A 72,089-nucleotide genomic window follows, 5' to 3' on the forward strand; every position below is an offset into this window, starting at 1 on the left:
GGTCCTGCAGCCAAAATGCTTCGGTAAGTGAATGTAGTTCAGCTTGAAGAGGTCTTCTTAGGCATAGTACTAAACCCAATACTTTTTGAGGACTTAGTAATTGGACTGAGACTTGGACAGCAAGGTTGAGAGTATAGTGAGTAAGATGTAAATGATACTGAAAACTGCCCAAGGTTTGAGGTGTTTCAAGGCTGAAGTAAACTTCAGGATCATAGAAACTGAGGAGGCCATTCAACCCCTTGAGCCTGTTCTACCATTCAGTGAGATCATGGCTGACCTGTGGCCTAACTTTATATATCTGCATTTAGCCCATATCCCTTAATACCTTTATTTAGTGAAAAATTAATCATCTCTGATTTAAAACTGACAACTGATCCTGCATTCACTGCCACTTATGGAAGAGGGTTCCAAACATCTACCAGTCTTTGTATGTAGAAGGCCTTCTGAACACCTCTGCTAAATAGTCTGGCCTTAATTCTCAGACTATGCCCCTAATTCTAGAACTCCCAAGCAGAACAATTTGTTTATCTTTACCTACCTTGCTTTCCCTGTTAAAATCTTGAAGACTTCGATCAGATTACGCCTTTACCCTTCTAAATTCTGGATAGAACAGGCCTAATAAGATTAGATTAGATTACTTACAGTGTGGAAACAGGCCCTTCAGCCCAACACGTCCACACTAACCCGCCGAAGCGCAACCCACCCATACCCATACGTTTACCCCTTACCTAACACTACGGGCAATTTAGCATGGCCAATTCACCTGACCCGCACATCTTTGGACTGTGAGAGGAAACCGGAGCACCCGGAGGAAACCCACGCAGATGTGCAAACTCCACACAGTCAGTCGCCTGAGTCGGGAATTGAACCCGGGTCTCAGGCGCTGTGAGACAGCAGTGCTAACCACTGTGCCACCGTGTCGCCCACAAGTAAACTCTCGTTTCATAACTTAATCAGGGCAGTCAATGGTCTCGTGGTATTATTGCTCTCCTATTAATCCAGAGACCCAGGTAATATTCCAGGGACCTGGGTTTGAATCCCACCTTGATAGATTGTACAATTTGAATTCAATGAAAATCTGAAATTAAGAATCTACTGATGACCATTGTCAATTATAGAAAAAACTCATCTGGTTCTTTAGGGAAGGAAACAGCCAGCTTACCTGGTCTGGCCAACATGCGACTCCAGACCCACAGCAATGTGGTTGACTCTTAACTATCCTCTTGGCACTATGAGGGAGGGGTAATTAATGCTGACCTAACCAGCAACGCCCTCATCCTATGAATGAATTAAACAAAAACCCTTGAAACCCAGGTATCATTCTTGCAATTTACATTGCACTCCCTCCAAGGCCAATCTATCCTTCCTAAGGTGTGGTGCCCAGATCTGCTCTCAGTACTCCAATGCAAACCAGTATTTTGTATAACAACAGCAGCATCACTCTCACAACCTTGCACTGCTGTCCTCTCGATATAAAGGCCAGCATTCCATTAGCTTTCTTGACTATTCTCTGCACCTGCTCATTACATTTTACCGATTTTTCTAATCAACTTGTTCAGAAATGTTATTACACAAATCTCTAAATTCCAAAGTGGATCTAACAATTCCCTGCATTGACCTTCATCATCTAAAACTTAATTTGCTATTCAATGTACCTGTCTATTCTTTATTCCATTGCTTAGAAATGGAGGTTAACGAGCCATCCTGCAATGGAAGGGAGAATTTGAATATTTGAAAGAACGGCCTTGGTCCATAAATCAGATAGTAAGAATTTCTACAGGGATTTATCAAGAAAATGTAGCTGAAGTGAAATTAGTCCTCTGGGCAAGTGGGCCTGAGGAATTAATGATGTGAAATAAAGAAATGATAGAAGCACTGAACAGATATTCTTTCTTCACTGTCGAGGCCCCCAAATCCCAGAAATAATGGTAAATAAAGGGATAAAACAGGGAAGGAATTAAAGCAATTGAAATCACCAAAGAAAGGATGCTGAGAAAACTATTATAACTCAAAGATAACAAGAGCCCAGGTCCTAATGGATTTCCTCCCAAGGTTTTGGAAGAAGTAGGCCAGTTAGACTAACATCTGTCACAGGGAAAATGCCAGATTCTATTATTGAGGAGGCAGCTAGCACATGCTGTAGATGTGAGCTTGATGTCTCAATGTGCCATTCACCAAGATGTCCACTACCCTCCTGACCAGGTCCCTGTTGCCAAGCTGACCTAAGCCTGGCAGCACCCATAGCCTTTGCCTCTGGCTGAAGCAGCAATGCTCTAACAAACTAGGCATGCTAAGGAAGGGATGCAGTGAGTGCACAGGTAGGCACTGAGTGAGGACGTGCTAAAGGAGCAAGCGAGCAACTCTTGAGACATAGCCTGCTCCAATCTGTGAGCTGGCTGCTTGAGTCTGTGTGCAAAGTGACCTGTAGCAGCTTTTCCATGCTGATGTTCCTTGCAGTGTAAACCTGTGCTTCCACAGTATCCTGCCAGTATCACTGAAGTAGCATGATGATCTGCAGGGTTGGCAAATGCTGGATAACAATAGCATGTGGATGAGGGATACATGTGGCTGGTGCCCATGGCCTGAAGTGCAATCTGGTCATGAGGAACATAGAGGTCACTGGGAGTAGGTGGCAAGCTGAGATTGTTCTGGCTTCTATGTTAAGATTTCTCAATTTCAAGATTGTTTGGACCAATTGGGAAGCCAGGAAGCTGAACATTAACAAGAGTTGGGCCATCAACAAGGTGTTTAACAAGCAATAATCTGCCTTAATTGCCAACCTATTACTGCCTAGTCAGAATCCAAAGGAAATGGTGTGAGATGCTCCTGACGTCAAGGTAGGCTCCATTCGTCCTCCCGTCCAGTTCTGATTCCCAACTCGCCGTAACTAACATTACTTTTTTGTTGGAGATGGTCATTGCCTGACATTTCTGTGGTGCAAATGTAACTTGTAACATGCCACTCCAAGCCTGGATATTGACCAAGCTTTGCTGAAAATGGATAGAGATGACTTCAATATGTCTTCAGGAGTCATGAATAGTGCTAGGCCTTGTGCAATTATTGGTGAACATCCTCACTTTGGACCTTCAAATGGAGGAATGATCATTGATGAGCAGCTCAAGACAGTTGGACCTGGGTTACTACCCTGAGAAACTCCCGCAGCGACGTCCTGGAACTGAGATGACTGACCTCCAACAACCACGGCCATCTTCCTATTTGCCAGGTATAACTCTGACCAATGGCGGGTTCACCCCGATACCAGTTTTGCTGAACTGCAGCCTTCAGCCATGTGGCCCTGGCAGAACCCAAATAACAGGGTACCGATGAGCAAATGTTCTTTCATAGAACCGTTGATAAGTTTCCATCACTTTGATGAACATTAAAACAATACTGGTCAGTAATTGACTGCATCAAATTTTTTGTGCTTTCTGAGCTATCCGGATAATTTTCCATATCCCAGTGCAGTCACTCTGATTGTGCAGGAACCTCTCCTACAAATAACTTTTTTTTATTCTTCCATGAGATGTCAGCATCACTGGCTGGGCCAGCATTAATTCATCACTAGTTAGCCTCGGAAAGATGGTGGGGAGCTGCCTTCTTGAACCACTGCAGACATTGAGGTTTTGAGTAACACAAAAGTTGTTTGGAGCTCCAGCACTCTGACCCAGTGACAATAAAAGAACAGCAATATATTTCCAAGTCAGGATGGTGAGTGACATAGAGGAGAACTTGCAGGGAGTGGTGTTTCCATGTATCTGCTGCCCTTGTCTTCCTAGGTGGCAGAGGTCACTGGTTTGGAAGGTGTTGTCAAAACAGTCTTGATGAGTTTGCATCTTGTAGATGGTAAGATTTTATATTTTAAAAAAGTGACATCTCAGCTCAGACAATGCATTAAAGGTGTGAGGTTAGAGTCTGTCTGTATCCCAACCTTGAGTCAGGCTGGTTATATTTCCAAAGTAGAAATTTATAAAATGTTACATGGACTAACTGCCTACAGGTTGAACAAAATAAAATGTTCTGGATGTAGGTTTGCTCGCTGAGCTGGAAGGTTCATTTTTCGACACCCTACTAGGTAACATCTTCAGTGGGCCTCTGGGAGAAGCACTGTTAATAATTCCTGCTTTTTATTTATATGTTTGGGTTTCTTTGGGTTGGCGATGTCATTTCTTATGTGCACAAAGTTAAAAATCACACAACACCAATATGTTGTCTTGACATATTGTCTAGCTAACACCAATTGTTACAGTTAACTGGAGAATGCAACTTTAAAAAAAAAAGTTTTGTGATTTACACATGAAAGAAGTGAAACTATCATAGTATTCTAACAGATGAAAGCCACAACAAACAATTAAATATTATTCAATGTATAATTTCAGTTACATCACACTGTAAACTTTTGCTATAAATTCTGTGTCTGACAATTGAGCCCTCCACAATCACCTGATGAAGGAGCGACGCTCTGAAAGTTAGTGTGCTTCTAATTAAACCTGTTGGACTATAACAAAGTGCTGTGTGATTTTTAACTTTGTGCACCCTAGTCCAACACCGACATTTTTTGTGGTGACATCATTTCCTGTGGTGATGTCATTTCTTGTTCTTTTTCTTAGGGGGTGGCAGATGGGATCTAATTCAATGTGTTTGTTGATAGAGTTCCGGTTGGAATGCCATAGAATGCATCTGCAAATCCAAGTCTGAGCTGAGATCTCGTCTTTTTGTTTACAAAACATCTCAGGAATGTGGCTTGAAAGTTTACGTATTAATGAATCGAAATGTGCAACCCATTCTAAGTGATTAAAAACTTAACAGCAATTTAGGTTCGTTCAATACATCACAGCAGTTGTATGGCACTTTGATCATTTACCATAAATTCTGTGCCCTATGACCCTGCCCCATTGGCTGCCTGATGAAGGAGCAGTCCTCTGAAAGCTTGTACTTCCAAATAAAGCTGTTGGACTATTACCTGGTGTTAAGTGATTAATACTATCATGGCTAATCTGACTGGAATCTCATATCCATATACCCACCTACCTCTTTCACCCTCTCCTTAGCAACAATCTCTCAACCTCTCCATTAAAGACTCTGCTTTTCAGAAAGAGTTCTAAAGACTTACCACCCTCTAAGAAAACAGAAGCGGCTCAGCTCTGCCTTCAATTGTCAACCCCTTATTTTTAAACAATAATGCCTTGTTCTGGCCTCTCCCACAGGGGAAGCATCCTCTCCAGATCTGAAGATCTAGACCCCTCCAAAGAGGCCTCTTGGTTCGAGATCGGTCAAAAGAATCAACAGAATGTGGTCGGTCTAAAGCAGGTTACCAGTTTAATAAGTTAAGGCAGTCTGACACAGATTTATCCTGAATATGGAGGTTAAAAGTTTCTCTGTTCCATGGAGTAATGGCACAATTACATTTGAAAATTACATTATTTATGTGTTATTTTAAGACACAACACAGCCTTAATTGCAAGAAAAGACCAATCACATATAATAAAGTGACATGATTTACAGCAGGTTAATCCAATGGTATTTCCTGGGAAAAGGTTCTTAATTACAAGAAAAGTCCGATCAACTGTAATAGGTCACATGATTGGCAACAGGCTAATTCAGTGATATTCCCTGGGAAATAGTTCTTAATTTATGTAGATGACCATCTCATGCTTGCAGTTCAAGGCTAGTTCGAGTACCAAATCACTGTCTTATGATTCATGTAATGAAAACTCCATTGTTCACTCTTATCTCTAAATACAACCAGCTTAGCAAAGCATCAATTCAAGTTCACAGTGTCAAATCATTACTTGCAGCCATTTCGTTGTGTTATTTTAAATTGCAAAGCCACTTTGTGGTTAATAAAATCTACATGTACTTGTTGCTTCTGACAACAGCTTATATTCAAATTTTAGATCTCACATCCATCTGAGCAAGTCTTCACAGGGTTTTATGTTTCAATCAGTAGTGACATATCCAGGGATGGTGATGTAGCTGTCTGGGACATTACATTTAAAGTATGGTCAATAGGCATTTGGCCACTAGCCCGTCAAATCATAGACAGGTCAGGGCTGGCTGGGATAATGGCGGCAAGTACACATTCCTCTGCATGGAGCCCTCCCCTACATAGATACCCACAGGGGGGGTGTACAATCCAGCGCTGTATGTAAATGCAATCCACTCAGTCAGTGATTGTGATAGTTTTATTTTCCTACAGTCCAGGATCCGCAGTAATGTGTCAGAATGACTGACAGGAGTTCAAAGCAACTGATTCAACTAGGTTTCATCTGCAGTTTTTGAAGGGAGAGTCACAAAGAAATACAATAGAGCATTGAGAACTGCAGGAGCAGTAATATTATCAAGATTCTTCAGACCCTTACCCCTTATCTGAATACCTCAGAGGGGTGTGGAGTGGAGCTATACAACTGAGGAGCCTTAACCATCAATCAGCTCTACATTCAGTAAATGCACCAACTCATTAAGTGTTGATCAGTTATATCACCCGAACTGCAACATTCACCGTCTAGAAGGACAAGGCAGCAGATACATGGGAACATCACGTTACCCTCCAAGTCACTTATCATCCTGACTTGGAAATAAATCACCATTCCTTCAATGTTTCTGGGTCAGAATCCTGGAATTCCCTCCCTAGTTTTGGGTGTACACAGTATGAATTGCATTGGTTCAAGAAAGTGGTTTATCCAAGCAAATGGAGAATACATGACAACAATGCAAAGATTTAATTAATTGTCCAGGCTGTCTGCCTTTGCCAACAAACAGCCTTATGAAAAGCTGTGCATTTTATCTGCAGAAGGTAAAGTAAAGGGAGAACGTGATTTCCTGATCATGTTGTTGAGTATCCCAGGATCTCCACAAGGCATAGTGACTATTGGAAGCTCACGAATCACGCCTGTTGCCACTGCATGAATCACAGGCCCTTTAAAGATTGAGGTTTTATATCCTCAGCTTCACTTTCATTTATCCATTCATGGGATGGGGGTGTCACTGGTTAGGCAGCATTTTGTGTCCATCCCTAGTTGTCCAGAGAGCAGTTAAAAGTGAACACATTGGCTGTGGGTCTAAAGTTACATGGAGGCCAGACCAGGTAAGGATGGCAGTTTCCTTCACTAAAGGACATTCATGAACCAGATGGGTTTTTCCCCGACAACGGATTCATGTTCATCATTAAACTCTTATTGCCAGATTTGTTTTATTGAGTTTAAATTCCATCATCTAAAATGGTGGGATTTGAACCTGGGTTCCCAGAATATTATCCGGGTTTCTGGATTAACAGTGCAGCAATAATATTACTAGGCCATTGTCCACCCAACAGCTTTTTAATATCCCCTCTCTCTACGGTCAGTTACTTGCAGATAATAAAGGCAATTGTTGTCCATCTCCATTCCAACATGAGGAAGAAGGGCTATTGTGGTACAGTGATAGTGTCCATAAGGCCCAGGTTCAAATCCCAACCATGCTGGAAGTGATGGCTGAACAGGTTTATTAAAAATGACTAGAGCTAGTAAACTGCAGAACACTTGAAGAAAGGTAGTCTTCCTCCCTCTGAGCCAAGGGGCCAGTCCCCCTACCCCAGACATGTGTAATAATATTCTTGCACAGGTACATGTATTTAAAAATCAAATCTTCAACATGAGAATAACTGCTAGCGAATGTTAACTTTCTTATTGTCACAATTTTTTTCCTGATTGATCAGGCCTAACCTCAAATGAAAATACACTTAATAATGATGAGTTTAAGGAGACTCCTTTCCTTGTTCCATTCCTGCATTGCCCACAACAAAGTTTGAATTTTAAAAGGGAGATGATATTACCAAACATATAGTTCCAGACGACAATAGGGCTCATTACAGAGAGATGATGGTTTACTTTCTGCAGATAAAATACACAGCTTTTCATAATGTTGTGTGTTGGCAAAGGCAGACAGCCTGAACAATTAATTACATTTTTGCATTGTTGACATGTATTCTCCATTTGCCTAGATGATGGTGATGGTTTAACCTGAGGGTTACCACACCTCAGGCCAGGAGAGATGTTGAGGAGAGCCCTTTATGGTAACCTCAGCCATTATGGGAATTGAACCCATGTTATTAACATCAATCTGCATCACAAACCAGCCATCAATCTGCATCACAAACCAGCCATCAAACTAATTGACGCTGTCCCCCCCCACCACCCCCCGACCCCACCACTCCCCCAATACAATATATAGCAATGTATATATAGTGTGTTTATGATTCAGTATCAGAAATAAGTCAGCCACGTTCTTTGCCTAACAAGTAAAGAACATTTATTTCAAATAATTTACACAAACAAGAACCTCCCAGGCCTTGAAAATAAATTAGAGCTCTGCAGGGTGTTATCATAAAACAGGGGTGGCACAGTGACTCTGTGGTTAACACCACTGTCTCAAACTGCCAGGGACGTGGGTTTGGCTCCAGCCTCGGGTGACTATATGTGTGGAGATTGCTTACATTTAGATTAGATTACTTACAGTGTGGAAACAGGCCCTTCGGCCCAACATGTCCACACCGACCCGCCGAAGCGCAACCCACCCATACCCCTACATTTACCCCTTACCTAACACTACGGGCAATTTAGCATGGCCAATTCACCTGTCCCGCACATCTTTGGACTGTGGGAGGAAACCGGAGCACCCGGAGGAAACCCACGCAGACACGGGGAGAACATGCAAACTCCACACAGTCAGTCGCCTGAGTCGGGAATTGAACCCGGGTCTCAGGCGCTGTGAGACAGCAGTGCTAACCACTGTGCCGCCCACGTTCTCCCCGTGTCTACGTGGGTTTCCTCCCACAATCCAAAAATGTGCATTCAATAGTGGTAAAATGTAATATAATAGGGTTGGGGAATGAGTCTGGGTGCATTACTCTTCAGAGGGTCGGTATGAACATGTAGGGCCAAATGGCCTGATTCCACACTATAGAGATTCTATGATTTAAGAGCTTTTTGGTGGAGTAACAGTTAAATTTGGGACAAAGAACTATCCTTAGAGTATCTAAAATGTTGGTTAGCAGCTGAACCCATTTTCCACACAAGGTTTACGGCTGGCTGAATTTACGCTCTCTGGGGAACAGTGGTGGAAAGTTTTAAATCCACCTTCATGAACATCCCAGTTAAGGTAGTGAGATCTTCCTGCTTGTTTTCTATTAGAAGTCTGATGACGGCTATTTTCAAACAGAGAGAGGGCAACCACAAGTATCTCAAAATCTTTTGGCTAAGTGTGAGTTACCTTGAGTGTTATTTGCATAATCTTTTTTGTGAGCCCTAATGTGTTTTGTCATTGTATCTTAACAAACTCTCCTCATAACTTCTTATCCTTTCCCTTACAGAATCCCTCAAGACTGATTCTAGCCCAATATCACCACTGTCCAATGTCAGACCAATTTGCCACTTATTCCCACCAAAAGACCAACATTCCCAGTGCCTGCACTGTATCTAAAGGGCAGTTCTATGCCCTGGCATTCTAAGACTCCCTTGTTTGCTGACAGACGCATTGCAAAGATCTCACAAAAGGGGAAGATGGTACCATGACTACCTGACAGGAAGGTCCGAGCAGACAGAGTGTACACAGGAGGGTCAGCAAAGAAGTCTATTGCCACCTAGGTCTCCACAGTCTGGTGGGACAACTATCAATGCCTGAAGAGGGTCAATGACTTTCTCCCTAGTGCCAGGGTAAGTGCCACATTCCCTCACACTCACTCCATCTCACGATGCCATTTGCTCTATTGTCTGCAACATATCACACATCTCAGAGGGAGATCATTTAGCCCTTGATGCTTGTGCCAGGTCTATCACCTTGTGCCATCTCCTGCCTTTGCCCCTTACCCTTTTTTTTCATCACCATCCAAATTGAATGCTTCAATTGAACATGCCTACACCTCATTTTCAGGTAGTGCATTGCATTCATAGAATCCCTAAAGTGTACTAGGAGGCCATTTGGCCCATTGAGTGCACACCAAAGACTATCTCACCCAGACCCACCTTATCCCTGTAACTCTGCATTTCCCATGGCTATTCCACCTAGCCTGCACATTCCTGAACACTATGAGCAATTTAGCATTGTCAGTCCACCTAGCTTGCATATCTTTGGACTGTGGGAGGAAACCAGAGGACCCAGAGGAAATCCACGGAGTCATGGGGAGAACAGGCAAACTCCACATGGACAGTTGCCTGAGGGTGAATTGGACTGGGTCCCTAGCACTGTGAGGCAGCAGTGCTAACCACCGTGCTGCCGTCAGATTCAGCTTTCACCATCTGCCACAACAGGATTTGAACTTGGGTCCCAAAACATTACCAATGTCTTCAGATTAATAGTCTAGCAATAACACCACTGCCCCTTTCCCCCCTCAACTTCTTGCTGCTTTTTCTCACATTGACTTTACTTCTTTCCTTTGTTGGTCTCTCTCTGTCCCACACCCTCTCACAACGCTGACCCTGCACTGCCTTTACACTGCCTCCTCACTGCCTCACATCACCACACCTCCTGCATTGCTTCTAACAGTTGGATAACAAGTACACTTCTGCCACAAATCTCTCCAGATCCCTCGCTGTTCTGGCCCTAAGAAAGATTCTGCTCTCGGTATTGAAATCCCATATCATTTTGCATCTACGCACTCTGACTTCTCTCATCCCGGCCACTTGTGTTGCCAGCATCATTGTTGCTGCTGGAGCCCGTGTCCTCTGTTTTTCAAAATGTTTTTTCCATAAAGTTCGATATGTTCACCCTATAGTATTCCAAATTAATAATTTGGAGAACACATCTTCATAACAACAGGACATTGTCATGAGAGATTATTATGGTGTCAATGTTCCGGAACATTCTTTTGACTGGAACAAAGCCTATTTTTGTTTCAGTAGGGAGTGTGTGTGCAAGAAGGCTGAATTTGAATCCATTGAACTCATTAAACATGTGCGTTGAGCTCTCTAATCAGGTACAATCTCTGACGTATTGAATGGACTCTGAGTCTTTGGCACAGTGCCATACAGGGAAATCATGGTCAACATAGTCCACTGCCATTCACCAGGGACTGCTTTCATACTCAATGACCCGCAGGCCCTGGCACTAATTTGAAACGACCTGAATCTGTTCAATAACAACAACAACCTGCATCTTTCACGGAGAATTCTCTGACTGGGAATTCTAAACAGCTGGGAGGTGAATGGGTGTTTTTCCACTGTTGGAGATGAGGAGTTAGAACGTATGGTGAGACTGCAGGCTGGGTCAATCCAATGGAAGGGTAGATCACTAAGTAAAGAGGTGTCAGGAACATTGAGAGATTTGTGAATAAAACATCAAGCTCAGAACATCAGAACCAGGAGCCCCTGAAGCCTGCCCTGCCCATGGCTGGTTTAATCTCAGCCTTGACACCACTCTCCTGTCTGCTCTCCATAACCCTTCACCCCATTACTGATTCAAAATCCATCGCTTCTTTCAATGTATTCAATGTCCCAGCATCCATTGCACTCTGCAATAGTCAATTCCACTAAATCCCTTGAAGCACTGACTATAGGGAGGTCGTGTTGCGGCTGTACAGGACATTGGAAAGGCCACTTTCAGAATATTGTGTGCAATTTTTAGATTAGATTAGATTAGATTAGACTTACAGTGTGGAAACAGGCCCTTCGGCCCAACAAGTCCACACCGACCCGCCGAAGCGCAACCCACCCATACCCGTACATTTACCCCTTACCTAACACTACAGGCAATTTAGCTTAGCCAATTCACCTGGCCCGCACATCTTTGGACTGTGGGAGGAAACCGGAGCACCCGGAGGAAACCCACGCAGACACGGGGAGAACGTGCAAACTCCACACAGTCAGTCGCCTGAGTCGGGAATTGAACCCAGGTCTACAGGCGCTGTGAGGCAGCAGTGCTAACCACTGTGCCACCGTGCCGCCCCATCTGGTCTCCCTCCTATCGGAAGGATGTTATGAAACTTAAAAGGGTTCAAAAAAGAATGACAAGGATGTTGCCATGGTTGGAGGGTTTGAGCTACAAGGAGAGGCTGAATAGGCTGGGGCTGGTTTCCCTGGAGCATCAGAGGCTGAGGGGTGACCTTATAGAGGTTTATAAAATCATGAGGGACACGGATAGAATAAATGGATAAGATCTTTTCCCTGGGTTGGGGTGGCTAGAACTAGAGGGTATGGGTTTAGGGTGAGAGGGGAAAGATTTAAAAGGGACATAAGGGGCAATTTTTTCAGACAGAGGGTGGTGTGTGTATGGAATGACCTGTCACAGGAAGTGGTGGAGGCTGGTACAATTATAACATTTAAAAGGCATCTGGATGGGTATATGAATAGGAAGGGGTTAGAGTGATATAGGCCAAGTGCTGGCAAATGGGACTAGATTAATTTAAAATATCTAGTTGGCATGGACGAGTTGGACTGAAAGGTCTGTTTCATGCTGTACATCTTTATAACTCTTTGACTAAGTAATCCTTTCTCATCTTGAATTAAACTTGCCCCCGTCCTTAACCTATAACTTCTCATTCCAGATTACCCGACATAACAAAACATTGTCTCTATGACTACTTTGTCAGTCCCCTTTAGCATCTTATATACTTCAATTACATTTCTTCTTATTCTCCAAAACCCTAGAGAGTATAGGACTAAATCCCTCTTCATAAGACAAACCTTTTATCTCTGAAATTAATCGAGTGAACCTTCTCTGAACTATCTCTAATACTAATACTAATTTGAGGAAAGACATTCTGGCTATTGAGGGAGTGCAGCGTAGGTTCACGAGGTCAATTCCTGGAATGGAGGGATTACCTTACACTGAAAGACTGAAGCGACTGGGCTTGTATACCCTCGAGTTTAGAAGACTGAGAGGGGATCTGATTGAAACATATAAGATTATGAAAGGATTGGACACTCTAGCAGCAGGAAACATGTTTCCCCTGATGGGTGAGTGCCGAACCAGAGGATACAGCTTAAAAATACGGAGTAGACCATTTAGGACAGAGATGAGGAGAAACTTCTTCACCCAGGTGGCTGTGTGGAATGCTCTGCCCCAGAGGACAGTGGAGGCCCAGTCTCTGGATTCATTTAAGAAAGAGTTGGACAGAGCTTTCAAAGATAGTGGAATCAAGGGTTATGGAGATAAGGCAGGAAGCGGATACTGATTAGGAATGATCAGCCATGATCATATTGAATGGCGGTACAGGCTCGAAGGGCTGAATGGCCTACTCCTGCACCTATTGTCTATTGTCTATTGTCTAATACATTCTTCCTCAATTAAGAGACCAAAACTGTAGGCAGTACTCCACATGATGAACATTACAGATCTAATGGATGTACTAAGAAATGTCAAGCTGGAATTTGATAAAATCCTGTCATTTGGGTTAGCACACACCAAAATCATCTTTACCTTTGTATGGAATAATTCAGGGCATTTTATCACATAGAAAGTGAATGAAACAACATGAGTAACCCCTTCCTGAGCGAGCTTTCTCAGCTTCAGAATCCAGTTAGTTGTAGTTCCTCCATCCAGCTCCTGTCTTCTCATTTCGTCCATCCCTGATACATTGTCTCCATATGTTAACTTCCCGACGGGTTTGATTCCAGGTCAAAGTTAACCAGATTAAATGGGCCAATGTTTATTCTCCAAAAATTTATTTTCACATATTTTTAAAAACAATGAAAGATTTCCCAAATTTCAAAATGCATTTTAATTAATTAAACTAATTCCTTAACTGTTACTGTGCAATTGTTTCTTGTGTCAAGTTCAAGAGACATGAAGAGGGATCATAAATTGTTTTAAAAGTTATATTTTGTTTAAATTTTGAAATCAACCTTGCTGGACTAAAACAAGGCCATTATAAATCATATAATGCAAGCTCATTCCAATTTCTAGAAAGTTCTAGACAAGAGTTACTAAGCAACAATATCACCATCCCCTGTAGTCTCGCACCCTTGCATTGTATGGGTCTTCATTAAATAGAAAAAATGGTAGACACTGCATTGAATGTAAAAGGAAGGACAAAATGATGTTTTTTTAATGCATGGATTCTTGCAAAACAAATTGGACTCACTCCTCCCTCCCTCATGCTGCTGCTTCATGTCTGTTACATGAGTGTTAGCTCATAGAATCCTGACAGTGTGGAAACTCATTTCACCCATTGAGTCCACACCAACCCTATTCACACCCAATCACTGTATTTCCCATGGCTAACCCAATATTGAACACACATTTACTATAAAAATGTGTTTTAATGGGGGCGTCACAGTGATTCGAATAAAACATTGATGGTACAAAATCTTCAGGCAATGAAAACAATAAGGCACAAAAGCAAATCCCCACCTTATATTAAAACAGGGCAAATTTGAGAGAAGGAAAAGAAAACCTGTCATAATTGTTTGATATTGAGATGACTAAAGTATTACCTAACAGGAGCTTGCTGCACACTTCATTCGATGTTCTGGACCTGAAGCAGAGATTGACTCTAAACCAGTAAATATTAATGTTTAAACAATGTAACCCACATTCTATGAAGCAGTATAAAACTCATTGAGTGCATAGATTACAATAGGGTTTTAAATCAGGATTGGGGTCTGTTAATTCTATAAATATTGAGTCATAATTAGGAAATATTTCTCTTTGTTTTGGATTTTAGCTCCTAATCCCTCCCCATCCCCTGCTTCTCATTCTCCCCACCAACCCATAAGCCAACCTATTCTTTGCATGGGAACACTGAACTGCAAATTATTGAACAAACATGATCTGTGCTCAGCTAGAGCACACAACAGAGAGACATGCAGAGAGACAACAGTTACACAGAGGCACACAACAGATATACACAGAGATATAGCAGGTACACACTGACACACAGTATACAGTCACACAGCAGACTCACTGAAACAGGGACATACAAATTGCAAGTACAACAGACATCGTTATGTAGAATTTTCTACTTGAATTTTCCCTCCTTAATCCGTGATGCATTGAGGACTGTTGCCCTGATATCTTTCATGGTGAGGCAAATTAAGCCAACACAGATCAACAGCTAAGCAGGGGAAGTAGGCGCTCGTGGTCTGCACAGATTGGCTGCTTGCTCCCTTAACCAGGAGTGTCCCGATCTTTGGTATCTCACTCTCTCATTACAACCGATTTATTCTTTGTTCCAGCTGCAACAGCTGATTGGCCACGTCACAGGGAAGGTCAGTGTTGACCTGATCATCAAAGTATTTTCGGATCTCTTTGATTTCCTCTTCCCAGAATTCTTTGTCAATACTGAAGATTTCGTCCATGTTCACGTGGCCGAGACCATTGAGGTTGAGGGCACCGTCTGCAGGAATGTAGCCCAAAGGAGACATCTTGGCGCAGTCCTCTCCCTCGATTCTCCGGAACATCCACTCCAGAACTCGACAGTTCTCCCCAAAACCCGGCCACAGGAAGTTGTTCTGTTTATCTTTGCGGAACCAGTTGACGTGGAAGATCTTGGGAAGTTTTGAGCAGGTCCTGTGCTCCATGCTGAGCCAGTGCGACAGGTACCTCCCAAAGTTGTAGCCAAAGAAAGGCCGCATGGCGAAAGGGTCATGCATAATGGTCTTACCTGAGAAACAATGACAAGAGGAACAGTGATGATGACAACAAAAAACAAATTAACTGCACATTAATATGGGGACAAATATGAGTAAGTCTTCGATTCTTCACTCCACATCCACTTATCTCACTTTACAGTGGCTGGGGTTTGCCAGTGACTATTGGAATTTCCTGGAGAGGTGACACACTTTTCACAGTGATACACTCAGCCCAGCCCACTGAGCATTCACAGATTGGTACAGATCATGGGCACCCAGCCTCCTGCTCCCACCGACAGCCAGCTCCCACAGATTGACCTATTGAATTAACAGTTCTTTCTCATCCTGCTGGAATTCATTCTAGCCCATTTAGGAATATGCCTTATTAGGTGATCACAAATTGACCAGTTAAAGGTCTCAATTGAAGGGGGAATGAGAAGGTCCCAACAAGACTCTGGCTTTGGTGGAAATGGAAGGTAATGGGGTGCCACCAATGTGTCACTTCAATCGCAATCCCACCTCCAGGTACACTGTCTTCTGCAAAAGAACATTCCACTCACTATTACGGGTAAATTCTGAGTCCCAGAGTTATTGGTCAATTGTATTCTGAGTCCCAGTATTACTCTTTGTCTGTAGATTACTGGTCTCCTGTATCCCAGTGTTACTGGTATACTCTAAGTCCCAACATTACTAATCAATAGTGTCCCACTTTAACACTGATGTACCCTGTGCTCTGAGATTATTGACATACTGTTTCCCATTATTACTGGTAGACACAGTTTCACAAGATTACTGATCTATTGTGCTCAGTATTTCTGTATAGTCTTTCTCCACAGTATTACTGGTATACGCTGTGTCCCAGGATTCCTGATCTACTGTGTCCCAGTATTACTGGTATCCTCTGTGTCCCAAGTTTACTGGTCTGTTATGTCTCAATATTTCAGGTATTCTTGGTGTCCCAGCATCACTGATCTATGGAGTCCCAGTATTATTGGAATACTTCGTGTACCAAGATTATTTATCTGTTGTGTTCCAGTATGGCTGTCCTTCTCTGTGTCCCTGATTTACTGATCCACTGTATCCCAGTATTCCTCATCTATTGTGTCCCAATGTTACTGATATACGCCATTGCCAAGGGTTTCTAATCTATTGTGTTCCCAGTATTACGGGTGTACACTGTGTCTCAAGGTCCTGTTTCCTATTATTGTTGGTAGACACAGTTTCACAAGGATACTGATCGATTGCTTTCTCAGTCTTATTGGTTTACACAGTGTCCCAGCTTCATTGATCAATTGTGACCCAGTGTTATTGTATACACTTTGTCCACAGTATTGATGGTATAGTCTGTGCCTTCAGGTTCCTGAACTATTGTGTCCCCATTCTACTGGTATACTCACTACCCCTGGTTTACTAATCTGGTGTCTCCCAGAATTATTGGCATACTCTGCGTCCTATTATTCCTGATCTATTATGTCCACTAATACTGTTTCAATCTACATTGCAAGAGTTACTGATGTGTTGTGTGCCACTAATACTGGTAATTTCTGTGTCCCAGCGCAACTATCCCGTTCAAGCATTACTATACACCCTATTTCTGCACCTCACTCATCTATTGTGCCCGGTATTACTGAAACGCTCCGCATTCCTGGTTTACTGATCTATTGTGTCCCAGTATTACTCTGTGACCAAGTATAACTAATCTATTGTATCCCAGTATTACTGGTATATTTTGTGCTCCAGCCTTACTGTTCTGTTGCATTCCAGTATTATTGTTCTACTATGTGTCTCAGCCTTACTGATCTATTGCTTTCCAGAATTATTGACATTATCTCTATCGCTGGGATACAGAGCTACTGTGTATGAGAATTCCTGTAAAATCTGTATCCCAGTGTGACGGGTCTATTGTATCCCTGTATGACTGATCTCCTCTGTGTCCCAGCATTGCCTGATCCATTGTATCCAAGTACTACCGGTGTACTCTGTGTTCCACAGTTAATGATAATGTGTATCCCATAAAATATCCTAAATTTACTGATTTATTGTGTCCACTATAACAGGCATGTTCTCTGCTCCTGGATCACTAATCTATTCTATCTCAGTATTACTGGTTTACTCAGTTGTATTGTGTCCCAGTTTTACTGGTAAAATCTGCATCTGGTCTGTTTTGTCCGATTATTACTGTATGCTCTGTGTCCCAGGGTTACTGATGCATAGGGTCCTGGTAGTGCTGGTATACTCTGTGTCTGCCAGTTACTCATCTTTATGTCCCAATATTAATGGTGTGCTTTTTATCCCCATGTTACTGATCTACTCTGTCTCAGTATGACTGGTATACTTTGTGTCCCAGCAATACAGATTTATTGTGTACTAGTATTACTGGGATGCTTGCTTGCTGTGTTTGCTGCTCTTTTGTAGCCAGTATTAATGGTATATTTGGTGTCCCTGGTTTATTGATTTATTGTATCTCAGTATCACTGGTGTACTTATGGTCCTAGGTTTACTCATCTAATGTGTGCCAGTATTACTCTGTGTTCCAGCTTTACTGATCTACTGTGTCCCAGTCATAGAGTCATACATTCCGGCAGCATAGAGAGAGGCCCTGTGACCCAAACTGGTCCGTGCCAACCAAAATGTCCATCAACACTATCCCCATTTCATTGGCCCATATCCTTCTAAACATTTCCTATCCGTGCATTTGTCCTTTAAATGTTGTTAATGTACCCGCCTCAACCACTTCCACAGGCAGCTCATTCCATATGCGTATCACCCTCTGTGTAAAAACGTTGCCCCTCAGGTTCCCTTTTATTCTTTCCCCTCTAACCTCAAACTGATGCCCTCCTGTCCTCGATTCCCCAACCCTGGGAAAAAGACGGAGTGCATTTACCCCATCTATACTTCTCATGATCTTATACACTTCTGTTAGATCCCCCTCAGTCTCCTACGTTCTAAAGAAAGAAGTCCTAGTTGTTGAACCTCTCCCTATAACTCAGACTGTCGAGTCCTGGCAACATCCTTGTAAATTTCTTCTTCATTTTTTCCAGTTTAATACCATCCTTCCTATAACAAGATGATCAAAACTGAACACAATACTCCAAGTGCGTCCTCATCAACATTGTGTACAACTGCAACATAACTTCCCAACTTCTATACTCAATGCCCTGACTGATGAAGGCCAATGTGCCAAAAGCCATCTTCACTGCCCTGTCTACCTGTGACTCCACTTTCAGAGAACAGTGCACCTCAACTCCCAGATCCCTCTGTTCCATTACATTTCTTAAGGCCCTACTGTTCACCATGAAACTCCTGCCTTGATTTGACTTTCCAAAATGCAAGACCTCACAGTTATCTACATTACCCTCCATTTGCCACTTATCGGCCCACGTCCCCAGCTGATCAAGGTCCTGCTGTAATTTCTGATAAACTTCCTCAGCCTCCACGATACCTCCTATTTTAGTGACATCTGCAAACTTACTAATCAGGCCTTGTACATTCTCATCCAAATCATTGATATAGATAACAAACAGCAATGGGCCCAGCACTGACCTCTGAGGCACTCCACTAGTCACAGGCCTCCAGTCCGACAAGCATCTTTCCACCATCACGGGCGAAAGTGAGGACTGCAGATGCTGGAGATCAGAATCAATCACCCCTTGATGAAGGGCTCCTGCCTGAAACGTCGATTTTTCAGCTCCTCGGATACTGCCTGACCTGCTGTGCTTTTCCAGCACCACTCTAATCTTGACTCTATCCACCATCACGTCAACTGTGTATCCAATTTGCAAGCTTCCCCAGATTCTGTGCAATCGAACCTTCCAGAGCAGCTTACCATGTGGAACCTGTATTTCGTGTGTACACTTTGTCCTAGGTGTACTGATCTATTGTGGCCAGTATTAATAATATATTCTGTGTCCATGGTTTATTATCCATTGTATTACTAGTGTACTTTGTGTCCTAGCTTTACTGATCTATTATGTCTCAGTATTACTAATATACTTTGAGTCCAAGCATTATGGATTTGTGTTCTCGCGTTCCTGATTTATTGTGTCCCCATATAATTACTGGCATACCCTGTGTCTCAGGGTTCCTCATCTATTAGGGACCAGTATTACTGGTGTACTCTGTATCCTAGCTTTTCTGATCGATTGTGTCTGAGTATTACTGGCACATTTTCTGTTCCAAAGTTACTGATCTGTGGTGTCCCAGTATTACTGGAAAACTCTGAGTCCCAGTGTTACTGACATATTGTGTCCCAGTATTGGTGCTTTACAGTGTACCCCACTGTTACTGATCTGCTATGTCCAAGAATTACGGGTATAATCTGTCCACACATTACTTGTGTATTGTGCCCTAATATTACTGGTATCCTCAGAGTCTCTGGTTTACTGATCTGTTGTGTCCCACTATTACCAGTATACTGCTTATCTGAGGTTTACTGATCGAATGTGCCCGGGTAGTCCCAGTCTTCTCTGTATCCCAAGCATTATTAATGTATTGTGTTCCATTTTTACTGGCATAATCTGTGTCCCTGTTTTACTGACCTATTGTATCCCAGCATTACTGGTATACTTTGTGTCTTAGGGTTTCTGGGAGAAAGTGAGGACTGCAGATGCTGGAGACCAGAACTGAAAAATGTGGTGCTAGAAAAACACAGCAGGCCATGCAGTATCCGAGGAGCAGGAGAATCACGTTTCGGACATAAGCCCTTCTTAAGGAATGAGGCTGGTGTGCCAGGCGGGCAGGGATAAAAGGTAGGGGGGAGGGAATTTAGGGAGGGGCGCTGGGAATATGATAGATGGAATTTCCCCTCCCCCCACTTTATCTCAGTCCCAACCCCCGGATTCAGCACCGCCCTCTTGACCTGCAATCTTCTTCTCGACCTCTCCGCCCCTACCCCCTCTCCAGCCTATCACCCTCGCCCTCACCTCCATCCACCTATCGTATTCCCAGCACCCCTCCCCCAAACCCCCTCCCCCCTACCTTTTATCTCAGCCCGCCTGGCACACCAGCCTCATTCATGAAGAAGGGCTTATGCCCGAAACGTCGATACGCCTGCTCTATCAGATGCTGCCTAGCCTGCTGTGTTTTTCCAGCACTACATTTTTCAACTCTCAGGGTTTCTGATCTATTTTGTGCAGTATTACTGATATAGATGGTGTCCTGATGTTACTAATTTGCTGTGAACCAGTATTGCTCTATAATCTGTGTCCCGGGATCACTGATCCATTGTACCCTCTATTATTGGTATACTCTATACCCCAAAATTATTGATCTGGTGCCCAAGTATGGCAGATACAGGTCGATCTACTATAACACGTGTTTCATTAACATAAATTCACTGTAACACGATTGATGAATTGGGGACAGTGTTTCTAAAGTGGCAATTTTTAAACTGTGTGGTGGCTTTAATGCGATTACAGTGCCAACACTTTAAGCGTTGTTTTTAAAGTGTGATTTTTCTATAATACGGGGTTGCATATGAATGCAACTATCACGTTATAGAAGAACTGAATGCATAATCTGTGTCCCAGAGTTATTGATCAATTGTGTCCCAGGATTGCTGGTATATTCAGTGTCCCTGGGTTACTGATCTGGTGTCCCAGTATTACTAGCATACTCAGTGTCACAGGATTACTGAACTATTCTGTCCCAGTATTACTAATATGCATTGTTCTGTGATCCTCCCCAATATTACTGTGTTCTGGGCCCCAGCTATGCCTCTCTCTTTGTTGGCTACGTAGAACAGTCCATCTCCCGTAGTTACATCGGCACCACTCCCCACCTCTTCCTCCACTACATTGATGACTGCATTGGCGCCACCTTGTGCTCCCGCGAGGAGGTTGAGCAATTCATCAACTTCACCAACACATTCCACCCTGACCTTACATTTACCTAAACCATGTCTCTGACACCTCCCTCCCCTTCCTGGACTTCTCCATCTCCATTAATGATGACCGACTTGACACTGACATTTTTTACAAACCCACTGACTCCCACAGCTACCTGGATTACACCTCTTCCCACTCTATCTCCTGCAAAAATGCCATCCCCTAATCCCAATTCCTCCATCTCCGCTGAATCTGCTCCCAGGCGGACCAGTTCCACCACAGAACACACCAGATGGCCTCCTTCTTTAGAGACTGCAATTTCCCTTCCCACGTGGTTGAAGATGCCCTCCAACGCATCTCATCTACATCCCGCACCTCCACCCTCAGACCCCACCCCTCCAACCATAACAAGGACAGAACCCCCCCCGATGCTCACCTTCCACCCTACCAACCTTCGCATAAACCAAATCATCCGACGACATTTCCACCACCTCCAAACGGACCCCACCACCAGGGATATATTTCCCTCCCTTTCCGCAAAGACCATTCCCTCCGTGACTACCTGGTCAGGTTTCTCCCGCCCCACAACCCACCCTCCCACCCTGGCAGGAATTGCAAAACCTGTGCCCACACCTCCTTCCTCACCTCCATCCAAGGTCCTAAAGGAGCCTTCCACATCCATCAAAGTTTTACCTGCACATCCACCAATATCATTTGTTGTATCCCTTGCTCCCGATGCAGTCTGCTCTACATTGGGGAGACTGGACCCCTCCTAGCAGAGCGCTTTAGGGAACATCTCTGGGATCCCCGCACCAATCAACCACACCGCCCTGTGGCCCAACATTTCAACTCCCCCTCCCCCTCTGCCGAGGGCATGGAGGTCCTGGGCCTCCTTCACCGCCGCTCCCTCACCACCAGACGCCTGGAGGAAGAATGCCTCATCTTCCGCCTTGGAACACTTCAATCCCAGGGCATCAATGTGGACTTCACCAGTTTCCTCATTTCCCCTTACCCCACCTCACCCCAGTTCCAAACTTCCAGCTCAGCACCGTCCCCATGACCTGTCCTACCTGCCTATCTTCTTTTCCACCTAACCGCTCCACCCTCCTCTCTGCCCTATCACCTTCATTCCACCCCCATTCACCCATTGTACTCTTTGCTACCTTCCCCCAACCTCCTCTCTGACCTATCACCTTCATCCCCACCCCTACTCACCTATTGTACTCTATGCTACTTTCTCCCCACCCCCACCCTCCTGTCATTTATCTCTCCACCTTTCAGGCACTCTGCCTGCATTCCTGATGAAGGGCTTTTGCCCGAAACGTCGATTTTCCTGCTCCTCGGATGCTGTCTGAACTGCTGTGCTTTTCCAGCACCACTCTAATCTAGACTCTGGTTTCCAGTATCTGCAGTCCCTGTTTTTACCCTGTGTTCCTTGCCTGCCCAGTATTGGTGCATTCTGTGTCCTGGTGTTACTATGTTCTGGGTCTCAGTGCTACTATGATCCGTACTCCCTCCAGTGTTGGTGTATTCTGTGTCCTGGTGTTTTACTGTGTATCAGGTCCCGGGGTTATCCACATACCTTTGTGTTCTGCTGCAGCTGTAGCTTCTGATCTCATGGATGCCCCAATGTAAACTCCATGCTGCCAGTTAAAAGCTTCATAAACCAGAGGGACACCTGTAATGGAATGACAGAAATGTCTGTGAAATAATGATGTGGAGGAGCTGGGATGGACCAAGTTAAAAATCACACAAGACCAATCACACCACCGCATGAAGGAGCAGCGCTCCGAAAGCTAGTTCTTCCAGAAAAACCTATTGGACTATAACCTGGTGTTGTGTGATTTTTCACTTTGTGAAATAAACGCTTGTCAATATACAAAAGGTTCAGGTAGTGTGTTTTGGTCTGAAGAGGAGGCTTTGGAAAATATGCATCAACGTCAATTAGGGGATCAGTGAGATCTGGATATAAATATATTGTGGTGTTACAGTTTAAAAAGCCATAAAAAAGCAATAAGACACTAGGTTTAATTTCTAAAGGGACAGAACTGAAACACAAACAAGGGGAGAGAGTTTGTTCGACTACATTTTGAATACTGTGCAGATTTCCAGCGTCCGTTTTCACTAAAGGACAGAGACACCAGAGAAGGAGCAAAAAGCACTTTATCAGCATGAGGCCAGAACTGAGAGGTTGCACCTGTAAGGGAAAATTGAATTGTTCACGGTTGTTTTGTCTATAAAATAGAAGACAAATGGTCTCCAAGGAAAGGCCTTTAAGGTTATAAAGGTGCTTGGTGGAGTAGGTGTAAAGGTGGCTGCAAGGCTAAGGTCAACCAATAGACCGTGATGACAAACAAATCCAATTGTGAATTCTTGACCTCGAGGATTGAATGATGAACTCACTACCATAAGGAATTATTGAGGTGAGTACACATTGCAGGGAATGATAAAAATAGACCACGGAGAAAAGGTTTATGTTGATAGGGTGAGACGGGGGTGAAGTAAATGCAAGCTCATGTGGAGAATGGATACTGATGTAGAGGTGGGCCGAAAAGGCTTTTCTAATTACTAAGATGTACTACGGTGTTACTGTGCAACAAACTGTTGTTTTTCTCTTGTATTTGTTTATGGTTTGTGTGTGTCACAGGTTAGACCAGCATTTATTGGCCATCTTTAATTACCCAGAGGTAAAAACAATGGCTGCAGATGCTGGAAACCAGAGTCTAGATTAGAATGGTGCTGGAAAAGCACAGCAGTTCAGGCAGCATCCGAGGAGCAGTAAAATCGACGTTTCGGGCAAAAGCCCTTTATCAGGAATACGGGCTATGTATTCCTATATTCCTGATGAAGGGCTTTTGCCCGAAATGTTGATTTTACTGTTCCTCGGATGCTGCCTGAACTGCTGTGCTTTTCCAGCACCATTCTAATCTAGACTTTAATTACCCCGAGGTCAACTAAGGGGCAACCACATTGCTATATGGCTGGAGTCACTCGTAGGACTGACCTGATAAGCCCATACGACTGTAAAAGATAGGAGCATTATTCAACCCATAGAGTCTGCTCTTCCATTCAATCATGGCTGATAGGTTTCTTAACTTCATTCTCCCACTTTCTCCCTGTAACACTCGATGCCCTTGACAATCAAGAACTTATCTTTCTCCATCTTAAATATACTCAATGACCTGGCCTGCACAGCCTTCTGTGGCAGTGAATTCCACAGGCTCACCCCTCTCTGGCTGAAGTAGTTTCTCCTTATTTCAGTTCTAAAAGGTCTTCCCTTTACTCTAAGTCTGAGCTCTCGGGTCTCAGTCTCTCCTACCAATGGAAACATCTTCCCAACATCCGCCCTGACCAGGCCATTCAGAATTCTGCAAATCTCAATTAGATTCCCCCCTCATCCTTCTCAACTCCATCGAGTACAGACCCAGAATCCTCAAACGATTCTAATGTGTTAAGCTTTTCATTCCTGGCATCATATTCATGAACCTCCTCTGAACACGCTCCATGGCCAGTGCATCCCTCCTGAGATATGGGGCCCAGACCTGCGCATAGTTCTCCAAATGTGCACTAACCAGAGCTTTATTAAAGCCTCAGAAATACATCCCTGTTTTTATATTCAAGTCCTTTCAAAATAAATGCCAACATTGTATTTGCCTTCCTAACTACTGACTCAACTTGCAAGTTTACCCTGAGAGAATCCTGGTCTAGAACTCCTAAATCTCTTTGCACTTCAGACTTCTGAATTTTCTCCCCATTCAGAAAATAGTCCAAGCCTCTATTCTTCCTACAAGTGTAGACCTCTCACTTTCCCACATTGTACTCCATCTGTCACTTCTTTGCCCACTCTCCAAGCCTTCCTGCCTCCTCAATACTACCTGTCCCTCTACCTATCTTTGTATCATTTACAAACTTAGCCAGAATGCCCTTAGTTCCGTCATCTAGATCATTAATGTGTAAAGTGAAAAGTTGTGGTCCCAACACTGAGCTTTGTGGAACACCACTTGTAACTGGCGCCATCCTGAAAAAGACCCTTTTATCGCTGCTTTCTTGCAGACAGCCAAGCTCTATCCATGCTAGCACCTTACCTCTAACATCATGGTACCTTATCTTACTCAGTAGCCTCCTGTGCAGCACCTTGTCAAAGGCCTTCTTGAAGTCCAGGTCGATAACATCCAGTGGCTCTCCTTGGTCTAACCTGGTCATTACTTCCTCAATGATTTCTGGCAGATTTGTCAAACGTGACCTCCCCTGAATGAAACCATGCTAACTTTACCCTATTTTACTTTACACTTCCAAGTATTCAGAAATCTCACTCTTCATAGCGGATTCCCAAAATCTTAGCCCTGACCAAGGTTAGGCTAATTAGCCTGTAATTTTCTGTCTATTGCTTTACTTTTGCCTCAAAGATGGTAGCTTTCCTTCCTGGAAGGCCATTAGCTGAACCAGATGAGTATCTCCTGTACACGTATTCACCACATAATTAACAATTTAACACCATTACCCTGTTGTCCCCCTTCCAGACTTTCACTAAAGATCTGTTGAAGAGTTTCTGAACTCAGTGGGAAGCATCCTCTACAATACTACGGCAGTTAGGGATCAGTGTCTAATGTTTAGTTCTGGTGCTCTACAGTTTAGACTATTGTACCTTTTGGTCTCCGTCCTCCGAAGATAATCCCTTCAATGGGGACCCCTTCAGGAGACTCCCAGTTTGGGTCAATGATTGGACACTGTCTGGCAGGAGTACAGAACCTGGAGTTGGGATGTGCACATGGTTCTCCATCATCAGGACTCCATTTTTTGTTCTTCCATGAAGTCACTGTGATACCTGGGGGCAGAGTTTCATCGATTCCTTCCCAGTAAACACCCCCATCGCTGGTTTCTCCCACATTGGTGTAGATGGTGTTCTTGCTGATGGTTTGCATTGCATTTGGATTTGTCTTCATAGATGTCCCAGGAGCTACACCAAAGAAGCCATTTTCTGGGTTGATTGCTCTTAGTTTACCTGTGGGAAGGCCCAATAAATGGATGTATTAATAAACCCATTGGATTTTCACCAGACAATAAAAAACAGATACCTCCTCAGTTAAATTATTTAATGACTGCCTTATTTCATTGGATCAGACCTTGCTCATCGAACTTCAGCCAGGCGATGTCATCTCCCACACACTCAACTTTCCAACCGGGTAATGTTGGATTCATCATGGCCAGGTTTGTTTTCCCACAAGCACTAGGGAATGCAGCAGTAAGGTACTTCTTCTGGCCTTTAGGATTGGTTACTCCCATGATCTGGGGAGGGAAAGAAGCTGATGAGAATTTTTCAGAAAAATTATCTCATGGGATGTGGGTCTCACTAGCAAAGCCATGGTTTGATGCTCAATTGTCCTAACAGAGTGGCTTGTCACATCATTACTATAGAATGACAACTTAACCTAATTAGGTCAAGTTAAAAGATTCCCTCCACTCAGGACATTTTAAATTAAGTGGATTTTTTTGCGAGAAGGGATGGTCATCCCTTTTGAGACTACCTTTGCATTCTGGATTTAATTAATCAAATTCAAAATCCACCTCAAGATAACAGATTATCCACCATGAGGCCATCTCCCTAAAATCACCAATGGACATTGAAACTAAACTCTAGAAATTCATAAGCTCAGTGTGAGACTGGGAAATATGACTCATTTCTGAGGGCATGAGATGAAGGTTTTGGTTTGGTATAGCACCTTTCATCACCTCTTGATGACCCAAAGCATCTTACAGCAAAAATGTCCTTTTGAAGTGGACTCAGTGTTGTGTTGGAAACATGGCCTCCAACATTTAGATTAGATTACTTACAGTGTGGAAACAGGCCCTTTGGCCCAACAAGTCCACACCGACCCGCCGAAGCGACAACCCACCCATACCCATACATATACCCCTTACCTAACACTACGGGCAATTTAGCATGGCCAATTCACCTGACCCGCACATCTTTGGACTGTGGGAGGAAACCGGAGCACCCGGAGGAAACCCACGCAGACACGGGGAGAACGTGCAAACTCCACACAGTCAGTCGCCTGAGGCGGGAATTGAACCCAGGTCCCTGGCGCTGTGAGGCAGCAGTGCTAACCACTGTGCCACCAAGATCGCCCAAACTTGAATACAAAAGTAAAATCCTGCCACGCTGTAAATCTGAAATCAAAACAAAAATGCTGGAAACACTCAGCAGGATAGGCAATATGTGTGGAGAGAATCACAGGTAAGTTTTCAAAGCAATGACTTTTCTTTAGGATTGAAGACAGGTACGAGAGTGTTGCTTTCTCCCCTCAGTATTCTGAAGGCCTCATTTCCTCATGACATCTTCATCCAGCTGTCAGACCTCCTCACCGTCTTCTGGTCCCTTCCCTGTGAAAGCATAGAGGCTGCAACACCTGCCTTTTAGCCTCCTCTCATCCCAATGTCCAAGACCTCAAACACTCTTTCCAGTTTAGTCTATATAATTCACTACTCACCACGTGGTCTCCTCTACAGTGGGGAGAATAAACACTGAGCACCACTTTGTGGAATGCCTTTGCTCTGTCTCAAAAATGACCGAAGTTTCTGGTTTGCTTGTTATTTTAATTCTTTATCTTTGTTTCTACTCTGACCGTGGCCTGCTGCAACACTTCACTGAAACCTGACCTAAGGAATGGCATCTTGTCCATTGATTCAACACAGTGGGGCAGGCGGTGGTGTTCTGGCTACGGTGGTATGTGGGGACAAGGGAAAATCCACAGACTGAGGGATGGACTTTGTGGATAAAAATTGACAGAACTGCGGATGCTTTAAATCGGAAACAAAAACAGACATTGCTGGAAAAGCTCAGCAGGTCGGGCAGCATCTGTGGAGAGAAATCAGAGTTAACATTTCAGATCCTGTGACCCTTCCTCAAAACTGCAAGAGTTCTGAGGGTCACTGGACCTGAAACGTTAACTCTGATTTCTCTCCATAGCTGCTGCCAAACCTGCTGAGCTTTTCCAGCAATTTCAGTGGGTGATGAACGTTGTGCCTTTGTTTTTCTGGCAGTAAGGACTGATGGCGGAGATGCGGGAATAATCCAAACAGTTCTTCCTTTGATTTCTGCTTCTGTTTTTAATCCTGTCTTTTGTATCTAATATAGAACACAGAACATAGAACAGTACAGCACGGTACAGGTCCTTCGGCCCACAATGTTGTGCCAAACATTTATCTTAATCTAAGATCAACCTAACCTACACACCCCACAATTTACTGCCATCCATGTGCTTGTTCAGCAGTCACTTAAGTGTGGAGAAAGTGAGAACCACAGATGCTGGGGATCAGAGTCAAAGAGTGTGTTGCTGGAAAAGCACAGCCTGTCAGACGGTATCCAAGGAGCAGGAGGATCAACGTTTTGAGTATGAGCCTGACGAAGGGCTAATGCCCGATACATTGATTCTTCTGATCCTTAGATGCTGCCTGACCGGCTGTGCTTTTCCAGCACGACACTCGTCAACTCAATCGCTTAAATGTCCCTAATGTCTCTGACTCTACTATCACCACTGGCAGTGCATACCACACACCTATCATTCTCTGTATAAAGAACCTACCTTGATAGCTCCCCTATCCCTTCCTCCATTCACCTTAAAATTATGAGCCCCTCATGACAGCCATATCTGCCCTGGGGGAAGGTCTCTGGTTATCTACTCTCTCTATGCCTCCCATTACCCTGTACACCTCTATCAAGTCACCCCTCTTCCTCCTCCTCTCCAGTGTGAAAAGCCCGAGCTCAATCAACCTCTGTTCATAAGACATGCCCTCCAATCCAGACAGCATCCTGGCAAATCTCCTCTGCACCCTCTCTAAAGCATCTACATCCTAATGAGGCGAAGAGAACTGAACGCAATATTCCAAGTGTGGTTGAACCAGGGTTTTATAGAGCTGCAGCAAAACCTCGTGGCTCTTAAACTCAGTCACCCTGTTAATGAAAACCAACACACCATACGCCTCCTTAACAACCCTGTCAACTTGGGTGGCAACTTTGAGGGATTTGTGTGTAGATCCCAAGATCCTGCTGTTCCCCCACACTGCCAAGAAGCCTGTCTTTAACTCTGTATTCAGCATTCTAGTTCTACCTTCCAAAACATATCACTCTGCATTTATCCAGGTTGAACTCCATCTGCCACTTCTCAGCCCAGCTCTGCATCCTGTCCCTGTCTTGTAGCCTGCAACAGCCTTCGGCACTGCCTACAACACCACCGACCTTTGGGTCATCGGCAAACTTACTAACTTACCCTTCCACTTCCTCATCCAACTCATTTATAAAAACTACAAAGAGCAGAGGCCCAAGAACTGATCCCTATGGGACACCACTGGTCACCAACCTTTAGGCAGAAATCTTTCCATCCACCACCACTCGCTGTCTTCTTTCTGATAGCCAACTCTGTATCCAGTCAGACAAATTTCCTTATATCCCATACCTGCTAGCTTTCTGAATAAGTCTACCATGGGGAACCTTATCAAATGCCTTACTGAAATCCATATACACCACATCCATTGCGTGACCTTCATCATCTTGTCTTGTCACATCCACAAAGAACTCAATAAGGCTTGTGAGCATGACCTGCCCCTCACAAAGCCATGCTGACTATCACTAATGAAACTATGTTCTTTCAAATAGTCATAAATCACGTTTCTCATTTCCCGTAGTAACCTTGGATATATCTGGTCCAGCCCCGGGGACTTATCCATCTTGATGCTTCCCAGAATTTCCAGCACATCCACTTCCTTAATATCAATCTGTTGAAGCATGTTAACCTGGCCCACGGTGTTCTCACTATCAACAAGGTCCCTCTCTCTAGTGAATACTGAAGCAAAAACTCATTTAGGGCCTCCCCTATCTCTTCTGACTCCAGGCACATTTTCCCTCCACTATCCCTGATTGGCCCTACACTCTCTCTGATCATTCTCTTATTCCTTATGTAAGCATAGAACGCCTTTGCGTTTTCCCTAATCCATCCTGCTTTTTTGTGGCCCCTCCTTGCTCCCCTCAGTCCATTTCTGAGTTCTTTCCTAGCTGCCCTGTAATCCTCTAAAGCTGTAGCAGATCCTTGCTTCCTCAACCTTAAGAAACCCTATCAACTTGGGTGGCAACTTTGAGGGACCTATGTGCATAGATCCCAAGATCCCGCTGTTCCTCCGCGCTGCCAGGAATCCTGTCTTCAACCTTAAGTCAGCTTCCTCTTTCCTCTTGACAAGAAGCTCCTCTTTCTTCTCTTGTTATCCAAAGCTCTTTCACCTTACCATTCCTTGCCTGTCTCAGGGGGACAAAGTTGTCGCAACAAGTGATCCTTAAACAGCTTCCACATTTCTGTTGTCCATTTCCTGTAGAAAATTATTCCCAATTTATACTCCACAGCTCCTGTCTAATAACAGTATAATTTCCCCTCCCCCAATTAAATACCTCCCACACTGTCTGTTCCTATCTCTCTCCATGGCTTTGGTAAAGGTGAGACAGTTGTGGTCACTGTCATTGAAATGATCTCCCACTGAGAGATCTGACACCTGGTCTGCCTCGTTGCCCAGCACCATATCCAATATGGCCTTCCCCAATCGGCCTATCTATGTATTGTGTCAGGAATCCTTCCAGGACACACCTGACAAAATCGGCTCCATCCAGACCCGCATCTGCACTAAGGAGGTTCCAATCAATATCGGGGAAGTTGAAGTCGCCCATAACAACAACTCTGTTACATCTGCACCTTTCCAGGATCTGCTGCCCAGTCTGTTCATCCATCTCTCTGCTGCTACTGGGGTGGGGGGGGAGGAGGTGGGGAGCGGGTGGTGGTGGGGGAGTGGGTGCTCTGTAGCAAATACCCAATAAAGTGACAGCTCCTTTCCTGTTACTGACTCCCACCCATACTGACTCAGTGGACAAACCCTCGTCAACAACCTCCTTTTCTGCAGCTGTAATGCACTCTCTAATTAACAATGCTACTCCCCCTCCTCTTTTACTCCCCTCCCCGTTCCTTTTAAAAGACCTAAACCCTGGAACATCCAGCAACCATTCCTGCCCCAGTGAAATCCATGCCTCTCCGATATGGCCACACCATCGTAGTTCCAAGTACTGATCCACGCTCTAGGTTCATCACTCTCATTCCTGACACTCCTTGTATTGAAACAGACCCACTTTAACCCATCCCTTTGCCCTATCAACTGTGTATGCTTCCTGAAAGACTCTCTGCATTCTGTTTCTGCCCATTCAACAACTACCCTCTCCTCTGAGCTGTAACTCTGGTTCCCATCCCCCGGCCAAACTAGCTTAGTACTCCCAAAGTACTCCCGAAGATGGTGCCACAGAATGGTGATTTTGTACACTTTTCACTGTACAAAATCCTGTATTCAAATACATGTGACAATAAAATCTAATTCTCATTCTAACTCCACTGGAGCCGCTGGACTCTACATCAATTTCAACAAGTCTACTATCAATTCATTCAATCTATTTCCCTTTGTTTTGTAGAGTTGGTCTTTATCCTAGTTTCTCTTTGCCCCTTCATGTTGTTTTCAGATGATAGATTTCCTACAAGTGTGGAAGTAGGTGAAAATAACTGCACATTGGTCCATTCCCTGTCACCAAGTCACCCTTTATTGACACATGCACAGTACATGGATTCTGACCAGCCAGCTCAGAGCCAGACCTTAGAGTGAGGAGACTCTTTGAATCTCCTGTTTATTTTTTTTTCCTCAGAGCCCAAGACTCCCGTTTTTTTTTTGTTGTTTTTTTTACCCCCACACTACTGCCTAACTGCGGTGAATCTCCTGTTTATATCTGTCAGCCAGGGCTCCCTGATTGGCCAATCAAGGGTCACAAGGTCAATGAGGTCCACCTGGCCCACATTCCAACCTCTGCATAGGACATTCAGCCCATCAAGTCAACACCGACCCTCAAAAGAGAATTCTACCCAGACTCACCCACCTACTCTATCCCTGTAAACCTGCATGTCCCATGGCTAATCTACCTCATCTGTACATTCCTGGACACAATGGGCAATTTAGCATGATCAATCCACCTAACCTGCACATCTTTGGAGTCTGAGAGGAAACTGGAGGAAGCCCATGTAGACAAGTGGAAAACATGCAAACACCACACAGTCACCTGAGGGTGGAATTGAATTTTGATGGTATGAGGCATGCAATGGTGAGGATAGGTTGGCTCAGGATAATTAAGGGGTTGACAGTGGAGAGGCAATGGCAGACATTTAACGAACACAGGGATGAACTTCAACACTTGTACTGGGTGTAAGAGTAAAACAGGAAAGATGGCTCAACCATGGTGAACAGGGGAAATCAGGGAGAGTGTCAAATCCAAAGAGGAGGCATATAAATTGGCCAGAAAAAGCAACAAACCTGAGGACTGTGAGAAATGTAAAATTCAGGAGAGAAGGACAAAGAGTTTAATTCAGAGGACAAAATAGAATACAAGAGTAAGTTGGTGAATAAAAGGGCCTGATGCCCTGCATTCCAGAATTCTTAAGGAAGTGACCCTTGAAATAGGGGACTCATTAGTGATCATTTTCCAGCATTCTATAGAATCTGGAAGAGTTCCAATGAATTGGAGAGTACCTAATGTAACCCTACTCTTTATAAACAGAGGGAGAGAGAAAATGGGGAATTATAGGCCAATTAGCCTGACATCGACAGTGGGGAATATGCTGGAGTCAGTTATTAAGGATGAATGAACTGAGCACTTGGAAAGCAGTGAGAGGATTGGTCCACGTTACTATGGATTCACTAAAGGGAAATCATGCTTGACAAAGCTTCTGGAAGTTTTGGAGGATGTGGCCAGTGGAGTGGACAAGTGTGAATGAGTGGATTTTTTTTATATCTGGACTTTCAAAAGGCTTTTGACAAAGCCCCATACAAGGGATTAATAACAAAATGACAGTTCATGGTACCAGAGGTAATGTACTGACGTGGATAGAGAACTGGTTGGCAGACAAGAAGCAGACAGCTGGAATAAACGTATCCGTTTCAGAGTGGCAGAGTGATGAGTGGGGTACAGGGGGGTTCAGTGCTGTTCACAATATACATTAATCATTTGGATGAAGGAACTGAATGCAACATCTCCAAATTTGCAGATGACACTAAGCTGGGTGACAGTGTGTGCTGTAAGGAGGATGCTAAGAGGCTGCAGGGTGATTTGGACAGACTGGTTGAGTGGGCAGATACTTGGCATAGGAGAAAGTGAGGACTGCAGTTGCTGGAGATCAGAGCTGAAAATGTGTTGCTGGAAAGGTGCAGCAGGTCAGGCAGCATCCAAGGAGCAGGAGAATCGACGTTTCGGGCATGAGCCCTTCTTCTTTGATTTCCTGAAGAAGGGCTCATCCTTGAAACGTCGATTCTCCTGCTCCTTGGATGCTGCCTGACCTGCTGCACCTTTCCAGCAACACCTTTTCAGATACTTGGCATATGCAATATAATGTGGATAAATGTAAGGTTATCCACATCAGTGGCAAAAGCAGGGAGGCAGATTACTATCATAATGGTGACAGTTTAGGAAAAGGTGAGGTGCAGGCGCAGCAGATGATGAGGAAAGCTAATGGCACGGTGGTCTTCACAGCGCGAGGATTCGTGCATAGGAGTAAGGGTATCTTGCTGCCGTTGTACAGGGCATGGCGAGGTGTGTTTTGTGTGCAGTTTTGGTCTCCTGGTCTGAGGAAGGATATTCGTACTATTGAGGGATTCCAGTGAAGATTCACCAGACTGATTCCTGGGATGGCAGGACTGACAGATGAAGAAAGTCTAGACTAACTGGGCTTGTACTCATTACACATTAGAAAAACAAGGGGATCTCATAGAAACATATAAAATCCTGATGGGACTAGACAGGCTGGCTGTGGGAAGCATGTTCCTGATATTGGGAAGCCCAGAAATAGGGGTCACAGTCTAAGAATATGTGGTAAGTTAATCAGATCTGAGATGAGGATAAATTTCTTCATTCAGACTTCTGAGCTAGTGGAATTCCGTACCCCAACAACAGGAACATGCTTCCCACATCTAGCCTGTCCAGTCCCATCAGGATTTTACATGTGCCCGTGAGATTCCCAAGGAAATCAGGAGGTTCAAAAGGAGGCACGAGATAGTCTTGGCTGGGATTAGGGTGAATCCAAAGAGATCCTTTAAGTATATTAAAGGAAAAAGAATAACTAGAGACAGAATGGGACTCCTCAAGGTCCAAATTGGACATGTGTACAGAGGAACCTCGATTATCTGAACGAGATGGGTGGGCACTATTTCGTTCGTAGAATTGATTATTCGGTTAGTTGATTTAATACCTCTCCTCTGGGGCTCGGAGTTTTCTGAAGTAATTTTTTCTTCATTCTGCCTGCCTTGCTCCCTCTCTCTGTCTCAGATTGTCTCTCTGTCTCTCTCTGTCCCTCACTCTCTGTTTCTGAGCAGACACACACTTGCGTGTAAGGGGCCTGCAGCATTGCTGAAGCCACCTGCCACCCTCCCCCAGTGGGATTAATGCAGTGAGCACTTATTCAGTCCACTCCCCATTCAGGAGACTGGCAGCAGCATACTGCGTGCGAGCCCCCGCCTGCCGTTCGCCCCCACCCGCACCCACATCTGCACCCCCCCCCAACACAGGCCCCTGCCTGCCCCTCCCACCCTCCACCTCCGCCCCCCCCCCCCCCCCAACCCCGTCCCTCCCTGCCCCCCCCACAACCCCGTCTGCCAACCTCCAGGGCAGCCAGACTGGACATCAACAGTAAGACTACTGCTGCCTTTGGTGGGGTGAGTCTCAAAATAGCATAAACACACACAGATACACACAAACACAGACAAATACACACACACACACATACACACACACACACACACAGACACACAAACACACACACAGACACAGACACACACAGAAACACAGATACACACACACACACACAGACACACATAGATACACACACACACGTAGATACACACACACACACATACATAGATACACGCACACACAGACACACACACACTGATAGACACACACACAGACACACACACACATACACAGACACACACACAGACACTCACAAACATACACACAGTCACAGACATACACAGACACACACACATACACACACAGACACAAAGACACACATACATACACACACCCACACTCACACCCACACACAGACACACACCCCCACACATACACACACACATACAGACACACACACACATACACACACACAGCCACAAAGACACATACACACCCAGACGCCCACACACACAGACACATCCCCCCACACATACACACACACAGACACACACACATACAGACACACAGACACACACACAGACACACACAGACACACACACACAGACACACCCACACAAACACACCTACACATACACATAGACACACACACAGATACACGCACGCAGCCACAAAGACACACACATACACACGCACACACATACACCCACACACACAGACACACCCACAACCACACGTACAGACACACACACACAGATACAGACACACACACATACACACATGCATACAGACACACACACACACACAGAGGCACACACACACAGACACACACATACAAACACACACATACAGACACACACACACAGACACACACACAGGCACATACACACATACACACAGATACACACACAGACACACACACACCGACACACAGACACCCACACATACACACACACATACAGACACACACACAGATACACACACAGACACAAAGACACACACATACACACACACACACTCACACACACACATACAGACACGCATACACACAGATATACACACAGACACACAGACACCCACACACCCACACACAGACACACGTGCATAAGGCATACAGACACACACACAGACACACACACATACAGACACACAGACACATGCACAGACACACAGAGACACACACACACACCCACACATACAGACACACACACACATACCCACACATACAGACACACACAGATACACACAGACACACACACAGACGCACACACATACAGACACACACACAGACACACACACACAGACAATACCCACATGCATACAGACATACACACACAGAGACACACAGACACACCCACATCCACACACAGACACACCCACACATACACACACACACTCACACACACAGACACACATATGCACACACATACAGACACACACTCACAGGCACACCCACACACAGAGACACATACACACATACAGACACACACACATACACAGACACACACACATACATACACACATACAGACATACACACAGACACACACACCCACACACTCACAGACTCACATATACGCACACAGACACATATACACACACACAAACACACACAGACACACACACATACACAGATACACACACAGACACACACACATACACAGATACACAGACAGACACATACACACAGACACACAAACACACACACACCTACACACAAACACACACACAGACACACACACACATACACAGATACACACACATACACAGATACACACACAGATACACACACAAACACATGGCACACACACACACACACACACACACACACACACACCCCCACATACTCACAGACAAACACATATACCCATACTGACACACCCACACACTCACAGACACACACCGACACACAGACACACACCGACACACACACAGCCACAGACACAGACACACACAGACGTACACACACAGACACACAGACACACACACAGACACACACACATCCACACACAGACACACCCACACATACACACACATATGCACACACATACAGACACACACTCACAGGCATACCCACACACAGAGACACATACACATACACACATACAGACACACACACATACACAGACACACACACATACATACACACATACAGACACACACACAGACACACACACCCACACACTCACAGACACACATATACGCAGACACAGACACACATACACACACACAAACACACGCAGACACACACACATACACAGATACACACACAGACACACACACATACACAGATACACACACAGACAGACACATACACATAGATACACAAACACAGACACACAAACACAGACACACACACATACACACACACAGATACACACACAGACACACAGATAGACACATACACACAGACACACAAACACACACACACACCTACACACAAACACACACAGTCACACACACATACACAGATACACACACAGACAGACACATACACATAGATACACAAACACAGACACACAAACACAGACACACACACATACACACACACATCTACACACACACAAGGCACACACACAGCCACATACTCACAGACAAACACATATACCCATACTGACACACCCACACACTCACAGACACACACAGACACACAGACACACACCGACACATACACAGCCACAGACACAGACACACACAGACATACACACACAGACACAGACACGCAGACCTGCACACACATGCAGACACAAACATACACACACACACACACACACACACACACACACCGACACACACAACTTTGTTTACAGCAACTTTTTGACATGTTCCACCTTTGCCCTGTACAGGACAATAGCTTAAAAATGTGTTGATGGAACAGTGCAGCAGGTCAGGCAGCATCAAAGGAGAAGGAGAATCAACATTTCGGGCATAAACATTGATTCGCCTTCTCCTTTGATGCTGCCTGACCTGCTGTGCTTTTCCAGCAACACATTTTAAAGCTCTGATCCCCAGCAGTCCTCACTTTCTCCCTGTCCAGGACAATGTTGGAGAGATTATCTGGGAAGGGGGGTTCAGGACACATCCCCGTGTAGAACTTCAGGGAAACTGTGGGGAGACTGACAGAGAGAGGGCATGCAGTCAGTCATTTGGAGACGGTGCCTGGGCTCCCATTGATGATCAGGACTGTTCTCAGCACCATTTCAGGAAGCTGAGTTCATTTTTAATCATTGTAAACAAAAGACATGATCAGTGTTGGAAACACCTCTTTGATGTAATATTTCTATCGGGACCTTGAGATCTCCTTTGGAAAATCCGAAATTCGAACAATTGATATTTGGATAATCAAGGTTCCTCTGTATTTAGGAACCACAGGATATGGATGAGGTCCTTAATGAATATTTCTCTGTGAAGACTTGGGAACTTGGGGAAGTTATTGGTGATATCTTGGGGACAGTCCATATCACAGTACAGGAAGTGTTGGACATATGAAAACAGTTAAATCTCCTGATTCTGACCAGCTATATCCAAGAACACAGCAAGTGGCTAGAGAAGAAATTGTGGGGGCCCTGGCTGATATTTTTGCATCATCTTTAGCCACCGGTGAGGTCCAAGAAGACTGGAGGGTAGTGAATATTGTGCACTTATTCAAGAAGTCTAGAATCAATCTAAACATCAGGTCATAGACAGAGAACACAGGGGGCTAACACCTTCAACATATTGTCCAGCTATCACCATTGTTAACAGTTAACCCGAGAAAGCAACTTTCAAAAGAAGGATTTTGTGATTTACACATGAAAGAAGTGAAACTATCACTGTATTCTAACAGATGAAAGGCTTAACAGACAATCAATTTTCAATGTATAATTTCAGTTACATCACACTGCAAATTTTTGCTCTAAATTCTGTGTTACGATCGAGCCCTCCACTATCACCTGATGAAGGAGCGTCGCTCCGAAAGCTAGTGTGCTTCCAATTAAACCTGTTGGACTATAACCTGGTGTTGTGTGAGTTTTAACCTTATTCAAGAAGGGCTGCAAAGAAAATCTGCGGAACTACAGTCCAGTGAGCTTAACACCTGTGGTATGTAAGTTACTTGAGAAGCTCCTGAGAGATAAGATATACATGCATTTGGGAAGTCAGGGTTTGATTAGGAATAGTGAGCATGGCTTTGTGTGTGGGAGATCATGCCTCGCAAATTTGCCAGAGTGCTTCAATGAAGTGATCAGGAAGGTTGATGAGAGCAGGGTGATAGACGTAATCGATATGGATTTCAGTAAGGTCTTTGATAAGGTTCCACATGGTAGGCTGCTCTGGGAGGGTAGATTGCCTGGAATCCATGGAGAGCTGGTAAATTGAATACACAGTTGACTTGATGGCAGGAAGCAGAGGGTACCAGTGGAAGGATTCTTGGACTGGAGGCCTGTGACTAGTGGAGTGCCTCAGGGGTCAGTGCTGGGCCCATTGCTGTTTGTTATCGATATCAATGATTTGGATGAGAATGTACAAGTCCTGATTAGTAAGTTTGCAAATGACACTAAAATAGGCGGTATCATGGACAATGAGGAAGGCTATGAGAAATTGCAACAGGACCTTGATCATTTGGGGAAGTGGACCAAGAAATGGCAAACTGAGTTTAATATAGACAAGTGTGAGGTCTTGCATTTTGGAAAGTCAAATCAAGGCAGGTGTTTCATGGTTGAAACTGTGTTGCTGGAAAAGTGCAGCAGATCAGGCAGCATCCAAGGAGCAGGAGATTCGATGTTTCGGGCATAAGCCCTTCTTCAGGAATGAGGAAAGTGTGTCCAGCAGGCTAAGATAAAAAGTAGGGAGGAGGGACTTGGGGGAGGGGTGTTGGAAATGCGATAGGTGGAAGGAGGTCAAGGTGAGGGTGATAGGCCGGAGAGGGGTGGGGGCGGAGAGGTCAGGGCGGTGCTGAGTTCGAGGGATTTGACTGAGACAAGGTGGGGGGAGGGAAAATGAGGAAACTGGAGATATCTGAGTTCATCCCTTGTGGTTGGAGGGTTCCTAGGCGGAAGATGAGGCGCTCTTCCTCCAACTGTCGTGTTGTTATGGTCTGGCGATGGAGGAGTCCAAGGACCTGCATGTCCTTGGTGGAGTGGGAGGGGGAGTTAAAGTGTTGAGCCACAGGGTGGTTGGGTTGGTTGGTCCGGGTGCCCCAGAGGTGTTCTCTGAAACGTTCCGCAAATAGGCGGCCCGTCTCCCCAATATAGAGGAGGCCACATCGGGTGCAGCAGATGCAATAGATGATGTGTGTGGAGGTGCAGGTGAATTTATGGCGGATATGGAAGGATCCCTTGGGGCCTTGGAGAGAAGTAAGGGGGGAGGTGTGGGTGCAAGTTTTGCATTTCTTGTGGTTGCAGGGGAAGGTGCCAGGAGTGGGGGTTGGGTTGGTGGGGGGTGTGGACCTGACGAGGGAGTCACGGAGGGAGTGGTCTGTTCGGAACGCTGATAGAGGAGGGAGGGAAATATATCGCTGGTGGTGGGGTCCGTTTGGAGGTGGCGGAAATGGCGTCGGATGATACGATGTACATGGAGGTTGGTGGGGTGGTAGGTGAGGACCAGTGGGGTTCTGTCCTGTTGGCAGTTGGAGGGGCGGGGCTCAAGGGCAGAGGAGCGAGAAGTGGAGGAGATGCGATGGAGGGCATCGTCGATCACGTCTGGGGGGAAGTTGCAGTCCTTGAAGAAGGAGGCCATCTGGGTTGTACTGTATTGGAACTGGTTCTCCTGGGAGCAGATGCTCTGGAGACGAAGGAATTGAGAATATGATGGCATTTTTACAGGGGGCAGGGTGGGAGGAGGTGTAGTCCAGGTAGCTGTGGGAGTCGGTCGGTTTATAGTAAATGTCCGTGTTGATTCGGTCGCCCGAGATAGAAATGGAAAGGTCTAGGAAGGGGAGGGAGGAGTCTAAGACTGTCCAGGTGAATTTGAGGTCGGGGTGGAAGGTGTTGGTAAAGTGGATGAACTGTTCAACCTCCTCATGGGAGCACGAGGCAGCGCCGATACAGTCATCGATGTAGCGGAGGAAAAGGTGGGGGGTGGTGCCAGTGTAGCTGCGGAAGGACTGTTCCACATATCCTACGAAGAGGCAGGCATAGCTGGGGCCCATGCGGGTGCCCATGGCAACTTCTTTAGTTTGGAGGAAGTGGGAGGATTGAAAAGAGAAGTTATTCAGGGTGAGGACCAGTTCAGTCAGTCGAAGGAGGGTGTCAGTGGAAGGGTACTGGTTGGTGCGGCGGGAAAGGAAGAAGCAGAGGGCTTTGAGTCCTTCGTGATGGGGGATGGAGGTGTACAGGGGCTGGTGAAGATCAGGCGTTGGGGACCAGGGAAGTGAAAATCATGGAGGAGGTGGAGGGCGTGAGTGGTGTCCGGAACGTAGGTGGGGAGTTCTTGGACTAAGGGGGACAGGACAGTGTTGAGGTATGCAGAGAGGAGTTCGGTGGGGCAGGAGCAGGCTGAGACAATGGGTCAGCCGGGGCAGTCAGGTTTGTGGATTTTGGGCAGGAGGTAGAAACGGGCGGTGCGGGGTTGTGGGACTATGAGGTTGGAGGCGGTGGATGGGAGATCCCCTGAGGTGATGAGGTTATGGATGGTCTGAGAGATGATGGTTTGGTGGTGGGAGGTGGGGTCTTGGTCAAGGGGGCAGTAGGTGGAGGTGTCCGTGAGCTGGCATTTGGCCTCAGCGGTGTAAAGGTCGGTGCGCCAAACTACTACCACCCCTCCCTTGTCTGCCGGTTTGATGGTGAGGTTGGGATTGGAACGGAGGGAGTGGAGGGCTGCACGTTCCGAGGGTGAGAGGTTGGAGTGGGTGAGAGGGGTGGAGAGGTTGAGGCGGTTAATGTCGCGGCAGCAGTTGGCTATGAATAGATCGAGGGCGGGTAAGAGGCCAGCATGGGGTATCCAGGTGGATGGGGTGTGTTGGAGGCGGGAGAAGGGGTCGTCAGAGGGTGGGCGAGAATCCTGGTTGAAGAAGTAGGCGCGGAGGCGAAGGCAGCGGAAGAATTGTTCGATGTCTCGCCGCGTGTTGAACTCGTTAATCCAAGAGCGTAGCGTGGGGCCGGGGACGGAGATCGGCGTGGGGGCGGAGTTGGGCGTGGTGACAGAGATCGGCGTGGGCGCGGAGTTGGGCGTGGTGACAGAGATCGGCGTGGGGGCAGGGTTAGGCATGGTTACGGAGATCGGCGTGGAGGCGGGGTTACGCAAAAGTGTTTCATGGTAAATGGTAGGGTCTTAGGGAGTGTAATGGAACAGAGGGATCTGGGAGTTCAGGTTCACAGTTCTCTGAAAGTGGAGATTTGGGAAGACAGGACAGGGAAGGAGGCTTTTGGCACAGTGGCCTTCATCAGTCAGGGCGCTGAGTATAAAAGTTGGGAAGATATGTTACAGTTGGTACATGACATTGGTGAGGTTGCACTTGGAGCATTCTGTTCAGTTTTGGTCATCTTGTTATAGAGTCATAGAGCTGTACAGCATGGAAACAGACCTTTCGGTCCAACCCATCCATGCTGACCAGATATCCCAATCCAATCTAATCCCACCTGCCAGCACCCGGCCTGTATCCCTCCAAACCCTTCCTATTCATATACCCATCCAAATGCCTCTTAAATGTTGCAATTGTACCAGCCTCCACCACATCCTTTGGCAGCTCATTCCATACACGTACCAACCTATGCGTGAAAAAGTTGCCCCTTAGGTCTCTTTCATATCTTTCCCCTCTCACCCTAAACCTATGCCCTCTAGCTCTGGACTCCCTGACCCCGGGGAAAAGACTTTGTCTATTTATCCTATCCATGCCCCTCATAATTTTGTAAACCTCTATAAGGTCACCCCTCAGCCTCTGACGATCCAGGGAAAACAGCCCCAGCCTGTTCAGCCTCTCCCTATAGCTCAAATCCTCCAACCCTGGCAACATCCTTGTAAGTCTTTTCTGAACCGTTTCAAATTTCACAACATCTTTCCAATAGGAAGGAGACAAGAATTGCACACAATATTCCAACAGTGGCCTAACCAATGTCATGTACAGCTGCAACATGACCTCCCAACTGCTGTACTCAATACTCTGACCAATAAAGGAAAGCATACCAAACACCGCCTACTTTATCCTATCTACCTGCGACTCCACTTTCAAGGAGCTATGAACCTGCACTCCAAGCTCTCTTTGTTCAGCAACACTCTCTAGGACCTTACCATTAAGTGTATAAGTCCTGCTATGATTTGCTTTCCCAAAATGTAGCACCTCACATTTCTCTGAATTAAACTCCACCTGCCACTTCTCAGCCCATTAGCCCATCTGGTCCAGATCCTGTTGTAATCTGAGGGAACCCTCTTCACTGAAAATGTGTTGCTGGAAAAGCTGCAGGTCAGGCAGCATCCAAGGAACAGGAAATTCAACATTTCGGGCATAAGTCCTTCATCAGGAAGGGCTTATGCCCGAAACGTCGAATTTCCTGTTCCTTGGATGCTGCCTGACCTGCTGCGCTTTTTCAGCAACACATTTTCAGCTCTGATCTCCAGCATCTGCAGACCTCACTTTCTCCCCTAACCCTCTTCGCTGTCCACTACACCTCCAATTTTGGTGTCATCTGCAAACTTACTAACTGTACTTCTTATACTCGCCTCCAAATAATTTATGTAAATGACAAAAAGTAGAGGGCCCAGCACCGATCCTTGTGGCACTCCACTGGTCACAGGCCTTAAACTGGAAAGAATGCAGAAGAAATTTACAAGGGTGTTGCCTGGACTCAATCGTCTTAAGTTATAGGAAGAGGTTTGAGAAGCTAGGGCTTTTTCTTTAGAGCATAGGAGACTGAGAGGGGATCTTACAGAAGTTTACAAGGTCAAGAGAAGTATAGATGGGATTAATGCACTCAGTCTTTTTTCCCAGGGCTGGTGAAATCAAAGACTAGAGGGCATCAGTTTAAGGTTAGAGGGGAAAGAATAAAAGGGAACCTGAGGGGCAGCGTTTTTACACAGAGGGTGGTACACATGTGGAATGGGCTGCCAGTGGAAGTGGTTGAGGTGGGTACCTTAACAACATTTAATAGGCATTTGGACAAATACATGTATAGGAAAGGTTTAGAAGGATATGGGGGTTTAGACCAGAGTGGTGCTGGAAAAGCACAGCAGGTCAGGCAGCATCCAAGGAGCAGGAAAATTGACATTCCGGGCAAAAACTCTTCATCAGGAATATTCCTGAAACGTAGATTTTCCTGCTCCTCAGAAGCTGCCTGACCTGCTGTGCTTTTCCAGCACCGCTCTAATCTAAGCTCTGGTTTCCAGCATCCCCAGTCCTCACTTTTGCTTACAAGGATATGGGCCAAGTGCAGGGAAATGGGGTGAGTGTAGATGGACATTTTGGTCAGCACAGATCAGTTTGGGCCAAAGGACCACCCTCTGTGCTATAAGACTCTATGACTCTATGTTGGAGCCAGTTTGTATCTTCAACAAGTAGCTGGGCATGGCCCTTGTGGCTGAAGGGATCATGGGGTATGGAGAGAACGCTGGAGTGGGATATTGAATTTGCATGATCAGCCATGGTGGTGCTGGCTCAAAGGGCCGAATGGCCTACTTCTATTTTCTGTGTTTCTCTGTTTCTAACCCAGGTCCCTGGTGCTGTGAGGTAGCAGTGCTAATCACTGTGCCACCGCCTAGCAGATGGGTCAGTTAGTGTCTCATTTGCCTCAACCTTTGTTTTTGTCACTGTTACTCCTGTTGGCTGCTGCCTCATTAAACCTTCTGCTATGTGATCTCCCTGGGCCTTCACCGTGTCGCAGAGTTTCTCCTGTGTTTATCCTGCCACCGCCAAACCTCCCTTCCCCTTTCCTACCACCTTCCAGACTCTCACACTTCGCTTTCTCTTCAATTCTGATGAAAGTTCAAACAACTTTGACTTCTCATCACAGATTCTGCCTGAGCTGCTGGCTTTGTCCAACTATTCTCACTTTATCCCAGAATAATGTGATACAGCCAACACATTATCTATAGTGATGTTGGTTAATGGATACATATTGACCAGAATACCAGAATACCACTTCAAAATAGTGGTGTGAGACCTTTTAACAGCCATGTGAGAGCGCAGATGGGCCTTCAGTTTAACATCTCATCCTAAAGGCACCAGACTCAATGATGTTATATTTCTTTAGTGCTGCACTGATTGTTCCCAAGTTTCCAAATGCGGCTTAGATCCATGTACCCTGATTCAGAGACCAGAGAGCTAACAATGGTCGAGGCTTCAAGACCAGAGTTAAATATGAAATTCAGATTATTACAGTTTGTCTGTGCCTCAGGAAAGAGGTTGTGACTGAAAAGCTCCACAGATACATCTGCAGAAGAGGTTAATTCCTGTATGTGCTTACCAGCATGTGCTCAGCAAGCCAGCCCTCTTCTTCACCAATCCGGGAGGCAATGCGGAGAGCAAAACACTTCTTTCCCAGCAGCGAGTTACCTCCATAACCACTCCCGAATGAAATAATCTCCCTGCGCTGAGGGATGTGGGCGACCAGTATTAGCTCAGGATTGCAGGCCCAGTTATTGACCAGTGGTTCTAAATACAGAGACAGATTGTCACCAAAGAGTTCATTACAAAACTGTTAGATTGGAGAATAAAACTCTTCTCTCTTTCCCTCTCCTACACCCAAATAGCAACAACTAATCTAAAGATGCTGAAACCAAACTCACTCTTTAGGGGTAAAGGGCATCCGACTGAGTGAAGGCATTTGACAAACTGGCCATTGCCCAGGGTCTCCAGTACAGCTGATCCCATGCGAGTCATGATCCTCATGCTTGCCACGACATATGGAGAATCTGTCAACTGGATCCCGATCTTGGACAAAGGTGATCCCACAGGTCCCATGCTGAATGGAATCAGGTACATTGTACGGCCTAGAGATTAACAGCAAGAGTATTAGAAGAGAATTAATCTTGAGAGTACTCTGGGATGGAATTTGTTCAATGGTCAAGTCTTTATGAGCTCAGGTGGAGTGATAATCGCTGCTGCATGTCTGTCAGCATTCACACGAGTACGGGAGGAATAACAAACATTGGGAGCTATGCAAGAACAGATTAGGGTAGGATTGTACACCACAAGAGGGGAGCTCAGAATCTCGATCTATAAATCAAATGTTAACTCACGAGCAACTATCATTTATGCAGCATGCACTATGAGCCACTGAGGGGTGAGTCGGGACAACATTTTAGCTGCCTTTCTGGCTGGTCTCATGCTGTTGACTTTCATAAAAACTCATCTGGTTCATTAATGTTCTAGTGCTCCAAAAGCCTGTACTTCCAAAAGAAATCTGTTGACTATAACCTGGTGTTGTGTGATTTTTACCTTTAGCCTAGACAGTGACACTCACATCCCAGGAACAAATATTTCCTGTTCCAGATGCTGTCTTTCATTTTCTCATGCAAACCTCTCACTGCACTGTTACTTTTGGTTGTTGGCGTACAAAGTATATGGCAGGGTGTGAAGGAGGTGAAGTGAAAGGGTGAATAGCTTTGTGTCCACACTCATGAATATATCTGGCATTGTCACCACCACAGAAGGTTGAACACACATACCAACAGATTCAAGAACAGCTTCTTCCCTGCTGTTATCGGGGCGCTGAATGAACGTCTCTCATTTCAAACTTAATGCTGATCTTGTTTTTGTGCAGCTCCAGTGCAGCTATAACCTTGTATGCCTTGCTCTGTCTAAACACCCCATGATCCATATGTCTTTGTATGTTATGATTTGCCTATACTGCTCACAAAACAAAACTTTTCACAGTACTCAGGTACATGTGACAAGAGTAAATCAAATCAGACCAGCACTGAGTGGTAACTCACCACTCAATGTGTAGGAAGAATAATTAAGAAATAGCACAGATTGAAATAATGTCAGTACCTTTCATACATTCTGGGAAACGTAGAGTGAGTGCCTTTTCAAATTCCTTCTCCGACAGCCAGCGTCCAAGTTGGCTGACCCCACTCTTCGCTATGGGAATGGTGTCTCTCTGTTCACGGGTCACAATTACAGTTTTACTCTCCACACGAGCAACATCTCTGGGGTCTGTGCGAGCCAACCAGCTGGTAATGGTAAAAAAAACCAGATTCAGTCAGAGATTCCTACACTCAGGCAGGTCAACCTCATTACAATTCAATAACACATCACTGCAATGTGGGCTGAATTAGAATGAAAGGCTGAAGCTTAGAGCAGCTGCTTCATGTGCTCAATCTGTCAGTGCTCTGAAAGTCCCCTGGAAATAACAGTGAGAATTCTGTAAGAGACACAGCTTTCATATTAGATTTGTGTGTGTGTGTGTGTGTGTGTGTGTGTGTGTGTGTGTGTGTGTGTGTGTGTGTGTGTGTGTGTGTGTGTGTGTGTCTATCTCTGTGTCTGTCTGTCTGTCTCTGCGTGTGTGTGCGTGCGCGGTAGTGGAAGCAGCAATAAACTTGTAAACTGGCTTTGCCTCTTTTACATGTTGCAGAGTGTGACAAGGTGAGTAGCAGCTGAATTCGTCTTCTGCTTGCCTCTGTGGCAATCTGCTCCAGTGAAGATCATCATTTGCCACCCATCAATGAGCTTTCATTACTTTTAATCCAAGTCAGGTTTTGCAGACAATGAACAGGTAGCAAACATCCAGGCGGTTGAAACAGCCATTGGTGAATGGAAGTGCCATACTAGTAGAATAGCAATACTTCTCTGAGCCAAGCAATGATGCATGTCGGTGGGACTTTGTGGAGGTTCATTCCTGTTTATGTAACCGAGTGATGTGGGAATGTTTGTTATTGATGTAAAAGCAGATGTCATTAGCATTGCATCCTCACAGCGCCAGAGACTTGAGTTTGATTCCAGCCTCGGGTGACTGTCTGCATGGAGTTTGCACATTCTCCCCGTGTCTGCGTGGGTTTCCTCTGGGTGCTCCGGTTTCCTACCACAGGTCAAAAAGTGTGGTCCTGGAAAAGTACAGCCGATTAGGCAGCATCCAGGGAGCAGGAGGGTCGACGTTTTGAGCATAAGCCTTTCATCAGGAATGTTGGGGGGTGGGTGCAGGGCAAGGAGGCTGAGAGATAAATGGGAAGGGGGTGTGGCTGGTGGGAAGTTAGCTGGGAATGCAATAGGTAGATGAAGGTAGGAGGGTGATGGTGATAGGTTGGAGAGGAGGGTGGAGTGGATAGTGGGGAAGGAAGCTGGACAGGTAGGAGAGGTCATGAGGGTTAGAGGGTTGGATCTGGAATAATGTCAGGGGAGGGGAGATCAGGAAACTGGTGAAAGCCACTTTGATCCTGTGTGGTTGGAGGATCCCAAGGTGGAAGATGAGGCATTCTTCCTCCAGGCGTTGGGTGGCTAGGATTTGGCAGTGGAGGAGGCCCAGGATTTGCATGCCCTTGGTGGAGTGTGAGGGGGAGTTGAAGTGGTCAGTGGTGTGGTTGCTTGGTGTGTGTCCCCCCGAGATGTTCTCTGAAACATTCTGCAAGTTGGTGGACTGCAGGAAAATCGCTGCAGCATGTGGAAGGATCCATTGGTGCCTTGGATGGAGGTGAGGAGGGATGAGTGGGTACACGTTTTACTCCCCCTGTTGTGGCAAGGGAAGGTACCAGGAGTCGAGGGCATGGACCTAACAAGAGAGTCTTGGAGGGAATGGTCTCTCTGACATGCAAATAAGGATGGGGAGGAAATATATCTCTGGTGGTGGGGTCTGACTGCAAATGGCGAAGGATGATGCAGTGTATCCGGAGGTTGGTGGGCTGGAGGGCGAGGACTGTGGGTTTCTGTCCTTGTTGCGATTGGAGGGGTGGGGTTCAAGGGCGGAGTGCAAGAAGTGGAAGAGATATGAGCAGGAGGGTCGTCATCGACTGTGTGGGAGGGGAAATTGCGGTCCCTGACGTAGGAGGCCATCTGGGATGTTATATAGTGGAAACAGTCCTCCTGGGAGCAGATATGGTGGAGGCAGAGGAATTGGGAGTAAGGGATGGTGTTTTTACAGGAGGGGGGAATGGGAAAAGGTGTAGTCCAGATAGCTGTGACAGTCAGTGGGTTTGAAGTAGATGTCTGTGTGAGTTGGTCACTGGAAATGGAGATGGAGAGGTCCAGGAAGGGGAGGGAGGTGTCAGAGATGATCCAAGTGAACTTGAGGTCAGGGTGGAAGGTGTTCGTGAAGTTGATGAACCGTTCAATCCCCTCATGGGAGCACGAGATAGTGCAGATACAGTCATCGATGTAGCAGAGGAAAAGGTGGGGAGTGGTGCTGGTATAGCTGCGGAAGATGGACTGATCCATGTATCCAACCAAGAGACAGGCATAGCTGGGGGCCATGTGGGTGCCCATGGTTACCCCTTTCGTCTGGAGGAAGGAGGAGGATTCAAAGGTAAAATTGTTGAGGGTGAGGAGCAATTCAGCCAGTCGAATGAGGGATCAGTGAAAGGGTACTAGTCGGTGGGAAAAGAAGATACGGAAAGCTTGGAGTACTTCGTGGATGGATGTGTACAGGGACTGGATGTACATGGTGAAGGTAAGGCATTAGGGGACGAGGAAATGAAAGCCATGGAGGAGGCGGAGACCATGGGTGGTGCCTCGAATGTTTGTGGGGAGACTCTGGACCAAGGGAGAGGTGACCACTTCAAGGTATGTAGAGATATGTTTGGTGGGGCAGGAGCAGGCGGAGATGATGGGACGACTGGGGCAGTCAGATTTGTGAATTTTGGGTAGGACGTAGAATCGGACAGTGCGGGGTTCAAGGACTATGAAGTTGGAGGCTGTGGGGTGATGAGGTGATGAGGTTGCGTACGGCCTGGGAGATGATGGTTTGGTGATGGGAAGTGAGGTCATGGTCAAAGGGCAGTAGGAGTAGGTGTCAGCAAGTTGGCACATGGTTGCAGCGGTGTAGAGGTTGGTGTGTCAAACTACCACTATGCACCTCCCTTGTCCACTGGTTTGATGGTGAGGTTGGGCTTGGAGTGGAGGGAGTGGAGGGTTGCGCATTGTTTGAGTGAGAGGTTGGAGTGGGGGAAGGTGGTGGACAGGTTAGGGCAGTTAATCTCCCAGTGGCAATTGGATATGAAGAGATCAAGGGTGGGTAACAGACCAGTACAGGGTGTCCAGGTGGATGGGGTGTGTTGGAGGCGGGAGAAGGGGTCCTCGGAAGGTGGTTGGGAGCCCTGATGGAAGAGGTAAGCTTGAAGGCAGAGATGGCGGAAGAAAGGTCACAATGTATGTTGAATTAGTTGATCTGGGAGCATAGCGGGATGAAGGTGAGGCCTATACTGAGGACTGATAGTTCATCCTCTGTGAGGGGAGAGGTCTGGGGGGATGGTAAAAACATGGCAGGGATGGAGGGGTAAGGACCTAGTGTTGGGTTGGAGTTGGGGGTAGGGTTGGGGACGGAGACTGTCACAAGGGTATGTGTGGATATGGCATCATGGGTGATGTCACCACAGAAGTGACGCACACCGTTGGAGGTCAGGGGGTGGAAGCGGTGCATTTGGTGGCCCGCAGGGGCAGAAGTGACATTCCATGTGACCATCGCGGTGTGTTCGGCAGTGGCTGTGTGTTCGTTGGCGGTGTTCCAGTGAGTGATGCCGGTGGGGGCGGAGGTGGCTAAGGTGGTGGCAACTACAGGGGCAGAAGTGATGTGCCGGGTGGTCTTTGCGGTGGTTTCAGCAGCATTTGCGCAGCTGGTACATTCGGCAGTGTCTGCAGTCTGTGGGAGAGGAGGTGACATCACTGTTCACCACAGTGGTAGTGGCTGTAGCTAATGGCATCTGAGTGGTTCCGGAGGCCGGGAGAAGGTTCTGGAATGATTGAGGAATCCCGAGTTTGGAGATAAGTATATGAAAGTTTGGTGTACTTATGTTCTTTGATTTCCAATAAGCTGGAGAAAAAGCATTTGTTGAGTGTGTGAATTCTTCTCAGAATCCTTTGCAGGTCTGGGAGAGTGTGACCCTGAGCTGGGGAAGGGCTGCATGCAGGGATGTAGGTGGTGGCACATGGCTGTGAGTGTGGAGTGGAGGAGCCAGAGGGAGAATCATATCTGGAAGCTTTGGATTCGCTGTACATCATGGTTGTCCTGGTGATGTCCAGACTGTGATGGTCTTAATGCGGTCTGGTGTCCATGCAGAATCAGTTAGTTCCGTAGGTAGACGCTGAAGAAGGAGATGTGGCTGAGGTAATGAGTCTGCTTCAGGCTGAAGAGCTGCAGGGCACAGGAGATGACCTGGGGCAGGGGATGCAGTGAGAGAGAGAAACTCACTGAGATCCTTGGAGAGGAAGGAGGAGAACTTCTTCAAGGTAGGCATCCTTGAAAGAGGTTTTGCAGTAAGGTTAAAATCAACTAGGAGAAAGTGAGAACTGCAGATGCTGGAGATCAGAGTCGAGAGTGTGATGTTGAAAAAGCACAGCAGGTCAGGCAGCATCCAAGGAGCAGGAGACTTGACGTTCTGGGCATAAGCCCTTCATCAGGAATGTGGGGGCAGCAGGGCCAAGTGGGGGTGGGGCTGAGGGGAAGGTCACTGCGAATGGAATAGGTAGATGAAGTTGGGGGGATGGGGGGGTTGGGTGATGGTGATAGGTCAGAGTGGGCAGTGGAGCAGATAAGTGGGAAGGAAGATGGACACAATCCAAAGATGTGCAGGTTAGGTGAATTGGCCATGCTAAATTATCCATAGTGTTCAGGGTGTGCAGTTAGGTGCATTAGCCAGAGGTAAACATACAGTAATAGCGTTAGGGAATGAGTCTTGGTGGGTTACTCTTTGTGGGGTCGGTGTGGACTTGTTGGGCCAAATGGCCTGTTTCCACACTGTAGGGATTCTATGGGGAAAAAGAATTATACAAAAAAAAATGGAAATGTGAATACCTAAAACTGAGAAGCACAATAAAATTTCACTAAATTTATAGACTTGGAGAGAGAAAGCTGCTTACCAGTTCTGATATTTAGGTAAGCGTTTGATTATCCCTTGCTCTTCCATCAGGCACAGAAGCTGCCTGTTCTCTTCTTCACTCCCATCACAGATGTGGATCTTGTCTGGTTGACATAGCTTTGCACTTTGTTCAACAAAGTCTCTCACTGCAGGGCTCAAGGCACTCAGATCACCCTGAACCACATTCAGAGGGTGCTGGGGAAGGCACTGGAGTTGAGGGGCCATCTCTCCCAGAAATGGATTAACAACAGGCTGTAAAACAATCATAACGTCAGTGGCAGGAGTTCTCAGTGTGAACTGAGCAACCCACAGAGTGCAAAATTCACTTCCCGTGATCCTCCTACTTATATTTGCTGATATGTAATATTGTGATACTTTGTATACATTATACAGTATTTGTGCAATACAGACACAAACTCAGTGAGTCATTAATGTTCTGAACATTCTGTTTTTGAAAAATTGCAATTGATTCCTGACTACTGAGGGAGGGGACAACACAACTACTTCCTTAACTTGCTCATCATTATTGACCTTCCTTATTTTAGTGTGTTCAATCTAGTTTATTTAATTGCCTGGGGCATATTGTTTCTGTGGTGTGACAGATCCTCACCAGAACCCATCCCAATGAAAGATACATCAAGTGGAGTCGGATCTACAGTCCCAGTTTGACCTAATCTGCTGCAGGATAACCACCTGATGAAAGGCTCTGGCCGAAAACGTTGACTCTCCTGCTCCTCGGATGCTGTCTGACCTGCTGCGCTTTTCCAGCACTCTCGACTCTGATCTCCAGCATCTGCAGACCTCACTTTCTCCTAATGAGAAGACGCTCTGGTCTTAAACAAGATGCAGTTTATTGCATTAACGCCACAAGGAACATCTCACATTGGGAATTTAAACATGTCTGCACGGGTTTCCTCCGAGTGCTCCAATTTCCTCCCACAGTCCAAAGACATGCAAGTTAGGTGGATTGGCCACAGGAAATGTAGGGTTACAGGAACAGGATAGACAAGGTGGGTGCAGTTGAGATACTCTTTGAAGGGTTGATATGGACCCAATGGGCCGAATGGCCTGCTCCCACACTATAGGGATTCTATGCTATGATATTGGGTGGAGTTTAATATTTCCTCAGCTTTAACACATTCAGAAACAAATACCTTATACAACAGTTACAATGACTGAAATCATGTGAATATAAATCTACAACTTGCACCCAGATCTCTCTGAAGAATTCCTCGTGCATGAATCTTCTTATGCAGGTGTAGAAAGTAATCAGAAAAGCTCATCTTTCCGAATAACAGCCAGTAACTAGTTAGGTGTTGCAGGACCCCAGCTACTCACTTTATATACAAAATCACTGATTTAAATGAGGGAATTAGATGTAATATCTCCAAGATGACAAATGACACAAAGCTAGATGGGAGGGTGAGCTATGAAGAGGATGTAGAGGTGATTCAGTGTGGTTTGGACAAGTTGAGTGCGTGGGCAAATGCACGGCCAATGAGGTATAAACATGAGGTTATCCACTTTGGGTAGCAAAACCAGGAAGGTGGATAGTGATAGAATTGGGAAAAGGAGAGGTACATTAAGATCTAGGTGTCCCCTTATTAGTCGCTGAGAGTAAGCAGGCGGTGAAGAGGGCAAATGGCATGTTGGCCTCGAGAGAGGATTCAAGTACAGGTGCAGAGATATCTTGCTGCAATTATCCAGGGCCTTGGTGAGAGCACATCTGGAATACTGTGTACATCTGAGAAAGGATGTTCTGGCTCTAGAGGGAGTGCAACAAAGATTTACCACAATGATTCCTGGGATCTCAGGACTTATGTATGAAGGGAGACTGGATGGGTTAGGACTACAATCACTGGAGTTTAGAAGAATGAGGTGAAGGCTATGGAAACCTACAAAATTCTAACAGGATTAGACGGGGTAAATGCAGGTAGGATGTTCCTGATGACCAGAGAGTCCAGGACCAGAGGACACAGTTTAAGTATATTCGTAAACCTTTTAGAACTGAGATAAGGAGAAAGTTCTTCACTCACAGAGTGATGAGCCTGTGGAATTCACCGCCACAGAAAATGATTGAAGCCAAAACATTGAATGGTTTCAAGAAGGAGTTAGATGCAACTCTTAGGGCTAAAAGGGATTAAAGGATATAGGGAGAAAATGGGATCAGGATTCTGTATTGGATGATCAGTCATGAGCAGGCTCGAAAGGCTGAATGGCCTATTGCTGTTTTCTGTTTCTAAGTGTCCTGGGCAGCAGCATTCCAATGAAAGATGCCAATGTCCTGCTAAGTCCAGCACTGAAGTGGAGATACCTATTGCAAGTGGGATGTGAGATGTGCTAAGGGATGGTCAGGGTAGTTGCTGCCCAAGGAACATGCTCTGAGATGTTGGTGACTGGCGTTCAAGGCTGAAGGAGCAAATGTGAGCTGCAGTCACCAGGTACCCGCTCAGACTTCCATGTTGGGGATTATCACCATCTAGTTTCTATCCAATAGATAGGAAAATGGGACACTGCATATCAAAGAGGTGAGATTAGGTAATAATGATATGTAAATACAAGCAAATAGATGCAAATTGTCTTCTTGCTGCTCGCTAGTGAGATTCCTGTCTTGCTGTTTGACACTTGTTTGGAAAACGGGACATTTTGCTCTCAACATCAAGAATCGCATTTCTACTGATCTCACCTAACTTTCTCACTGATACCAATGTTGTTCAGGGGCTGACAAAATTCCATCCTATGATTCTAACAGCAGGAATGTTCTCCCTGATGTGCTGAGCAACATTTAGTATTTACCAATATTGGTAAAGCAGATGAACTGATTGTTCTCATATTGTTGTTTTAGGAATAATGTGAGCCATTCTGAGATCATAAAAATATAGCGTTAATAAATTTAAGTCATCATTTAACTCCAGAAAAGGCCAACAATAATCCTGCCTGACTAACTCAACTCCATTGCTCTGTGATTACTCCTAAATGCTAAAGCATTAAATCACAGTTTTCTAATGTACACAATTCTGTGGTTGACTCAGTATATGTCCTTGTAAGTTATGTGTTACAAAACTGAACCACTCCTCCCCCATGGTGTAATCAGTATAGTGGGCAGCTTAACAATCAGACCAATCTGACAAAGCGAATGTTTGATGCATACTTAAAGCTCTGACTAACCAGGGAATTTCTTCAGTTTTGCTGACACACTCTCTTGTCCTTAACACAATTCATATTTTGTGTGGTATCTTTCAAAGTACTATCGAGTCTGGGTTGTGACCCATTTTCCTGAACACTTTCCCTTTCCTCTTTAATTTTCTCCTACTGACAGTGACGTCCCAACCTTTCTCAAGAGTCCTGGCTGATGGTGTTATCAACTGTGGGTGACACAATGCATTACTGACTAGCAATACTGCTTCACAGCAGCAAGGAGCCGGAGTTTGATCCACCTGACTGCTTATGTGGAGTTTGCACATTCTCGCTGTGTCTGCGTGGGTTTCCTCTGAGTGCTCAAGTTTCCTCCCACCATCCAAAGATGTGCAGGTTTGGTGGATTGGTCATGCTAACTTGCCCATAGTATCCAGGGATGTGCAGACTAGGTGGGTTAGCCATTGGAAATGTAGGGTTACAGGGATGGAATAGGCATGGGTCGGATTGATATGGAATTTGATGGACTAAATGCCCTGCTTAGAAACTGTAGGGATTTTATAATTGTATGCTTATTCATTTCAAGAACCTTGTATTTGCTTTCAACACATGTAACTATATAGTCGATAATTAACCCTGGACAAAACCACCCGGTTTTATTAATAAATTGCAACATCTATTTAAAACTCTATGCCACGAAATACTCCCAAGTCAGCTTATGTAGTTAATAGATAGTTTTTAAACTATATAGGCTAAAGGTAGCATTTAAAAATTATTACATAATTTACAGCAACTATACATTTCTAAAGGCACAAAATTGCAAAGAAAATTCTGACCAATAAAGGAAATGTATAACATTAAAAGAAAAAGTCTATAAAGTGACCGGTAATAGTCTTGAGGATTGGGAGGATTTTAGAAAATAGCAAAGGAGAGCATGAGGAAAGGGAGAATATAAATACACTAACCAGGAAAATAAGGACGGTAAAAGCATCTGTAAAAGTTAAATATCAAAGAAACATTTGGTTAAGATAAGTGTGGGTCCATTACAGGCAGAATCAGGGAAATAGGGAAAGGCAGGGAAACTAGTTGTGCACTTTGGCTGTGTTGTCTTCGCTGATGAAAATATAGAAAACATCCTAGAACTAGAGATCCAAGTAATAAGTGGGAAAAAAAAAACAATTGTACGAAATTATGATTAGTAAGAAGGTTGTGTTAAAGAAATTAATGGAATTAAAGGCTGATAAGTCCCCAGGATATGATATTCTTGCATCATGGAATGTTTAAACAGGTGGATTTTGAGATATGTTCCAAAATCCTATAGTTTCCAGAATTATTTCCAGAATTATTCCTACAGATTGGAAGAAAGCAAATGACACCCAACATTCCGGAGGATAAATAGGACAACAACAGGCAATTACAGGTAACTGTTAATCACAGACAAGGCCGGATAAGGCAAGAGATAAACAGGAGTAATGGGTACCGGTCTTAGAGAAATGGAAGATGTAAACGGGAAGGAGAAATGGGATAAATAAATAGGAACCAAATTACATAAATATTGTGTATTTGTTGAATTCAGTGTGTGTGTGTCCCTGCCTTGTAGACAGTGGACATCACACCCTCTTGCAAGGGTATAATAAATGACACTACTGATTCAGATCTTGTCTCGGACTGAAATTATTGAAGTGGGTGAGCTTTGTTCCCACATATGGGGAGTTGATATAAATTATAATAAATTAGATAGATATGAAGGATGCTGTGGCACCATTTTGAAGAGGGGGTGTCTCCCAACAACCATTTCATCTCTCAAGCAACATCATTAAGATAGAGATTTAATTTCATTCAGAAACAAACCAGAAACTGGTGGGAAAAGCTCAGCAGGTCCGGCAGTATCTGCAGAGGGAAAGCAGAGTTGATGCACTAAGTCCGGTGCCCTTGTTTCAGGACTGACTGTTACTAGGAAACCATGGTATATACGCTAGAGAAGGGGTGGGAAGTAGGGGGAATGAGTTAATGATAGGTGGAAATGAAGAGAGAGAAAAACAATTGGGCAGATGAAGGATTGAATAAAGGTCAGCCTGGGAGAATGAATGGCTGCTAATAGGGATTGTTAGTGGCTGATAATGGGTTGTTTGTGGTAGCTGGGGATTGGGGTAAGCACATGGGAGAAGGGGCTCAAGCCATAAAATTATTGAACTCAATACTGAATCCGGAAGGCTGTAGAATTCTCAAGTGGAAGATGAGGTGCTTGCACTGTTCTTCCAGCTTGCACTGAGCTTCACTGGAGCACTGTAGCAAGCCTGTGACAGAGATATTGGCCAGGGAGCAGAGTGGGATGTTGAAGTGGCAGACAATAGGAAGCTCAGGGTCATTGCTATAGGTCGAACATAGGTGTTCTGCAAAGTAGTCAATCCACACTTCAGCTTCTCAATGTAGAAGAGACCACATTGTGAGTAACAAATACAGTAGACTAGGTTGAGTAAAGTGCAGGAAAATTGCTGCTTTACTTGGAAGGTGTCTGGGACCTTGGATACTAAGGAGGGAGGAAGTAAGTGGGCAGGTATTACACCTTCTGTGGTTGCAAGGGAATGTACTGTGGGGTGTTGGGGGCGGGGGGATCGCGGAGGTGGTGGTGGTCAGAATGGGTGTTGGAGATGGAGGAGGAGTGTCCAAGAGGAATGGTCCATGCAGAAGGCTAACGAGAGGGGAGAGGAATATGTGTCTGGTGGTGGCATCCCATTCGAGGTGGCAGAAATGATCCTTTGGATGCTGGTGGGAGGACAAGGGTGGGGGGGCAATCACTGTTGTGAGAAGGAAGAGAGGCTGTGAGGACTCAAGTATGGGTCGGCTTAGTCAAGGGCCCTATCAACAATGGCACTGGGGAATGCTTAGTTAAAGTAGAAGGTGGGCATTTTGGAGTCCCCCTTGTCGAAATTGGCATCACCAGAATAGATGCAATGGAGATGGAGGTACTGGAATAGATTAGTTACAGGATGTAACAACTCAAAGATACTTATGTCCTTCTGGAACTTTCCTTTCCTTCCCTTTCCTTTAACTTTAACCCTCTCGCAACCCTCCTGATGAGTATTTACTATCCCTCCTGACCTTCCACTCTCTGGTGTTCAACATTCCGTCCTCAGCAAAGGTCTGTGTTATCCCTCTGTGCCCCCACCTTAATGAATTTCAGGCACAACATGGCGCTCAACTCTTCTCTTCTTCCATTGCCTTCTCATCCATGCCAATTTATTTGGACAAGAGTCTTCTCCCTGTCCCACAGACCCCTTTGACCATCTCCAACATTCTCCCTCCAGCTGGACTCCTTCCTCTGGCTATTTATCTGCACTCAACCTGTTCATCGAGAATTGTCGATGTGATGTTTGTCACCTCAATTTTTCTGCCTCTCTCACCCATTTTAACCTATCTCCCTGTGGACTGACTGTGCTCTTAGATCCAACTGCTGACAAGAGTGGTGCTGTCATTGTCTGGCAGACTGACCTCTACACTGCGGAGACTGAACTCCAGCTCTCAGATACCTCCTCCTATCTCTCCTGGACCATGACCCCATCATGGAACACCAAGCTATTGTCTTAACTACGGTCATTAATCTCATTTCATCTGGTAATCTCCACCTCCACCCCCACTACCTCCAACCTCTTAATCTCCCGACCCCTCACAGCTTGATTCTTTCTCCTTCCCAAGATCCACAAACAGGTCTGCCCATTGTTTCTGCCTGCTCCTGCCCGACAGAATTAATCTCTTCCTGCGTCAAATCAATTTTTCTCCCCATATCCAGTTTCTTCCCACTTCCCCCTCTCTTCACTCCCTTAACAATGACAGAGTCCCCCTTCTCTTCACCTACTGTCCTACCAGCATCTACATCCAGAGGATCATTAGCCACCATTTCCGACATCTCCAGTGGATGCCGCCATCAGATACATACTCCCCTCCCCTCCTTTGTTAGTCTCCTGGAGGGACTGTTACCTCCGGGATACCCTTGTCCAATCTTCATTCACTCCCAACACACCTCCACAACCTGTTGGCACTTTCCCATGCAATTGCAGGTGCAACACCTGCCCATTTACCCCCTCCCTCTTCCAAGGTCTCAGACACACCTCCCAGGTGAAGCTGCACTTTACCTGCACTTCACTCAATCTAGTCAACGGTATTTGCTGCTCACAATATGGTCTCCTCGACATTAGGGAGATGAAGCGCAGAGTGGGTGGGTGACTAGTTTGCAGAACACCTCTGGTCTGTCCACAAAAATAACCTTGAGCTTTCCTGCATACTTTAACATACTACCGTGTTCCCTGGCCAATTGAAATACCAGGAGAGTTTTGCAACTTGGAAATCTTTTTGTTAGCTTTACAAGACAATGTGGCCTTTCAAAACAAAATGGATGATATTCAATGGCATTGGGGATCTTGAGTTAAGGGACATTCTGCTTGACCACAGCCTCTGATTGATTGAGTTGCAGTTTGTTACAAGACTGTAAGTGTGAGGGCAGCGAGTGAAATCCATTACCTATGAATGGAAAACATTTCTGTCTTCACTCTCCCCACCCCTCCCCCCACCACCCCTACCATGTGGGGTAAGACAGTAAAAACCAGGAAAGCATAAAGCAAGGAAAAAAACCTAAGTCCACGAGACCAATTGAAGAATGACATCACTTTACAGATGCAGTTGAAAATTGTTGACCATCATCGTTGCAAATCAAAAGAAACAGAGAGCGGGAAAAAAAACCTGGTCATCAGGTGTGAGGCACTGTCATTGCTGTTATACGTGGCACAGGTCTGGCCTATTCCCAGAACCTGTGCCGCTGCAGTCACCCAGGCTCAAAGATCTCACCCGGAGATCAAAGATGGACCGGGTCCGAAGAGACTCAATGTATAAAGGTCTGGACAAAGGGGGAAAAAATACACCCAATGCCACCCTCACCCTGATGGCCACCTTTGTGGGTGGCTGCATCAAGCTGTGCATGGATCCCCGGTACGCAAATACCAAGTGTCACTACATACTGAGGTTCTACCTGTCCCCGGTGTTGTGAAGGATGGGCCTGGCCTCACTGCCGCAGAACACTCCATGTAGTTGGGCCGTTCCGCATCACCTGTCCTTCGTGGGGAAGTTTATGAAGAAAAACACCTTTGACCACAAGTCCATCAGAAAGTGATCAGCACGTAGTGTCCTTGACACCCTTTGGGAAAAGGAGAGGGCAGATCCTGTTGAATGGTTCCCTGGGCAGACTGTCAAAGCTATTTGGCAGAATGCCTCATCGGCAGAACTTCCCAACAAGCACCAAGACATGGCTTGGCTGGTGGTGAGAAGGGCTCTGCCTGTGAGATCCTTTATGCACGCCCGGACTCTCAGCCGCACCGCACGCTGCCCTCGAAGCGGCTGCGGGGGGGAAGAGACTGTCACACGCCTCCTCCTGGAATGTGCCTACACAAAGGAAGTCTGGAGAGGAATGCAGTGGTGTTTGTCGAGATTCGGCCCGAGCAGCTCCGTGACTCGGGACTCCGTGCTCTACGGTGTCCGTTCCCCAGGACGCACACTGAGATGAACATCAACTGCGCCTGGAGGATCATCAACTCGGTGAAGGACGCTGTCTGGGTGGTCCAAAACCTGTTGATCTTCCAGCTGAAGGAGTTGACCCCGACTGAGTGTTGCAGACTGGCACATTCCAAGGTCCAGGACTACGTGTTAAGGGACGCGCTGAAGCTTGGGGCAGCTGCCACCAAGGCGCGGTGAGGAAAGACCACCGTGTAACGTCTGCCTACCTAAGCTCAGGGGTCGGATGCAGTAAGGGGGCTCTGCTGACCCCCCCAGCTAAATACGTGGAGAATAATCGTACAGACCTGTATATATGAATGATTACTTTGTCTCTACATGCCAAGAAATGGAATGTTTACATATGTATGGCATGACCAATTGTACAGATCATCAAAATATTTTATGAATAAAGTATATTTTTGAAAAAAAAAGAGAGAGACAATTTTACCCTGCATTGAGATCTGATCTTTTGATTTTTGGAATTGTGTTCACCTTGTCTACGTTCTTTCTCCACATGTGTCAAACCATCCATCTTTTGTCTGTCTTAATCATGAATTTGTGTATGTGCATTGGGGCTTTGAAGGGGAATAGTTTAAGATACAAAGTCGTAGATTAGGAATGCTTTCTTTTCTCTGCCATTTATCAGTTACATTTTTACAATAAATAGAGTTATTTTCTGTTAATGATGAAACCTGGTGTGAATTGCTTTTGTCCTGGATAGCTGTTAGTCAAGCAAACTGGTCACCCTGGTGGTCTCATTGGGATTTCATATATTTTATGGAACAATGTTCCTTCTTTCCAGTAAAGCTGTGACAAAAGTTTGAGTGTTCATCTTGGATCATTTGGAAAGCAGACAATGGAATATAGATAGGGGGTAAGTTAGTAAAGGATTAAAAGACAAATTTCTCAGACTAAAATAAGATGGCAGTAAAAGCAGCTGAAACTGTCCTGAAGATGGAAGTTTTTCTATCCTGATGGATTTTCAAGAAATAACCATCAACAATTAATTTATCGAATTTGTATTGTACGTTTGCCTTCATTGTTCAGACCTATGAGTGCAGAAGTTGGGGCATGATGTTGAGGTTGTATTGGTGAGACTGGAGTACTGTGTGCAGTTCTGGTTGCCCTGTTATTGGAAGGAGACTGGAGAGGGTTCAGAAAAGATTTACCAGGATGTTGGAAGGAATGAAGAGTTTGAGATATAAAAATAGATTGGAAAGACTGGTCCTTTTTAACTGGTGTGGTGGGTTGAGGGGTGATCTTGTTGAGGTCTATAAAATCATGTGGGGCATTGACCCACACCTTTGTACCAAGATAGATGAGGTGAATGTTATAAGTCTTTTCTCTGGGATAGGGGAGTTCAAAACTGAGGAATATATTTTTAAGGGGAGAAGAGAAAGATTTAAAAAGGACATAAGGGACAACTCTTGGACACAGAGAGTGCGGTTTGTGTGTGGAATGAACTGCAAGAGAAAGGGGTAGATGCAGGTACAATGTTTAAAAGATGTTTGGATTAGTGCATGAATAAGAACTGTTTTCAGGGATATTGGCCAAGCATAGGCAGATGAGACTGGTTTAGTTTGGGAGTATGGTCAGCATGGACAGGTTGGGCCGAAGGGTCTGTTTCCATACTCTATGACTCGATGGTAAATAAACAGAAGGTGGAATTGACTGTCAGAGACAAGAAGACAGAGGGAATTGAAATATTGGCAAAACATCTGGATCGAGTGGGCATGCGGGAGGGACAAGGTAACACAGAATGATGAGTCACTGGGGTTAACAAGGATTCAATTACAGTCAAAAGCAGCTTGAAAACCAAAAACAAGAAAGAAGTTAAAAGCCTTGAGCTTGAAGAAAAAAACATCAAAGAAAGGAATTTAGAACCTGAAACTCGAGATTCAGGAGCGAGAAGGTCATAAAGAAATGGAATAAGAGAACAGAGATATTTAAAATAATAGTTAAAGGAGCGATGTGAGATACCAAAGAAGGCTGTGATGTGGCAAGTCCGAGTCGTTACCCGTAGTCCAATAAAGAAATGGTTACATTTGTACAGACCCTACCTAAGTTTAAGGAAAAGGACTTTGAAGCATTCTTTATGTCATTTGAGAGAATACCAAGACAATTGAGTCTCACATTTATCATGGAAGCAATCTAAATAAATTTACATCCTCCTACCAATACTTTGCATTTTTCCGTTATGCAGAAATTCTCATATTGCAACAGATTTAAATGATTTGCTTCCCAAATTGCCATAGACTTTGTAAAATTATTTTAATTAATTCAAGGCCAAAGATGAACTGGAGATTGCCCATGTGAAGTAAATTGACAGGTAAAGCACAGGCAATTCATGCAATACTGTCAGAGATGGTTTCTCAAGATTAGGGTGCTGTAAACCAGGCTGTTCTGGTGTACGGGAGTTAATTCCTGAAGCACACAGGCAGAAGTTTATAAATTTAGCAAATGGCCTAGTAGAAAGGATTAGTAGAAGGGCTTATGCCCAAAACGTCAATTCTCCTGCTCCTTGGATGTTGCCTGACCGGCTGTGCTTTTCCAGAACCACACTTTTTGACTCTAATCTCAAGCATTTGCAGTCCTCACTTTCGCTTTAGAAGTAGACATTGGTCAGGCCACTGTTGGAATATTGCATGCAATTCTGGCCCCCTTCCTATCGGAAGGATGTTGTGAAACTTGAAAGGGTTCAGAAAAAATTTACGAGCATGTTGCCAGGGTTGGAGGATTTCAGCCAAAGGGAGAGGCTGAATAGGCTGGGGCTATTATCCCTGGAGCGCCAAAGGCTGATGGGTGATGTCGAGGTTTATAAAATCATGAGGGGCATGGATATGATAAATAGACAAGGTCTTTTCCCAAGGGTGGGGGAGTCCAGAATGAGAGGGCATAGGTTTAGGGTGAGAGGGGGAAGATATAAAAGAGACCTAAAGGGCAATATTTTCACACAGAGGGTGGTGCGTGTATGGAATGAGCTGCAAGGGGAAGTGCTGGAGGCTGGTATAATTACAGCATTTAAAAGGCATTTGGTTTGGAGGATATGGGCCGGGTGCTGGCAGGTGGGACTAGATTGGGTTGGGATATCTGGTCGGCATGGACGGGTTGGACCGAAGGGTTTGTTTCTGTGCTGTACATCTCTATGACTCTGTGACTCTAAGTAAGTACTGCCTACAAAGCTCTCAAATCATTCTCAGAATAATTTAAAAACTCACGACCCTTTTGATAAAAATTCATGTTTAGGACTGAAGGGTTGCAACTGCCAACAATAATGGCTGATGGTTATGAGTTGATCCAAAAAACTTAACATTATTACTGTCACCGCCATAAATATGAAAAAAGATAGAAAGTGGGAAAGTGAAAAGAAGGCAAGTATTCAGGCTAAAGCTGGTACTGCCCCTGAAGAACTTTACTGGGAACAATGACAGAGGAGAACCAGTGGATGTGGTGTATTCTGATTTTCAAATGGCTATTCATGAGGTCACAGGAGGCTAGTGAATAAAATTACAGCACGTGGGACTGAGGGAGAATGGACTAGCAAGGACTATGAATGAATTAAAGAAAGAAAGCAGAGTGTAGGAATTAAGGAATCATTCTCAGCTGTTACTAGTGGAATACCACAAGTTAGTGCTCGGTCCACAACTGTTCATAATTTATATGAATGATTTGGATGTGGGGACCAATTGCTATATTTCCAAATTTGTTGATGATTCCCTAACTGGGATGGAAATGTAAGTTCTGAGAAGGCAGAAGAAGCCTTCACGAGGACTTAGATGGGTTAAATGAATGGACTAGAACATGGCAGATAGATATAATGTAAATAAGCATGAAGAAATTCCCTTTGGCAAAGAAAATAGAAAGGCAGAATATTTCTTAAATGGTGAGATGTTGTAAGTGCAAATGTCCAGGTGTCAGATGTTTCAGTGGGAGAGCATTTTGGCGATACTGATCACAACTCCCTAACCTTTACTGTGCTCATGGAGAGGGATAGGAGCAGGCGATATGGGAAAGTATTTAATTGGGGAGAGGGAATTACAATGCTATTAGGCAGGAACTAGGGGTGCCTAGATTAAGAACAGATGTTCTCAGGGAAATGCACGACAGAAACGTGGAGGTTATTTAGGAAGGACCTGTTGATAGTGGTTTGTCCCACTGAGGCTAGGAAGGGATGGTAGGTGAAGGAACCTTGGATGACAAGGGATGTGGAACATCTAGTCAAGCGGAAAAAGGAAGCTTACTTAAGGTTGAGGAGGCAAGGATCAGACAGGGCTCTAGAGGGTTACAAGGTAGCCAAGAAGGTACTGAAGAATGACTTAGGAGAGCTAGAAGGGGGGCATGAAAAAGCTTTAGCAGGTAGGATTAAGGAAAACTACAAGGCTTTCTACACTTACGTGGGGAATAAAAGGATGGCCAGCGTGAGGGCAGGGCTGATCAGGGATAGTGGAGGGAAATTGTGCCTGGTGTCAGTAGAGGCAGGGAGGTCCTTAATGAATACTTTGCTTCAGTTCTCACTACTGACAGGGACAGTGACACTTGTGAGGACAATGTGAAGTAGGCTGATATACTCGATTGGGTTGGCGTTAAGAAGGAGGATGTGCTGAAAATTTTGAAAATCAAAAGGACAGATAAGTCCCCTGGGCCAGACGGGATATACAGGAAGCGGGGGGAAGACATTGCTACGCTTTTGGCAATGATCTTTGCGTCCTCACTGTCCATTGGAGTAGAGCCAGATGATTAGAGGGTGGCAAATGTTATTCCCTTATTCAAGAAAGGGAATAGTTATAATTCTGGGAATTATAGACGAGTTAGTCTCACGTCTGTGGTGAGTAAAGTATTGGACAGGATTCTGAGAGATAGGATTGATGATTACTTGGAAAACCATAGTTTGATTAGAGATAGTCAGCATGGCTTTGTGAGGGGTGGGTCATGCCTTACAAGCCTTATTGAATTCTTTGAAGATGTGACAAAATACATCGATGAAGGTAGAGCAGTGTAAATGAATTTTAGCAAGGTGTTTGATAAGATTCCTCAGGTAGGCTCATTCAGAAAGTAAGGAGGCATGGGATACAGGGAAACCTGTCTGTCTGGATACAGAATTGGCTGACCCATAGAAGACAGAGGGCAGTGGTAGATGGAAAGTATTCAGACTGGAGGTTGGTGACTACTTGTGTTCTTCAGGATCAGTTCTGGGATCTCTGTTCTTTGTGATATCTATAAATGACTTGGATGAGGAACTGGAAGGGTGTGTTAGTAAGTTTGCCAATGACACAGAGGTTGGTGGAGTGATGGATAGAATGGAGGGCTGTTGTAGGTTGCAGTGGGACATTGACAGGATGCAGAACTGGGCTGACAAGTGGCAGATGGAGTTCAACCTGGAAAAATGTGAAGGGATTAATTTTGGAAGGTCGGATTTGAATGCAGATTGCAGGGTTAAAGGCAGGATTCTTGGCAATGTGGAGGAACAGAGGGATTTGGGGTCCATGTCCATAGACCTCTCAAAGTTGCCACCCAGGTTGATAGGGTTGTTAAGAAGGCGTATGGTGTGTTGGCTTTCATGAGCAGGGTGATTGAGTTTAAGAGCCATGAGGTTATGCTGCAGCTCTATAAAGCCCTGGTTAGAGTACACTTGGAATATTGTGTTCGGTTCTGGTCACCTCATTATAGGAAGGATGTGGAAGCTTTAGAGAGGGTTCAGAGGTGATTTACCAAAATGCTGCCTGGACTGGAGATCATGCCTTATAAAGAAAGGTTGAGGGAGCTAAGGCTTTTCTCATGGGAGTGAAGAAGGATGAGAAGTGACTTGATAGAGGTGTGCAAGATTGAGAGGCATAGATAGAGTGGATAGTCAGAGACTTTTCCCCAGGGCAGAAATGGCTGTCACGAGGGGGTATAATTTTAAGGTGGTTGGAGGGAGATTTAGGGGAGATGTCAGAGGTAGGTTCTTTACACAGAGAGTGGTGGGTGCCAGCAATGGTAGTAGAGTCAGATACATTAGGGACATTTAAGCAACTCTTGAATAGGCACATAGAAGATAGTACAATGAAATGTGCGTCGGTTAATCTGATCTTAGAGTAGGATAAATGGCCGGCACAACATTGAGGGCCAAAGGGCCTGTACTGTGCAATGGTGTACTGTTCTGTGTTCCAGGAAGACTGCCCTCCTCAAATCAGAAAGGAAGGTGCTCATGGTAAAGGTTGAGGGCTTTAGTGTTTCCATTTTAATAAAATGGGACATCTTCGTTCAGAATGCTGTGTGGGAAACCCGTAAGAATAGATTACCTACACTGTGGAAACAGGCCCTTCAGCTCCACTGACCCCTGAAGAGCAACCCACCCAGACCCATTCCCCTGACTGATGCACCTAATACTGCAGGCAATTTATCATGGCCAATTCACTTAAGCTGCACATGTTTGGATTGTGGGAGGAAACCCACACAAACACAGGGAGAATGTGCAAACTCCACACAGACAGTTGACCGAGGTAGGAATTGCACTCGGGTCCCTGGCGCCGTGAGGCAGCAGCACTAACCACTGAGCCACCATGACTTACCAGGGTTTGGAAGAGAGCCTGAAAAGGAAACTAAAACAGAAATTAACATGGATCAAATAGAATATTTAACCACAATCAGGAACCTGGAGGGAGTGTGGGAGAGCTGAGTTGAATAGGTGATGGATTTTTTTCAAAAGGAAAGATAACTCTGTTTTCCTTCAATGATGCTACTACATTCATGACTATATTAAGGAACAAAGGAGCTGCTCAAACTCTCTTGTTGGAGAAGGTTTGCCTTCAGAGAATGTTAAAAATCACACAACACCAGGCTATCGTCCAACAGGTTTATTTGGAAACACTAACTTTCATAGCACTGCTCTCTCATCAGGTATCTAGTGGGGCAGGGTCATAAATCACAGAATTCATAATAAAAGATCATAGTGTCATTCAGTTAAAATAATATATTGAACAAACCCAGATTACTGTTAAGTCTTTCACCTTTTAGAATGGGTTGCAGATTCCAGTTCATTAATATGTAAATCCCAGAAATTCGTTAAAGTCACACTCCCGAGATACCTTAAGGTTTTATAACAAAAGATGACATCTCAGCTCAGACAATCTATTAAAGATGTGAGATTCGAGTCTGTCTATATTCCAATCTTGAGTCAGACTGGTTCTATTTTCAAAGTAGGAATTTATAAAACGTTACATGGATTGACTACGTGCATTGACTGCCTGCAGATTGTGTGCTTTTTGAGCAAAAATAGAATGTAAATGCAAACACAATTCTGCAAATGTAAATTCACACCAAAGATGTGTGTGTGTGTGTGTGTGCATGTGAGGCGCACAGAGAGAGAGAGAGAGTGAGTGTGTGCCTGCTTGGTGGAATGTGTGCGTGAGTGTGACAGAGTATAAGCCAGTGAGAGGGTATGTGCATGGGTGTAAGTGTGGGGAGTGTACGTGTGTGGTGTGTGTGTATGAGTCAGGGTCTGTGTGAGTGTGTAAGCATGTAAGTGGGTGTGTGTATATGCACTGGGGTGACCTGTAGTGTGACATGAACCCAAGGTCCTGGTTGAGGCCATCTCAATGGGTATTGAACTTGGCCAACAGCCTCTGCTCGGCCACTCTGGTTGCTTCATATCCCAAAGTCGGCCTACAAACAGACTCTAATCTCACACCTTTAATACATTGTCTGGGCTGAGATGTCACATTTTTTTAAAAAAGCCTTATGTTATCTCAGGAATGTGACTTAAAAGAAATTCTGGGATTTACATATGAATGAACCGAAAACTGCAACCCATTTCTAAAAGATGAAAGACTTAACAGCAATCTAAGTTTGTTCAATATCACTTTAATTGCATGACACTGTGATCTTTTGCTATAAATTCTGCATCTGATGATCCTCCAGTTACCTGATGAAGGAGCAGCTGAAAGCTAGTGCTTCCAAATAAACCTGTTGGACTATAACCTGGTGTAGTGTGATTTTTAACTTTGTCCACCCCAGTCCAACACTGGCACCTCCACTTCACAGAGGGCAATGAAGACCAAAGTGCTAACATACAGGATAAATGACAATTATATACCAGATGCATTGCACAAAGTAAAATTGGCATGTGACCTTTTTTTAACAGACTAACGGTGAGGGAATTGTTTTTCTGTAAATGGAATTGACTTAATCCTTGGGGAATGGTGTGGTTGGAAAAAAACGTTATAGGTTCAGAAAATCTGAACGAGGTTACAGGAATATGTTCTCGGTGTTATTCCATTGTGAGCAATGGCTAATCAAAGTCCATCACCAGAGGTTCAAGTAATACCACAAGAGAGTGTTAGAGGAACTGAAACTCTATTTAAGAATGAGGATAGTCAATATAAGTGTTCAGCATGTCTTTGTTAATTGAGGCTCAAGAAGGAGAGCTAGGGTGAAGTGACTAGCACAGACCACTCACACTGAAACTGGGGCTGAAAGAGTTTCAAAGTGTTATTATATTGAAATTGGTGTTTTAATGAGGAAGTGTAAACATCCTCACAGATGGGTGGCTGTTCATCAGATAGTGATACTGCTCAGATATTGTAAGGAGGTAATGCAGGAAGTACTTGAAATGTCTATGGCAAGACATGGATGAAGATAGAAAATGCAAGCATCAATAAACAGACAGTTAACATAAGTCTGTAACTTAGCTCGCTATGTTTGAAGGTTTGTTTTCATATGTTTTGTCACCATACAAGGTAACATCATCAGTGAGCGTTTCAGGTGAAGGGCCGATGGTATAAACTGCCTCTCTATTTATAGGTCTTGAGCTACATCACACTGCACCACCCAAGAACTACAAAAGGCAGAAGAAAAATATCTATACATCTTCAAGAAAAACCAATAAACACAATCCACCGATTCCTCAGAAACAATCCCAAACAAGCAAACACAACGCAACCAAAAACTATAGCCTCATTACCTTAAATCAAAGACATATCAGAAATGACTTCCAGACTACTCAGACCCCTTGACATCATGGTAGCCCACAAACCTACCAATACACTTAAAAGCGACAAACGAACCTAAAGTATCCATTAGATACCACCAGCAAATCTAATGTTATTTACAAGATACCACACAAGAACTGTAAAAAAACACAACATCGTACAAACTTTCCACCAGGATACATGAACGCCAAACTGGCCACCAAAAGACATGATCCACTCTCACTAGTTTCTATACATACATACAAAAAAGGACACCACTTTGATGAGGACAATACACACGTCCTAGGACAGGCAAAACAAAGACACACACGAGAATTCTTAAAGGAATGGCCTTTTAACCAGAACTCCATCAATAAACACATTGATTTAGATTCCATCTACCTTTCTGGTTCATGAAAAAAATGGAAATGACATCACCTACCTGAAGAAACCAAGACCTATAAAGAGAGGTGGGACATACCACCAGCACTTCACTGGAGACTCTCACTGATGATATTACCTAGTATGGTGACACAATTTCTGAAAATAAACCAGCAAGCTAATTTACATACACATCATCAACCTGAGCTACAAATCTTCTCAAAGATCGCTAAGACAGTTAACATGGCCAGGACTTCATAAAGACATAATGCAGTTCAGTAAAACATATCATACAGTAGAAGATCTCAACATCTTTGTTCCCTGAGCCAGTGTTTGAAGACCCACTCTTTTAGATTAGATTCCCTACAGTATGGAAACAGGCCATTTGGCCCAACAAGTCCATAATGCCCCTCTGAAGAGTAACCCCCACCCTATCTTTACCCCTAACTAATGCACCTAACATTATGGGCAATTTAGCATGGCCAATTCACCTGACCTGCACATCTTTGGATTGTGGGAGGAAACCCACACAGACATGGGGAGGACGTGCAAACTCCACACAGATAGACACCTGAGGCAGGAATTGAAACATGATCCCTGGTGCTATGAGGCAGCATTGCTGCCATGCTGCCCATTTAATCAAGGTTAGCAGATTGTGGAGGACCAATACAGAAAATGAGACGAGAACATCAGTTTAACCTTATAATTGTACAAATGACAACCCAATTCCAATAATGACAATCTAGCCAAATAATGGGCAGCATGGTGGCTCACAGTGCTAGGGTCCCAGATTTGTTTCCAGCCTCGGGTGACTGTCTGTGTGGAGTTCGCACATTCTCCCCAAATAACCCTGTCATAAAAAGAGATGGACCACAAAACATTGTGGATATGAAGTGACTGTTCAGTGTCTCCCAGCAGATTTGCCTACACCACCAGGTTTAAATCATGGTCGCTGTGCTCAGGAAGTAGTCATTTTGTCCAGAGTGCAGGAGAACAAGGAAACATGGGTAAACGCTGAAAGGAAACGGATGCAATCTCTTAGGAAACCCTTGAACAGTCTCCACAGCAGCATCATGACCAGATCTCCCATACTGTGCTCTGGAAATGCTAACATTGTCTCGTGAGGAGGGAGACTAACGCTGTAATACTCAAGGCTGTAAGCCAAGTTGGGAAGTGGAACTGTCGTAGATTTAGAGCCATTCTGTTACAACATGCTTTTCATCAACGTGGATTCACCGTAACGTGACTGATGAATTGAGGATGCTGATTCTACACCATGAACTTTTAAAACCTGTGTTGGCTGTAACGCGATTACAGCACCAACATTTTAAATGCTGCTTCTAAACTGCAATTCTTCTCCGATGTGGGGTTACACAGCAACACAGCCATCATGTTTTGAAAAACTGACTGCCTTTTTTTCAGTGCAGAGTCAATGGGCCAAAGATCCTCTTCTGTATTGTATGGCACCGGAGGGAATCATCTCAGAATAAAGAGTTGCCCATTTAAAACCATGACGTGGAGGAATTTATTCACTCAGGAGGTAGTGAATCCATGGAATACTTTATTGCAGAGGCTGGGTCATTACGTATATTCAAGGCTGAGAAGTAAGGGAATGGGGAAAAGACAGGAAAGTGGAGTTGATTATCAGATCAGCCATGGCAGAGCAGATTTGATGGACCGAATGGCCTATATCTTCTCCAATGCCTTATGATTCAATGACATGCAGACAATCTTTGTACAGCTAATGGAATTGAAAATGCTGTTGAACAGCCTACCACAAACTCCTGTCTAGAATCCTACGTAGATGTGTCAAACTATTGTTGGGGAGTATCAGCATCCCCAGGGTGGTTGATGTAAGTGTAGATGTGGAGAAATTCCCTGGTGACTCTGATGAAGAGGAGCAGGGCCTGCCTTCAGACACAGCAAGTCGGAAATACATCGGGTTTCCTCAAATTTGGAAAATGAACCTGGAGCAACTGCGATTTAAATTCCGCGCACTGATTGTTGCATGTTGTGTGATTGTTCAGTTTGAAAGGGTCAGAAAATTTAAAT

The 72,089-nt window shown here is 45.0% G+C and overlaps 1 protein-coding gene across 1 annotated transcript; it reads right to left on the minus strand.

The window, feature by feature from the left end:
* Positions 1-15,119: 15,119 nt before the first annotated feature.
* LOC132822680 (phosphoenolpyruvate carboxykinase, cytosolic [GTP]-like) lies at positions 15,120-52,254 on the minus strand. The gene is made up of 8 exons (XM_060835931.1): positions 52,031-52,254; positions 47,018-47,199; positions 45,811-46,014; positions 45,489-45,676; positions 26,491-26,653; positions 26,013-26,369; positions 22,950-23,045; positions 15,120-15,574 (listed from the first exon to the last, which is right to left on the minus strand). Exons 1-8 carry the CDS (start codon positions 52,252-52,254, stop codon positions 15,120-15,122), a joined length of 1,869 nt encoding a protein of 622 aa, XP_060691914.1.
* Between the last annotated feature and the right edge of the window lie 19,835 nt (positions 52,255-72,089).

This window comes from Hemiscyllium ocellatum, chromosome 15 (assembly GCF_020745735.1).
Source record: "Hemiscyllium ocellatum isolate sHemOce1 chromosome 15, sHemOce1.pat.X.cur, whole genome shotgun sequence".
NCBI lineage: Eukaryota > Metazoa > Chordata > Chondrichthyes > Orectolobiformes > Hemiscylliidae > Hemiscyllium > Hemiscyllium ocellatum.

Coding starts and splice junctions, on each gene's coding strand:
- LOC132822680 (XM_060835931.1), bottom strand. CDS start 52,254: ATGGCCCCTCAACTCCAGTGCCTTCCCCAGCACCCTCTGAATGTGGTT. Junction 26,654..45,488: donor GGCTTGCTGAGCACATGCTG/GTAAGCACATAC, acceptor TTCCCTCCCCAG/ATCATGGGAGTAACCAATCC. Junction 15,575..22,949: donor AGCTGCAGCAGAACACAAAG/GTATGTGGATAA, acceptor ATTGTTTCTCAG/GTAAGACCATTATGCATGAC.